Source organism: Anguilla rostrata, chromosome 4 (assembly GCF_018555375.3).
Source record: "Anguilla rostrata isolate EN2019 chromosome 4, ASM1855537v3, whole genome shotgun sequence".
NCBI lineage: Eukaryota > Metazoa > Chordata > Actinopteri > Anguilliformes > Anguillidae > Anguilla > Anguilla rostrata.
Genome location: NC_057936.1, coordinates 4636478 through 4708566, shown reverse-complemented (window position 1 = coordinate 4708566; position 72089 = coordinate 4636478). Strand labels below are relative to the sequence as shown.

The 72089-nt window shown below is 44.3% G+C and overlaps 2 protein-coding genes and 2 long non-coding RNA genes across 22 annotated transcripts in view; 1 reads left to right on the top strand and 3 right to left on the bottom strand.

The window, feature by feature from the left end:
* Nucleotides 1-10108, bottom strand: part of dlg1a (discs large MAGUK scaffold protein 1a) — a 176171-nt gene extending 166063 nt beyond the window's left edge. For 6 of the 16 annotated variants that reach the window (XM_064330159.1, XM_064330161.1, XM_064330162.1 and 3 more), the window contains exons 1-2: nt 9294-10106; nt 8726-8857 (exon numbers count right to left, since the gene is read on the bottom strand). In XM_064330159.1, the coding sequence (XP_064186229.1) occupies nt 8726-8857; nt 9294-9312 (151 nt within the window). In that variant the 5' untranslated portion in view covers nt 9313-10106. Of the gene's footprint in view, nt 1-8725; nt 8858-8974; nt 9132-9293 lie in introns of those variants that run through there. The other 10 variants (XM_064330156.1, XM_064330187.1, XM_064330160.1 and 7 more) reach the window with 4 other exon arrangements.
* A 20267-nt stretch (nt 10109-30375) lies between these two features.
* On the bottom strand, nt 30376-54451 carry LOC135252272 (uncharacterized). The gene is made up of 6 exons (XR_010329383.1): nt 54341-54451; nt 53113-53405; nt 52083-52235; nt 40888-41006; nt 32010-32112; nt 30376-31316 (listed from the first exon to the last, which is right to left on the bottom strand). It is a non-coding gene; the product is annotated as an uncharacterized LOC135252272 (long non-coding RNA).
* A 1228-nt stretch (nt 54452-55679) lies between these two features.
* Nucleotides 55680-67410, top strand: LOC135252271 (uncharacterized). 4 transcript variants are annotated; one of them, XR_010329382.1, is made up of 5 exons: nt 55680-55909; nt 55996-56421; nt 60890-60972; nt 64466-64579; nt 64799-67410. It is a non-coding gene; the product is annotated as an uncharacterized LOC135252271 (long non-coding RNA). The 4 variants fall into 4 exon arrangements; XR_010329381.1 differs by having other exon boundaries at nt 55984-56278; XR_010329379.1 differs by having other exon boundaries at nt 55984-56421.
* Nucleotides 67098-71665, bottom strand: ptmaa (prothymosin alpha a). The gene is made up of 5 exons (XM_064330153.1): nt 71506-71665; nt 68649-68717; nt 68126-68219; nt 67918-67997; nt 67098-67777 (listed from the first exon to the last, which is right to left on the bottom strand). The coding sequence occupies exons 1-5, from the start codon at nt 71548-71550 to the stop codon at nt 67739-67741; spliced, it is 327 nt and encodes a 108-aa protein (XP_064186223.1). The 5' UTR covers nt 71551-71665; the 3' UTR covers nt 67098-67738.
* Between the last annotated feature and the right edge of the window lie 424 nt (nt 71666-72089).

Below are 72089 nucleotides of genomic sequence, written 5' to 3'. Positions count from 1 at the left end.
ACAAACAGGAACACGGCAGCCCGATGTTTGACTACATCAATACGTTACCGCCCGAACACACACCACGCGCTTCTCCAGAGTTTGCACTCCGGCCGATTCCTGCCGTATCGATCCATACCTTCACTGACCCAGACAGGATGTCCGCCTCGCGGACAGGTAAAGAACACTTGCAGAACACGCAATACGACAAACGGACAAACACATACATTACATTACAGGCATTTAGCAGACGCTCTTATCCAGAGCGACTTATATTGTGTCCAATTATACAGCTGGATATATACTGGAGCAATGCAGGTTAAGTACAGTGCTCAAGGGTCGAACGGTGGTGTCCTACCAGGGAATCGAACCTGCAACCTTCAGGTTACAGGACCAGCTCCTTAGCCATTACACTGCACTGCCTACCATACATACATACATGAGATTAAAAATGAGAAGCTCTTTTACAATCATGACACAATCCTCCATTCCTACCATAAAACGAAGTAAAAATTGCATATGGGCATTTTCTGAACTGCACAGGTGTTATACTCAACGTTGGCCACATCTGACCCAAAATTCCCAATGGTTAAGTCTTTTAGTCCCACAAATAGTAAGCAACATCTGTGTTGGGGCTTTAAGCTCCAAGCAAGGAATTAAATTATCCAACAACAACACCAGCACACAGGGCTTACATCTTATTTCCCCTGCTTAGAGGCATTTTTAAAGGCCATTTCATCCCATAAAAACACTACTCTAGCAAGGTTCAGTGATTACATTTTAAATTTCATGCATATAGAGCAGAAACCATTATAAAAATCACTTACAAAAAGTGCATTTAACATGGTAAGCAAACACCATTGCAGCTAGCGATATACAATCAACCAAGTGTTGCTGTCAAGTTGATTGCCCTCAAGTCCTGTAAAATAAATGGAAAAAGTGGCTCTCTTGTTTTTGTTTTTTCTTTTTCCTTAAATAGCAGCATCAAGAAATCGCCTGAACAGGTGGGTTTGGGTCACTTACAAGATGTAGACTCACCTCTGGCTCTGCCCATTAATTCTGTAAGTCCTTTCAGTCAGACCCAAGCAAGGGGAATTACCTGGGTCAGTATTATTCTATACTTCTTATTATATTATGAATTATAAAAGCAGGTGGTGGGAAAAATGAAGGATGAGTGTGAATGAACTGATGAAAAGGAGGAAGGAGAAACCTCCGTAATGCAACGGAGCTCAGCTATCGAACGGAGACTCGGGTTATACCTGCAATCAGGGGCACACAAAGCATTTCAACCACACCCTTCAAACGCAACCGAACACACCTGACCACAGCTACAAGGTCAAATCACTATTTTCTCCGTTTGCTTGAAAAATGAAATTCTTATATTAGAGATTTCCCCTCCATCCTTTCATTTATTTATTTATTTAGTGCTACTGTACCAAGCCAACCAGCACAACCTCTACATCCCAAGGGCATTAGCTGAGAGAATACAAACAACCGTTATTGCTCACCATCTAATTACAGCCTAATGAGTTTGCTTAGGAGGGACTGTAAAATATTATGGGCTCTCAAATGGAATTGGTTTCGTCAAATGTATTTCGTCAGATGCACAAACACACCAACAGAATGCTAGGTGATGACAGACGGTCGTCAGATTACTCCCGTTTTTCTGTGTTTTCGTAGCTCAACATCTCTGTTAAACAGAAGACCTGGAACTGCACCAAAACCTTTGACACAGCCACTAACTGCATTTCTGGTTCTGTAAGCAGGGGTTTTACATTTCACAGGGCAAAGGAACACTAATAAAAACAAGATAAACCTCAGCTAAAATGCTTCCCCGCCTTGAGTAACGAGTGTCTGGTGACAGAATCCCACGCATTTCATTAAGTATTCTAGCAGTCTTCCATGTGGTGGGCAGTGGTCTTACAGTATGTAGAACTCTCTATTGAGTTAAGTGTTTGGTTTCAGCAGCACAGCAGACAACCCGTGATGAAGAAACAACCACAGAATTTTTAACAGGACCTGGAGGGCGTTCACGCACCACAGGGGCCCTCCTGCTCGGATGTGGAATGTCTTTAACAGGCGAGGCCTGTTTTAGACCCTACAGGCAGGGGTACCAGGGGCATACGTGGGGAATGCCCTTCTCTCAATACCTCCACTGTACAGCTAAAAAAAAAAACATGGAAATCTTATAACACAGAACTTAACGGCTTTCTCTAAAATTAGGATTTCTATACACACAAGCACATTAGTCATTCAGGAAAGACTTTCAGGACTGGAGAGTTGATAATTGTTTTCAGTGGAATTAATTTGCTTCTCCACACCCGGTGCACACAAAACACAAAAAAAACAAGCTAGCCAAATTTTTAGCCATAAGTCATATTTTCCTTTAAATAAAGCATAGACTCTGCAAGGTTTGCAGCTGGACAGATTTTGGAGAATAATCAAGTACAAAGTGATTTCAGAGTAGGATCAGTACAGTCACAGATGGAAGCTGCTCGTACACTGACGAACTCTCGACATGCAACGCAACAATCGGAAAACTTGAAACCTGTCTTCCGAGCGATCGCTCGACATTGTGCGCAAAGCCTCCAAACAAGGGCCAGGGCGACAGAGGAATGACATCACTCTGTTTACAGACAACGGTCCGAGTTTATGACCACACCTAAGGGACAAATGCTGGGTCACAGTCGAATCCAACTTCAGCAAGCATAGCAGAAAATTAATTTTAGTGGTGGGGGGGGGAAAAGGTACACTGTGAATGTCAAGGACAGTATTTAAATTAGCAGGGCTGCAAGTCTGAACTGGGACATCCACTCCTTCAGGAGAATTCACACCCGCCATTCAACGATACAAATAGTAGCGACTGTATGCCACTCATCTTCATCAGTCTGAAACACAGCGGGAGGTCTGACAGAGACAAAGCGGAGGGGAGCTCTGGACGGCGCAACTGGATCCGAGCTGGGATCTACGACCCCGGCCAATGGTAGAGCAGGGGGCGGGGTTTCTCACTTCTCTGGCCAATGGAAGAGCAGAGGCGGGGTTCCTCTCCCAGAGGTGAAGACACGAGGCCGCACTACACCTCAATGCTCCTCAGCAACCACACCACCCCCACAACCCCGCTGTGGAGGAGGAAAAGCACCAAATCAGCAGAGAGGATTATGGGAGGGTAATCATGTCAGCAGATGGATTATTTTCTTCTTCTTTTTTGTCTCTGACCTTACACATCTTTGGGAGACTGAAATTGGAAACTGACAAGCAAATCCTTTTCTTTTCCATTAGCAACATATAAACAGGGGAGAGGGTGTACTGTGTGGGGGTGTGTGCGCGTTTGTGTGCAGTGCACACGTGTTTTTTCCACATATACATGAACCAACATCACAGGCTAAATAACAAGCCTGTTTCTGGATGTCAGCAAGGTCACAGCCTGATTCCAAGGAAAGAGAAGAACAAAAAAAACCATCACCAGACACCAAACTAGCCCTGGAAAAGTGAACCCCATATTGGGAGGACCCATAAACTGCTGTCAATCAAACTTGCTTGTCCCAATCAAAAGGTTTCACTCCCAACAGCGAGACAGTGATTGGCTGAAACACAGATTGGCAGAGTCACAAAGTACCACCGCCCCAATTCTGCTTTCAAATAACCTCACTCTCGCATCACTAATATTATCATAGCACATAATAACGACATGGAAGGGGGGCAGAGTTTCTACTAATCTGACAGAACGAGGGCTCAGTTTGACGGTCATGTGCTAGGTCGGTGTGGTTAATCTTCATGGGAAGGACCGTGTGTGACATGCTTCCACGGCCTTCAAAGCACCGCGTGACTAAAGACAGAGAGAGACACACATTCCATTCGTATTTTTCCAATACATGGTAACTGGCCTCAGGAATCTTCCGAGCACGCTCAAGATAGATTTAAAACAAAAAAACACACAATTTGCTTCTATATCTTTAAGGTCGCAAACCTAAACACACCCACATTTCTCAAACGCATGTTCACAGAAAGCAGAGAAGAACTGGTGCCCGAACAGTGGAGTGGGGGTAACATTGGAAAGGACCGTTCCCACATGAAGAGAATGTGGACTACTCCACTTTCAGCAGTCAGCTCCAACCCACCAGCTCTAAACCCCTTTAAGGTGTGAGGTCACAAGTGTGTGATCAGAATGTCATTAGCAGACCATTCTAATGCTGATGTCACAGTCACCGCTTGGTAACTGAAGCAACGGAGTTCTAGAACACCAGAGTTTAGAATTTTGAGAAGACGCATACGAAAAATATTTTCCATTTTGTCAAGCTACTCGTAATGCTGATCCATTCACAAAAGACCCAGTAAAACCAGCTTCTCAGCTCACTATTCTGAACCTACTGAAAAATGTTTTTTTCTCCCCAAATTTCTGAACTGTTTTTAGACCCTTGCTGAAGCTAGTTCACAAAATAGAGGCCAGGCAGCCAAGTAAGCAGTACAGCGGCATTGCAATGATGGAGTTATAATTTTATCAGTCCAGTCTGCAGCACCACTTGAGTTCAATTTATGTCTGTCCATATCGTAAACTGAAGCACTTTATTCATTTATTCAACTGAGGGTCAAAGCAGTTGATTGGCTACAGTCAATATCATTTGCTAACACAAAACTCAGCGTTTATTACAATGCAGCCTAGTGCTATCATATCAAAACAACTTTAAGTACACTTATAATGCAGTGCATATCACAAGTGCATTATCACCAGAAAACAAGTTTTATGTTTTATTATTTTTTACATGTTTATCTCAAGGCCCGTGTCAATCCCTCCTACAATCCACAACAGTATAGGAAACAATGCTCTTGGACAAATTCTAACTGTCAGACGACAAGTTTATGGAAATCATTCAAAGCACGCTCGTAAAACAACCAAATATACTTCGGTCGGCGAGCGATGAACGGGCGCCCTCCTCGCTCGACATAAACAAAAGGCCGAACGGGAAAACCGTTGGTTAAACGAGCCAATCAACACGCGGCGAAACAGCCTGGCTTCCTGTTCGCGGTTTTCACTCGCGACCGCTGGAAAAGCAACAATTAAATCCCGCCAGAAATGAAGGATTCCGCGTGCGGAATAAACTGTGCGATGCACAGTGCGTATCGGAGCAGGAGAGGGCAACGAGGACCGTGTCCGTTTCCGGTTTTTAAATGCCAGCTTCTGGCCCTGATTGCTCAACCAGCCCGAACGTTTACGCCACGTTACGCAAACAACGTCTCTTGATAAGCGCGTGAGCGACTGCTCTCGTGTCCCTGTACGAAGCATTTCACTGTGCTCTAATCTGCAAGCGGACCAGGGTTGCAGGCAGCGTAGAGCCCGTAAGCTCATTTGGGCCTGGGTAATTGGCGGGGACACAAACCTGCAAACACACCGGCCCGCCAGGACCAGAACTGACCACCGCTACGCTAGAGACTGGTACAAAATGAGTCATGACGATGACGAGGTTTTCTTTTCAAACTGTACAAAAGGAAAATTCACGAAGCTGAAAAAACGAAGTTGCTATGTCATTACAGACTGGCCCTGCAAGGTTTCACCTCCAAATTTTAGTCTGGTGCAACCGTTTGAAAGTCTGCAGTTCAAGGAACACATTCACAAAGTGACTAAAGACGAGCCGAAAATTAGCCTATACTAACTGCCTTTAGTATAGTCAGGCATGAACAAACTTCAGACTGGTGACAGTGGAACAAGCCTGGAGTGTAGTCCATACCAATTCCTGTTTGGGGGAGAAAAAAAAAACAAAAACACTATCTAGCCATTTTCAAAGCACATTGCTCCCACTTATCTTAAAATGGCTCCTGTTGGTCAATAGATTAACTGTACTATTCGAAGTCAGATTGACAGGACAGGCATGTTTTTCATCTCAATGCCAACATATCATGTTCCACTGTGGGAAAAGCGCAGCAAGGACTTTGCACAGTCGACAAACAAACGCTGAACTCAGAACTAAATTTCAGGTCCCCGGTCGCTATCTTCTAAGTCTGCTATGGTGCCTGTAACATTTCACACGGAAAAGTTAAACACTTCAGCTCATTACCAAAAAAATTTAAAACAATCAATTCAACTCACAACAGCAACACACAACAGCCCAGTGCCCAATGAAAGGTTACAAGAGAAGCTACAATAATCTCCATGTTTCTAGCAGACTGTGTTTGTGGTCTTTTCCACAAGGCAAATCATACAGCCTACCCAAGCAACCATAACAGGGGAGAAGAGATAAGACCGGTGACACCGTTTACACACGGTTTACTAGTAACATTTATTTAAGATGAAATTCTAAGTAAAGCCTAGACCTAACCCACCTTTATGTTAAACTTAGTTTTAACCGTCTTATGCACCATGTTATTTAACCATTCCACAAGCCCTTCCCAAGCAAAAAGTGTTTGACGCTTAACAGAAGAACATCTGTTCAGGTGTGGTCTGACACTGCTCGCTATGTTATGAGAACATGCATAAGCGTTTCGAACGTACGTATTTTTGGTTTTTGGTTAAAGTACATATTTTTGGTTTTGAATGTTTCTTGAAGGTTTTTAAAAATTTTTCTCCTCCTGTATACGGACAGCTATCCTGTCGGCCTCACAGGAAGGTTTCAGGAAGGTCACAGTGACCGGGGCATGGCCAGAGTATTTCCATTTACAAATTAAAATAAAACAGAAGAGATTAAACTCCAAACTGCGCTGTTCGGGCAAAACCGATATATCATCTCAAAACCAAGAATGTCTCTGCAGATATCAGGCCCACACATGCAGCCTGGCTCCCTCACGATTCCCCCTATGTACTGAATTCAGGACTTCATATCTTAAGAGGAAAAAAAAAAAGCTGTTTGTCGTTGTTTTATCTCAAATTTCAGTCGAGTTACTTACAAGCCACCTTATGCGCTGAAAACACACTCAGCACACATTCACCACGCCCGCGATTACAAAACAGCTTCCTAAAGGAGCAATGAAGTAGAAAAACACATTCAAATGTAAATGCAAAGTAGTGTCAAAAAAAAAAAAAAAAAGCACCATAAGAAAAAAACAGGTATCTAAAAAATTGCGTGTTTTCATGGGAGTCTAAAAGCACATGTCTTCGATCCGAGAGCAACTGGCCCTTCGAGCTACACTCTGACCCCCTGCCGCTCTGTGATAGGACAATGGGGGAGGAGGCGGTAACAGGCAAAGTCATCTGTTCCCGCTCAAAACACAGATCTAACTCGGTACAGCAGCTCGAAGACATCTGACAATCAATCATCCGTTAAAATTTTTTTTTTTCTTTGTGAATTACTCCTTCTTTGGGAGTAATTCACAAAGAAACACTAAGCTTTTCCAGTGAGACTTTAGAGCAGGTTGCAGTTGTCTATGACCATGAAATGCACTTTTTGTACGTCGCTTTGGATAAAAGCGTCTGCCAAATAAATGTAATGTAATGTTACGAAATGAGTGTCATCACGACGTCTCTCCTGGCAAATTCCCAAATTTATTGGAGGCGCGGTCATGCTCTCCAGAGAGGAGACCCAAAGCCGGGGAATGGGGGGGGAGGGGGTTAAATCACACACGGGCGTCTGGGGATTTTAAAACCTCGCAGCCCTGTGTGGTCGCCTGAAGTCTTTATTTGGCACGGTTTGAAATGCCAGGTTCCTGTCAAAGACCCCACAATAGACTCAAATAGACCACCGGTGCCAGACGCGCTCCAGACCGGACCATTATAGAGAGGGACAAAATGGTGCTCGACACAATCACACCAGGATAATCATACAGGAATGCAACCTTTACATGAGAAACATTTAAAAATTAAAAATAAAAAAAACAGAAAGGAGGTCTAATCCAAGGAAAGAATGGGGCCAGATTACACACAAACTTTATAAACTCTATCCCAGTTCACAGCCCATTCAATGAACAGGCCAAGGCTCACATTTCCACATCCATAGTGTGCGCAGGAGTTGCACAAGTTAGTTGTGAACAAGGACTGCCATTCATGTGTCCACTCCCTCAACGGTCCAGTCAGCATTCGGGGAGGCAAACCAAGTAACCGCCATACGATATACTGTACAATTGCCCAATCATTAACAAGAGCTTAATGCTGAAGAAAAGAAAAAAAACAGAGTCGGAGCCATGTTATCGACTGGTACGGGATCATCCCGTGCAGGCCCGCTATTGTATAGGCTTATAGGAGTCATTTTTATGTACAAGTCTCGGGCCAGGTTTCCAGCTACCTGCAGAGAGGTCTCCTTACACAAACGAAAGTGGTTTCAGATGCACGGTCACGAGCTCAAAATTATAGTGCAAATTGGCGGAGCAAACACGAAAGGGCTTTTTAAAAGCAGAAGAGCGGGTTTTTCGACACACAAAATTATGTTATCCAAACGGCGACTGTAAACGTTTCTGTTTCATAACACGTAAGGCGATCCAAAAGTTTCTCCCAATAACTACATTTCCAAACCGTCATCTGTACCTCCTAGCTCAGCTCAGGCAGTTTATGATATATGAAAGATTCAGACAAATTCTTTGCAAACGGGTCCTATTCAATTAAAAAGCCTATTCAGTACGGGGCAAATACACATACACGATAAACATATCGCCTGCAAATATATTCAAAGAGCGACAGTTTGCCCAAGCATCCGCTTGACATTTTGAAACGGTTTCACGTGATAATGCAATCACACTGGAATTTTTTGAAAACACGTCAATTAGCCTGCACATTTACAGTAATAAGAGGAAGAGGAGGGTGAAGACAACAATAAATGGCAGATACCTAGAAGAGCCTGAAACAGGCTGCTCTGAAAAATGTTGATGACCCTCTCAATCGAGTGTCTCAGCTGTCGGTCCTCGGTTTGACTGAGTTTAGTCCGATACTCTTCCAGCAGTCGCAGTGCACGTTGCGCATCTAGGGAAGAACAATCAAAATTAGTTACAGAACTAGTAAACAAAGTTCATTAAGTCATTTCCCACCTAAAATAATCACAAAGGTAACTCGATTTACTAGCCCAAAAGATGCACTGACCCATTGCGACACGCACGTCCACTCTTTTGTGGCACGTCTAAACGCAACATTCTCTACAAACTGGATACAACGGTAGTGGTGCCTTCAAGTGTTGTAACAGTTGCATTAGTTGGCTAATATGTTTCCGTATGTCTTGCGCTCGCTGTCTGTTCTCCCACTAGCCGGCTGATTAATCATTCGCTTCATGTTCGTGCTAATGTACACAGCCGCTAGCTTGCTCTAGCCCACTGATCTATCATAACACAAACATAACTAAACCATGTCAGTTGATCATCTATACAAAAAAAAACGTACGCAAGTGTCGCAAAGATAGACTCACCTTTTTTTCTTACTGGCATTGTCAGAATCCAGGTGTAAAGAACAAGTAAATCAATAAAATAAAAACGTCAACTAGCCGCAGTGTTTAAACCACGTTACGCACACCCTTTAATTTCAAACGTCCTTAGCGCGGCAGTACCAGTGGGAGAGTTTGTTCCGTTTCGCATGAAACCTAATAATTCTCCCCCGTTCGCCAAAGCCCTATGCACCTATCTACTGTAGTATTTTTCCAGTGTCAGCTAGCAAGCTAGCCGCACTACAGGTTACTTTGCTACCAAACGAACACAGAAGTCGATCTGTGCATTTGTATCCAAATCTCCACCGGTTCACCAGCAAGCAAGCTAGCTGGCAAGCAAGAGCAAGCCAGCCAGACACACTTCATAAACCTGACAGTGGCGAACAGGATTCAGCAGACGCCGCCAGACACGCACTGGTCGTCTGCGCTCTTTGGTCGCTCCGGGAGTTTGATAAACTTTGACAGAAAATTGAGGCGAACCGGTCGTCAACCAACCAGGAGGAGGGTCGCGCGGTGCATAATTATGTCAGCGCAACAATCCACTAAAACTGCCGCGAGACTGCTACAAGTCCAAGAAACAATCTGAAATAACAAATCCACTTTCAGTTTGACGTATGTGAAGTTCAATCCGTGCATTCGCGACGTGCCCTTCCCTCATAGGGGATGTTTTTATTTAAAAATTCCCTTTCTCTTGTGCTTTCTTATTTTCCCTGAAGTCAAACTTCTCTTTCTCTCCCCTCCTGTTTTTTTCTCCTTCCTATATATCCGAAATTCCAAACTTTCCTCCAAAATGGCGTCCTGTACCGAGAAACAATGTCACGTGATCGCGCTCCCTACTCTTGGCTGCCCAATCGCTCGTGGAGTCGGCCCTGAGATACCTTCAAGCAAGGGAGGGGAAAGGTGAGACTTCGGAGTTCCTTAAAGCACAAAAATATTAAATCACAGTGTAATCAATCTTCATCTGCGCGCAGTCTTCCAGATCCTGAATAAAATGCACTTATTATATCTGTAGTATGCCCTGTGTTAAGTCATATTTGAATTAAACACAATTGCAGCACGGAATAATCAAAGATACAGTATAAGTACAGTAAATTTAAAACAGTAAAAAATGAGCTTTACAGAGGTACAAGCAGTAAAGCACATGAAAGGTCTGTCTTCTTTAGAAAAAAAATCACTAAATGCGATTAAGGAGGACATGAGAGGTTTATGTCACGGAAATCTTCTCGTTTCACAATGTGGAAATAAATTGGCAGACATGAAATGTGGCAGACGTAGGTATGTCTCATAGTACCTTTCGACTACTTTGAAAATAAAAATAAAGTCTGTGAATCGACAAACATGTGACCAGAGTTTGACGCGTGGCCACTGTGCAGACGTTCAGACAGACACAATTGTGTTAAATTATTACGCCGATTATTTTTGGCAACCGTTGCCCTGGTGGCTTGTCCCTTTAGCGGCAGCCTTGTAATACATCATGTGACGAAGGAAGGTTTTTGCAAGGAGGAGACGCCGAGGTGCTTTCGCACAGCACTCAGGAAAACGCACCAAAAAAAAAAAATCACAGCTGAAGGAAATTCTCGTGTACATCGGCGGATACTAAACCGAGGTCAGGGTTCAGCAGGAGTGTGTCAAATTTCTACCAGCATCTAAAGACAGAGCATTTCAAATGCCTATTTAACCCAGGTCTGGTGTACAGGTCATGTGATTCAGTGTTTCCCCAGCAAAGGTTACTGAGAGATGGAATAATTATAAATTGCATCTATTTCATAATCAGTTATTAGGATTGTTACTTTTTTCATGTTGAGGTGTTCTTTCTTCTAACCCAACAAGCTTTGACAATACAATTGTACAATTTTGTCATACCAGTAAATCATCTTGAATTGAATTGAACTGAATTGAAAAATTACATTCAAGTGAAGAGGTCACTGTAAAAGCAAGGTCCATTTTTGGAACACGTGTACATACGAGATGCCAGTATTTAAAGGCATTCAGACAAGTTCCCATAACCTTGGCATCCATAACTTTCAACAGAATAGTTCAGTTATAATTTATTAAGGGTGCTACCTTATTCATCATAAAACCCATGTGAGGTACACACACCACTCCTCAATCCCCCATCGAAGAGAAAATCCTCCAATGAGAGAAACAGTTTCACAAGTCATGCATGCACTGTATGCATTCAGAATGAACAATTTCAAAATATAGAAACTGCATCAATACCATTTATTAACACTGTTGCATGCTAAATAATTTGTCGGCCATTAATTGAGCATGAAGCTGAAAAGCGTAGTTGCACGTATGCACCACATTGCCAAACACACATCATTACGCTGACCAGATGTCCTCTTTTTCCAAGAAAATTTTTTTTTTTTTTTTTGGGACCAACAATATCTGTCCAGGTGGGATTTCTAAATTCACAAAAAAAAAATGTCTGGTAAGATTTTATCTTTTTTTTTTTTTTTTGAAATGCAAATACATGGTCACCCAAAAAAAATGTCATTGTCAGCACGGTGATACCAAAATCAGATGAGTAACGCTTTCTTAAACGGGGGAGGTGGCGTGATCTTTTAGTCCCCGTAAGTCCCAGGGGAGGCATCCCAGGTAGGGTGGAGAGTGGAGAGAGAGCCCTTTGTGGCGCTGCATGAAGCAGCGCATGTTTTGGGGGGTGACATAGCTCAGGAGGTAAGACCGATTGTCTGGCAGTCGGAGGGTTGCCGGTTCAAACCCCGCCCTGGGCGTGTCGAAGTGTCCTTGAGCAAGACACCTAACCTAAATGCTTGGCAATGAGAGCATCAAATTTAAGCGCTTGGATAAAGCGCTAATAATGCGTCCATTTACATTACCATGCTTTACAGACAGCGGAAAACGCAGCGGTTCGGCACCGGCCGTGTTCGCTGCGGCGCAGGAGTTACATCCATGACAACTAGGCATTTAGCAGAGTCTTATCCAGAGCGTCCCACCCAATTCTACATAGCGTTTACCTTGTACCATTTATACAGCTGGATATAGATCTGAGCAATGCAGGTTAAGTGCCTTGCTCAAGGGTACAACCTGCAGTGTCCTTCCAGATCAAACTGTGACATTCGGTTACAGACTGTCCTACCATATAACGACCCCGCCCCGTGACGAGGTGCAGCATTGCCCAGCTGCCCAAAGACGCCGGCGGCTCCATCTAGACCAACCTCGCAGTTCTCAGCGCGCCGTTACCAGATGAGGGACATGCAGCCGTTGGACTGTGACCCCTTTTCATGGCATCAAGCACAAACAGACGACCTAATGCTGCGGATTGTACACATTTGGTTTTAAAATCTAGATTTACCCTTAATTTCTTAATTAATGAGTGAATGAATGAATGAATGAATTAATTAATTAATTAATCAATCACCCTTATACCCCTTAAGGTAGTTTCCTGATCCGTTATGTGTTGCACAATGGCATGCTTATTTAGATAATGCTATAAGCCTTACCCCAAAAATGTTTTTTTATTTTTTTTTTATTTTACACAAAGCACCCTCAGAGTGTACCATGGGATCAGCTTTCCCCTGGAGGAAGAGTTTATGTTGGCAACCGGTACAGGGCAAGTAGGTGCCTGCTTTGCAGAGGAACAAGAGGGTCAGGTTAAAATGAAGTAGAAGTGCTTCAAGGAAATACTTCTTTCAGAAATCAATTACGGGATTCTCTTCTCTCAGGGGGTGTTTTTTTTATATTCTCCAAATGGGAGGCTCTCTGACACTCCTAGGGAAGAAGAAGAAGAAAAAAGATTTATGGAATTAATTTAATGGTTTTTTTGTGCTCTTTAGCACAGTGCTGTACTTTATAGGAGCGTCTCTGCAAAGCCTTCTCTGTATTCTGGGTGGGTTTATTACTGATATTACAGAGTCTCCTTTGAAAAGGCAACATTCTAGGTCAGTGTTCTAGAACTCCACGACTTTCAATTACTTGTAGTGATTGTTACATCAGCATTAGAATGTTCCGTTCTGAACGTTTCATCCGGGGCAGCAGTGTGTAGAATAATGTGTAGAATAATGGGTAAGGAGTTGGTCTTGTAACCTGTAGGTCACAAGTTTGATTTCTCTGGTAGGACGCTGCCCTTGTACCCGTGTGCAAGGTACTTAACCTGCATTGCTTCAGTATATATCCAGCTGTATACATGGATGAAATGTAAATGCTATGTAGGATGTTGTGTAAGTCGCTCTGGATAAGAGCGTCTGCTAAATGGCTGTAATGTAATGCAGTTAAAAACATTTGAATCACATATTTGTGGTCTTACAGCTTAAAGGGTTAAAATAAACGTATCTATTCACACCACAGGTCTAAAATTATTTATACCTCCCTTCAGCTGTATTGTCATTGCATGCACTTGTCTCCCCGGAGATAGTTCCTCCCTTTATTAGCGTCCTTGGGTAAAGACCGATCCTGTTCGAGAAAACAATAGTTATCTGCACCATTCCCGAACCGGCGCGGACGTAGGTCCTGTCGGCTCTCGAGACATAAATAACCGCTCTGTTCCAGCGCCGCTATAAAGTTCGCGGGCGCGCAGAACTGACGCTGTGGCCCAGATTAGAAAGCGGCTCTGCTGAAAGAGGATGTTATTTTAGGATCGTCATGTTTTATGAATGCCGTCTTGCTCCGTGAATGGCTGTGTGTTTTCGCCTCAGCGCAAAGGGAGAAAGCGTAAACTAGCTCTCTGCGTCACCCAACTAACGTGCCGATACACTGACCACTTTTTACATAGGCTAAGGAATCAGTCAAGGAGAAAGTTCCAGTGTGCGAGTGTAAGTCAGGAAAATGGTGAGCATTGTTGGGCTGAATGGCCTGCTCCTGTCATTATGTTACGTTATGTCTCGCTCTCTCTGCATAAAACAAACTGGTTCACACTACACAACTATTGATTCCTTTATTTTTCATTTATTTATTTATTTATTGCTTTGTTTTTTAGAGTAAACGAAGCTGTTTAAACATAAATACCCGTTAATAAGATTGTTTTTAATCCCCGGCTTTAGCATACCTATACGATCCTGAATAAACATTTCGCCTTGTTTAGTGTGACTTCTGTTTAGTTTTGAGGAGGTAACGGAATAAAACTCACAGAGTTTATCCAAGAGCCTGTTTCCAATGTGCAGTGGTTTCCACCATATGCTGGTGAGAAACATTATTGTCATCATGACTAGACAATATAATATTTTTAGTGGCGTCCATGTTTTTGGCCCAGAAATGAATAAACGGGCTGTTGTACAGCAGGTTCCGCGACGTGAACAGCAGGCTAATGGCCACGGTGAAGGAAGCCAGGTGCTTTTCCCGCGTTATCGCTTTCTTTCTCGTGGCTGCAGGGAATGCCACCAGTCCGGTTCAGCTTGTACCTGCTGTGCACCAGGGGGTTTCTTTAAAAATAAAACCCTGAATCGTTGCATAAATCTGCAGGTTACTCAATAAAAAAAAACAATGTTGAGGTAGTCGCTCTTTACTTTTTTTTTTTTTTTGAAAGGGTTTGTTTTTTAGGGGATGTTGATGATGTGTCTGTCATTTTGCATACCACTGGGAGAGCGGCTGTGAATGAATAAGACTGTGACTGACTATGACTGCTATGGACCTGCTGTCAGTCATTTCTTAATTCTGTATCTGCATTACAGTGATGTGTGCATGTATGCCAATATCCATCCATCCATCCATTATACATACCTACGTATTCCTGGTCACAGTTGCGCGGCGGGGGGGGGGGGGTGCTGGAGCCTATCCCAGCATGCATTGGGCGAGAGGCAGGAATACACCCTGGATAGGCTGCCAATATATCGCAGGGCACACACGCCATTCACTCACCACTCACTCACACACTGCCAACAGATTATTGTTATTATTATTATTATTATCATTATTATTATTATTTCTGTATTGTTCCAAGCTGTAGTCCACTGGCAGCTTAAGATAGGGTCCATGCTCTTGTCTACAGTCATAAAGATTTCCTTGTAATCAAGTCAAGCCCATCACAGCTGATGAAACCTCAGAACAGAATGGGGCTTACGCTATTGTGAATAGACAGATGGGCTCTGCCAAATCCCGCCTTACATCATTTAATAAGTATATCAATGCAATCCCACCCCCCCCCCCCCACCCCCCAACCCCCTTACCCCCCAGGAGAATTAATACATAAGCAGGCGAACACGCCATTCTCTTCTTGTTAAGTGGGGAAGGAGATCTTGGCCCAAGCTTGCGCTCCTGTTCTGACACGATCGCACTCAACGAGCGTGTACTACCTGGATGCCCACCCATAATTCCATGCTGAGAACGTACCCCTCCTCCCCCATCCCCCCCGCTCCAGTTCAGAGGTTGCACGCTCAGGCGGAGGGAAGATTTTCTATTGAAGTATTAATGCGATCTACGCACCTGGGCTTTTGATCTGGACCTGAGAGCAACCGCCGATATGAAGAAGAAGGAAAAAAAAAAAGAGCGATACAGAATATCAAGGAGTAATACAGAACAGAGAAATATTAAGTGCAATGCAATCATTATTCCTTCTACGCTTGTACACAGTTTCAGATCAAATCTCAGGGGCGCAGGTTGCTTTTTGTGTGTGAGGTACTTATGCCGTGTGCACGGGTCAGCACTGGGTGACCGGAGGAAAACCTCGCCTCCATTTGTGCATTTCATACAAATATATCAGCAGTGCAGCATAATGGGTGGGGAACTGGGCTCGGAAAACCCTGAGGTTGTAGATTTGACTGTCAGCAATTCCCCTGTCGTCGTGCCCTTAACCCTTTGAAGAGTAGTTTTTCTGGAAACGGGAGCTAAGAAACAGGATATGTGTTTTACAGTTCACGGAGCGGAGGAGGTCTTCATTCATTACCCATAGGTAGGTTTTTTCAGAATGTTTTTTTTCTTTCAAAATTCTAAAAGTCAGTGTTCTAGAACTCCGCTGTTTTCATCTACCAACAGCGACTGTTAGCATTAGAATGTTCAGTTAAGAACATTCTAATCACACACACATTTGCTATCTCACACCTTGAAGGGTTAAGTCAGATACTTAACCTTGGATTGCTTCGGTAAATGCCCAGTTGTATAAATGGCTTGTACATAAAAGATAGTCAGCTGACCATGTCACTCAAGAAAGAGTGTCCGCTAGACGCTTAAAATAGAAAACCATCACTGCGTCATGCCTATTCAAATGAAAACCACAAAGCCAAACCTTATCTAATGTAATAATGAAACAGTTTCTCTAATTTCCTAAAAATTTTGGAAATAAAATGGGGATTTTTGTTTCATGCCAAACAAAATGCCACGTTTTTAACGGATACAAGCTGCCACACTACTGAATGCGATCAACGTTGTCAGGAGCAGCTGGTTTCTTGTGGGTTTGCGCAAATACATTAACCAGTCGTTACAAAGATCTCCTTCAAACATTAATCATCTCTGACCAGGCACTTATTTTCCTTCTTCCACAGTGTCACCATGAGTCTTGGCCTGACATCAGAGGTGGGCCGCAAAAAAAAAAAAAGAAAAAGAAAAAAAATGCGTGGTGGTGGTGACTCAGGGTGGCCGTTGCCTGGCGATTCGTCGGTCGCCCCGATTGTTGTCCCCCCCTTCAGAATGGGGTGCTTTGTCTTGCGAGAAGAACGACGCCAGTCACTGGATATTACCGCCGTGCGTTGCTGCTGCGCTCCGGACGGGGGCTGTGCTCGCGTCCTGCCACCGAGGAACAACAGCGTAGCCTTTCACGAAATCAAACCCCGACGCAACAATGCGGGGGATTCACGGAGGGAATCGGGAGGCAATCGGGACAATGTCACAGTTTAATGCTGCGGCGAATATGAGCCATAATATAGCCTACCACAGCCGCCGCGCGCGGGTGAAGACAAAAAGCATCGCTATATTAGGAGGAAACGCGATGCTAGAATGCCGCGTTATTCGCCGTAATTTATTAAGTGTTTCGCAACGGTAAAAAAAAAAAAAATTTTAATGCATGCCTGTTACCGTAATGCATATCACCCGTTGCCAGTCCCGTTAAGTGGCCGAGCGAGTTCGACGGCAAAGTTTTGCGGAAACTCCCCCAAAAACTCGCCGTAAGCTGTAGCGAGTCTGGTCTGGCCCGGGGGTTAGGGTTGCAGTTTCAGCTTCCATTTTTCAACCTGGAGCACAGCTGTCATTTACACCGACGCCGAAGCACCATAGAAACTTTATTTACACCAGTTACTCTTCCTCACCAATACACTGAGACACCACAGGTACTCTTCACACTAGATAGGCCGTACCTGTGTTCTTTTGGTCCCCCCGATTCTTAACTACAGGAGGTTCCGTGTTACTAACGGGAGTTTCCAGTGCTATATTACAACACATGACATCCATCGCCACAATATTCACCTTGGTTATGCTTCTTAATTCATTTTTCAGATGCACAAATTGGAATATTTTGGGTTGGAGAGGCAGTGAAATGGAACATGGAACAAGATGGAGAACACACAGAAATGAGTATCCGGTTAGTTCGTGGACTCTGTGGTACTTCCCAGACCAGTCAAAACTGGACTACTGGCTTCCCTGTTCCTCGTGACTTATGAGTTCCTCGTGAAGTAACTCATGAGAATATGAGTATATATGCAGGCCTGCATATGTGTCATCGGCATGAGGAAGGCCTGTGGCATGCACTCTCAGCAGCAACTTAACCCTTTAAGGTTGTGAGGTCACAAACATGTGATTGGAATGTTCTTAACTGAGCATTCTAATGCTGATGATGTAACAATCACTACTGGTAACTGAAAGCAATGGAGTTCTAGAACACTGGCTTAGAATGTTCTTAACTGAGCATTCTAATGCTGATGTCACAATCATTACCGGCAACTGAGCATTCTAATGCTGACGTAACCATCACTCCTGGTAACTGAAAGCAATGGAGTTCTAGAACACTGGCTTAGGATGCTAAAGAAAAAAAAACATTCTCAAAAAAACCTACTCTTAAAAATGGTTAATAAATGCAGTCCTCCTTCACTCTGTGAACTGTAAAGCACATATCCCGTTTCTTTTTTTAATTTTTTAAAACTGAAAGCTTTTTGCCTGCGTTGCTGATTGGGAACCGGATTTATAGCGACCGATGACACACTTAATCATGGAGCTGTCAAACGCCCCATTACCGCGAACATGGGGAGGTGCGCGTCCATTGTGTGAGTCGGGATTTATCCTGTGCTTTGATGTGGCTCTCCAGGGAGAGACAGAGAAGCTGAAGTGGACTCTTTTATTGGCCCTTCATGAAGAACAACAACAACAACAAAAAAAGATTTAGAGGGATCAGGGCATCGGAAAGGTCTCAGGACAATTAGAAAACACGGATGCCCGTGTGCACTCTGGGGGTTTTAGCGTTTGTCACGCGGCCCGTTTCATTTCATTTCGTTATAAATAAACACATCGTTGCTCTGATCAGCCTCGGGCTACAAGGTCTGTGAAAATGAACAAGAGTAAAGAGATATGTTGGCCGGGGGAGTTTTATGCTTTATGGCTTATAATAATAATACGAGATTATATCTTCACTATAAAAATGTTTTCGGTGAACCCATCTAATGAGCCTATATTTTCAGTTTCGTATCATATCACAGATTTGATGTGTGGATGTAAATAATGGACAGATTTTATCACCTTTGGGTCACCTTTGATCTGTTTGGCCTGATTTTTGGATTTTATCGGAAAGAAACAGACGGTCTCTCTCCCAACTTGTTGAAGAACACTTCATGTGACTGACCAGCCCATTGCAGTCTGCTGCATATTTTATGCTTATGTAATTGACCTCAACACCACAAACAGCAGCTCACTTCAAAGCTGTAGTAAAAGCCTTCCATAATTATGAAACTTCTTCCAGCAAGCTTTTTTCTTTCTTTTTTTGTTTGTTTGTTTTGATGTATACTATGTGCATCGATTAGCTCTTACCTTAAATTACAGCGCAAAATTTCAAATGTCAGGCCACATAAATGACATGCCATTCCATAAACACTTGTTTACGCTATCATACCATGACATCATCGAGGGAAACTAGGCCTAGTTCACGAATGCATGTGAGAACAAAGTACAGCACACACACGCACACACACACACTCCCAGGCTATAAAAAGTAGAGTTATCCGCATGTCTTTGTGACAGTACACGCTTGCCGCCTCCCTTGTCGGCAGATTAAGTAAATCCAATCTAGGACGTCTGAAAGCCCCCCTGCAAACTCTGTCTGCTACAAGCCGTACTGTGGAGCACACAAAGCTTTCCTCTTTATTAAAACGCACTTTCACATGCAAGCGTTGTTTGAGCGTTCTCGCTCACCGAACGGATTACGAATGAGGTCAAACAGATATCTTTCATGTTGTCCTTCACCACCCCTCGCATGGCTTAATCAAACAGTGAGATTAAGAACCAGTTTAAAAATATATTTTTAAAAGCGCAGTTACTCCATTTGATGCTTTTGAAGTGAACGTCATCAGTAAATTTATGCAGCCATGAAGTCATCACAGCCATATAAAACTCTCACACCGCACGAGATTTCCCTTGTTAATTCAACTTCTTTACGTCGGAAACTGTGACACACACCTAGATTTATACTCATGACTGCACATTAAAAAACGTTGGTGAAATTCATGGAAGCTAAACGTTTTTTGAAAGGTTTGAAAATGTAAGCAACTGAAATGTAAACAGTTGTATTATTTATGGTGAAACACCATAATACATTTAACGTTTGTTATTTATACAGCCTGCTACCGCCTTGTTATCATTATTTATACGGTAAAGTTCTGGCTGTCCAGTTGCCAGTAATTTACCATAAAATTTACAATTTTATTTTTACAGTGAAGCCTCTCTGTATCTCCATTCCATGTGACATTTGTTGTTCCAATGACCTCGACATGCACTTTTGTACATCGCTTTGGATAAAAGTGTCTGCTAAATAAATTAAATGTAATGTAATGACTCAATGTTTCGGTGTAGATAAAATAAATGTACTTCAGGAAATCCACAATACCAAGGCATATTAGTGACAATTTAACATCTATCAAATATAGTAATATAAGTATTAGTAATTCAGTTATTTATCATGGCACTACGTGGAGGTATATGTAGCATATATATATATGACATGTAGCCTGTACTGTTTACATTGAGAATCACGCGCTGTAGGAAATGCTGCTTCCAGCCGAGCGATTTTGCAGTCCTCATCATCAGCTCTGGTTGCGTGTCCTGGCATCACCCTTCTGGCAGCGCACGCAGCTCCCGCTCGGCCCGAGCAGCTGAGTGTGACAGGGCGCTGAAGAGCAAGGGGGGCGTGGCCCAGGGAGACAGAACTGGGGGGGGGTATGAGGGAGGAGGCAGTGCAACTCCTCACCTGAGATCGGGTGTCTGCAAAATGAAAGGTCTGGGTTCTTCGCCGCATTCTAGAACACCGGTAAGGTAGCAAGATTGTTTTCTTCGCTCCATTCTAGAACACCAGAAAGGTAAAAAGATAGTGCTCTTTGCTGCATTCTAGAGCACTGGAAAAGTGAAAAAAATGTATTCATTCTAGAACACGAGTCCGGAACAAAAGCAGTTAAAGATCTTGTCAGTTGTGCCAGGACAAAAGACCTGAGGACTATGAAAGACCAAGTTCATGATAGCATTCCAGAACACAAGACAGATTTAAAAAAACATTCCATTCATCATGGTGTTCTGGAACATAAGACTGTAAAAAAAGGCTGTATTGTTCTGAAGACTAAGCTGGGTTGGGGGGGGGGGCATTGGTACATCCCCATTCTACCCAGTGACCCCCATCACCCTATTGCCCCCTGGTCTCTAGGGAATTAACAAGGTCTACAGAAGGTGAGAACAGCTTGGCTGCTGCCACAAGGGTCACTCTCTGCTCTTAAAACGCTCCTGTTCAGCTGCTTAGAGGATAACCAGGACCTGAAGGCTTCCCCTCTCTCTCTCTCTCTCTCTCTCAAGGTCAGGCTAAAGCCAGGGGTCGCTGCACATCCTGTGCGCTTCCAGGATCGCCTGTGATTGGCTTAGCAGCTTCCAGGGTGGACAGTGATGAGCAGCCTCTGCTCTGAAGTCCGGCCCACCGAGCGCCCTGACCAGAAAGAAACCTGGTCCACTACCTGTTTATGTCGCCTCCATCCATCGTACGCCAGGTGCAGCTGATGACCCTAAAGATAGCACTTGTCTTGATATTAGCTGGTATAAATGGACTGCATTTCTATAGCGCTTTTATCCAAAGCGCTTTACAATTGATGCCTCTCATTTACCAGAGCAGTTAGAGGTTAGGTGTCTTGCTCAGGGACACTTCAACACGCCCAGGGTGGGGATCGAACCTGCAACCCTCTGACTGCCAGACAACCGCTCTTACCTCCTGAGCTATGTGGCCCCCATGAGCTGGTATATGTTCTTGGGTATGGTAAATGCCTTTTTTTTCATTTGGTATCTCCAATCCCACCCAAATTAAGAATGTCCAAGTCACAAAAACTATGTGCAAGCGTGTTCATATACGTCCCCTGGTACTGGTGTAGGGCAGTGAAGCCAACTTGCGGTTCTCCTCTGAACTACGCAGTGCGTGCCAGATGCTTCTTTTCACACCACACCCACAAGCCACACGTGTGTAGAGTAGGGGTGGAGGAGACCCAATCATACGTGTGTGTCACTGCTAACGCCGCTGACCGAATATATCCCCTGGGAGACATGCAGCCAAACATGTGCTGCCCCTGCTGGCCACAGTTGGCACTGGCACAGGCTGGATTCAATCAGAGACCACAGTGCTCACTAATGCCCCCACAAGCAGCGCTTTTCCCAAGCTACCATGCAGGCTGTATTTTATGTTTACAGCAGTGTGCTGCGTACGTTAGCAAGTGCACGCTAACAGGAAGCACTGTGAAAGAGTAAAAACAGACGCAACTACTCCCTGACTAATTATTTATATTGAGAATTACATTACAGGCATGTAGCGGAAGCTACTTACATTGTATCCAATTATACAGCTGGATATATACTGGAGCAATGCCGGTTAAGTACCTTGCTCAAGGGTACAACGGCAGTGTCCTACCGGGGAATCGAACCTGCGACCTTTAGGTTACAAGATCAACTCCTTAGCCATTATACTACACTGCCGCCATATACAAGAATAATACAATGACCACCACCTGAACTCGGTATGAATGCATCATAGTGATGTCATGTAGCCTTTGACTCCCAACAGTGTGATATATTTATTGTACCTTCTCCCAGAACTGGGGTTCAACGTCCACGGAAGAAAACAACTTTTATAAAAACATTTTTTTTAAAAAGGTAACAAATTTAGCCTGTGACTCCCTTGGCTTTGAAACAGTTCACTGGACTGAAAAGATGTGTTTCAGACAACCAGGTCTTAACGGATCCATTTATCACTGTGGTGTAAACGTGCTCGCTCTCTTGAGTCCAAGGGCCCCCTTCTTGAAAGGGGCAGTTGACCGTGTTCAGTATCCAGGGGAGTGCTTTTCACAGTCAGCCACCGACCTGATTTGAATTCAAGGCACTTGGGCTGGATGCAAGTATGTTACTACAAATCAGTGGCCGTGAAAGCCGAACCCCTACAGACAAACGAACAATAAACACTGCGTTCATAATACATGTGTAGCACAGTGGGTAAGGAACTGGGCTTGTAACCGAAAGGTCGCAGGTTCGATTCCCGGGTAAGGACACTGCTGTTGTACCCTTGAGCAAGGTACTTAACCTGCATTGCTTCAGTATATAGCCAGCTGTATAAAGAGAACAATGTAAAAATGCTATGTAGTGTGTAAGTCGCTTTCTGATAAGAAGCGTACGCAAATGCTGTAATCATGTGTCTTGGATGACATAAACATGTTGCAGTGAAAATATTTTAATTAAAAAAATTTAAAAAATCTATTTATATTTATGTCCCATGCAGTGAAGGTTTCAGCACAGAATAATACTTAATGGTTTTTGACATTTTGACTTGAGACACACATTCCCTACAGGGAATAAACATGAATTGCTGGGTATCAGAAGAATATGCAACAAAGATGCTGAACGCTTTTCCAGCCCTATAACCATCTGTATCTGCCAAATTCATCGCAGGCTAAAGTCTGCCACAGAGTTGTGCCTCTCTACAGACAGAGTTCCACAGATGTTGAACAAATACGGCTTTTCTGCACTTTTCTCGACCTGGATTGGCATGGTTTAGACCGCTGTAATCTTAATGGACGTATCCAATTCAGGTACGGCCAGTCAGATGAATATTCAGCTAACGAGCAGCTAATTCAGCTAGGCTACCCAGCTAGCTTGCTTATCTAGATAGTTAGCTGAACTGGCTATCTAGCTAGTTGGCTAGCTAGTTCGCTGACTGGGCCCCTACGTGAACATAACTTTGCTCAAAGGGATCAAGTTACAAAATATTTGTTTGAGTTTCCTTTTGCTGGTATGCAATATTCATAAAATTCAGTCAATTTAAGTCATTCAATAAATGTGTTGAATGACTTAGACTTTGACAGATAAATGGAAACTTTTCTTCTCAAAATCTGCTTGGCAAATCAGTTCGAGCATTGACCTCAGCACACAAACTGTCTGTGAAGAAAAATGAATACAACTCTTGTTGCACTTAGTCAAATTAGTGAAATACACCCACACACACACACACACACACACACACACACACACACACACAGAAATGATTTGTAATATATATTTTTTTAAAAGTGTATTTCAGTTATTCTTTCCCCAACGGCAGTTGGCGAGGAGCCATTTTCCTCAAAGCTGGTCTGACGTTACCAAAACACGCGCGCGGGGCACCGAGGGACTATGGGTAAATTTTCTTGGCGCCGCCCGAGAGAACCCCCCCCTCATCCTGAGCCGTGTTGACATTCAGACCCGGGTGAATAAAGCGCATTGGCGATCTTATATACCTACAATTGATGTCTATGAGAGCATTAGTAGGGCTTGTAAGGACACTTCGAGGGGCGTTTTAACCAGCCAGACCCACCTCCTACCCCCTATCCTTTATGCTTTACGTAGTGAGAAAGCTTTCAGCCTCCCTGCCAGAATGTCCCATGCGAAGATTTCGGACATAATTTGCCATTGTGAGCGTAAACTGCCCCCCCCCCCCCCCTCCGTTATTATAGAGACAGCTTTTGTTTATCTGATTGCGCCGCGGATTTAAATTAATCCCACGCAAGCCCGCTGCCAAAGCTCTGATAATCTAACATAATAAATTCAATTAGCCACGAACGGCACCGAGGGATCCGCTTTTGTCACGATCATTAAAACGATTCAAACGTGTGAAACGGGGAAGATTAGCTTTAATGTCAATAACTGACCAGAAAGATCGCACCTCTGCCCCGCCCCTGCCAATACTGGAGTAATTCGTTTTAAGAATGTAATTTTCAAGTTCAAAATGGCAGAGGTCTTACTAAGGTCTTCAGTAATCTCCAGCAAATTACTGAACAATCCGGAGTACCATTATATTCAGTTAAAGTTCAATACACAGCACAGTGTGTGTCTTATCTGGCAACCAGACTACTAAATTACGGGGAGGTTGATGAAAGCTGGAATCAAACAGGAGAATGTGAAATTAGGTGGCGTACACAAATTAATTTCCAGAATTACCATCGCTGACCTGTCATCAAAGCAAAAACAGAAAGGGGGATGGGCAGAGAGAAAGAGAGAGAGAGTGAGAGCAAATGAGAGAGTATGAAGAGAGAAAGAGAGAGAGTATGAGGAGAGAGAGAGCGAGAGAGAGAGAGTATGAAGAGAGGGAGAGAGAGAGAGAGTATGAGGAGAGGGAGAGAGAGTACATGAGGAGAGAGAGAGAGAGAGAGTGTGTGTATGAGGAGAGGGAGAGAGAGAGTACATGAGGAGAGGGAGAGAGAGAGAGAGAGAGAGTGTGTGTATGAGGAGAGGTGTTTATGCCAGTATACTGGTCAGCATTATCCACACACTGCCAGATGGGCAGCCTATCGGAGCCATTCATGGCCAGCATTATAAATGAGGCATTTAAGAGCTCATTTGTCAGAGGCATCAACATTGAAAAAACTTGAATTATTTGCTGATTGTCACCCGGTCCTCCCCCTCCTCCCCCCCCAGCCGTGTGCCCGTGCTGCCACGACAACCCAACCCAACCCAACCCCCGACCCCCCCAACCACCCGCCCCTCCTGCCACGCTCTCTAATCTCATCATTCAGCCTCATGAAATTGCACATGTGGACTATTCTGGTAAATCTGTGAAAGAACAAGGGATTCTGGGAGGGGGGCATTGAGCTACAGACCACACACTGGTAGGGGGTGGGAGGGGGGGAGGCGGGGGTGGATTGAACTGACAGTCCTAAAAGGAAATAGCAAGGCCTAATGCACACTGCAGTTTCTAATGTGTAGGAATGCGCACATCGTTCCAACAATGACCGCCTATTTACCATCTGGGGTCGGCATGGAGACACACCCCCCCCCAACCCCCACCATACAGAAACGGAGAGAAGGCTTGTGTAGGGATCCCCAAAGACTGTGTGCATGTGTGTGTGTGTGTGCGTGAGCGTGTGTGTGTGTGAAGTGCTTCTATGTGCGGCCCGTTCCTTGGCACAATGGGGGGGGGGGGGGGTGAGTGGCGTTCCTCCACCCGGGCACAGCGGACGTGCTGGCATCTGCTGGGAGCTGGGGTGCGCGATTGAGGGGGCAGGGGAGCAGGCACCACGCCCGCAGGCTGGCATCGGAGCATCTGCTTGGCATTCAGGCAGGGTGGCACACAATCAATCAGCACCAACGCACTCGGCTTCACCCTGCACTGGCACAGGGGACGCGGGCATTCAGAGCCAGATTCAACTGCCACACTCCGCTGAGTGACAGCTTATTATACCACACACACACACACACACACATGCATGCACACACACACACACCACACACATACACAAAGACTGCACGCACACACACAGGTGCACACACACCAAACATACGCAAAGACCACACACACACACACACACACACACACGTATACATACACACACACGCACACACACACACACACACACACACACACACTGTCTCACACACACCACACATACACAAAGACTGCACACACACACACAAGCACACACAAGTACACCCACACGCACACACACGCACTCACATGCACACACACCACACATAAGCAAAGACCGCACACACACACACAACATAAACACAACCATGCAAACACTCACACACACCCCAATAAAAACATGTCTCCTCTATCTACGGACTTCTCAAACCAGTGGAAATTGATTTAAATATTCCCCTTAGTTGTGAGGAGGGCCTATAAAAGACACCGGATGTGTGTGTGAGTGTGTGTGTGTGTGTGTGTGTGTGTCCCTTTCCCCACGATATCTGCCATTAAAGAGCCACACCGTACCCACCAGACTCACTCTGGACTTATGGGTAATCTCCGAGGCCAGATGTTGAAAATTTGCAGCAGAGAGAACCACAAAGTCGCATTTGCTAATGCTAATTCAGCGGTACATTGCCTTAATGACGCTCGAGGCAGATTGTATAATTAGATCCTGAATGGGCTTCCCTTGACTTTCGGTCTCCAAATACGTGCAGCACCTGCCGTGGTGATAAGGGTGTCCTCGGACGGGACAGAGAAGAAAAAACTGCCTTTTTTCAGCAAGGAAACTCATACCCATTTATCGGCTGAACGAGATTTGCACAAGTTGACTTATCCCTTTGAAGAGCAGGTTTTTGGAATGTTTACTATAACTCAATTGCTTTCAATTATCAGCGGTGATTGTTAAATCAGCACTAGAATGTTCAGTTAAGAACATTCCAATCACATAATTTCCATCTCCCACTTCAAAGGGTCAAGCCTTTTTTTTTTTGATAGATGTTTCAACCTTTCCAGCCACACTTGCGAAAATGTCTTGACTCAATTGCAAGGACCGTACCGGGGGGGGGGAGATTTTCGAAAAAAGGACAGAGGGTTTCTGCCGTCCTGAATTTTCGTGTCAGAAATAAATCACCCCCACAGAACTCTGTTTGGCAGCCTGGAACGGGGGCGTGTCTAGTGCCACTGCATGTGGTGTGCATCTGGGGGGCCCAAACACTCACCTCATCTTCATTTGAAAGATTTGGCCACAAAATTAAAGAGAAACTTACTGCTCCCAATTTCATTAAAGAGATGGTGCTTGTGAAAACAGGGCCTTCAAATTGCAAGAACGTCTCGTGAAAATGTGATTTTAAAAATTTTTTATTTGGTGCACAGACTTAGCCAGTCATAGCACAGGGCCATTATAAACTGTTGCAGGCAAGAATAATAATGAAGGACAGATGAATGAGTGCTCACGTCGGTGCTAGATTGGACGTAAACTGACCGTGAAAAGCAAATATTTACCGCTTAGTTAGATGTGGGCACCAAAGCGTGGAAGCATCTTTGCTGTGTTATACTATCTCTGATTACAGGCAATATGGGGGAGGTATTCAAAGCAGACCTGTATCACACACATATCTTATAGATGACAATTAATTTCAAATTCCGTTTTTTCAAGTTTTTTGAGAATTTTTAAGGGAACATATTACTTACTAACCAAAACATGGTAAGCAACTTATTTCTCATATTGGAAGAAATAAGAAGTTTGTCCAGCATATTTGCATTACATTACAGGCATTTAGAAGACGCTCTTATCCAGAGCGACCTACACAACTTTTTGTTTTTTTTACATTGTATCAAATTATACAGCTGGATATATACTGAAGCAATTCAGGTTAAGCACCCTTGCTCAAGGGTACAACAGCAGCATCCTACCCAGGAATTGAACCTGTGACCTTTAGGTTACAAGACCAACTCCTTACCCATTATTCTTCTGGTTCCTAAACTCACGTTTTCCCCTTTCCTCATTCTCAGGTTGTCTGAGTTGGGCCGCAGACTACATTTGCTCTTTTAAACATCAGTTTTTATTCCTGTGAAATAACAAAATCAAAAAATCAAAATCAATTTACACTGGCGTCTAAAGGGTTAAAATGTTTCCAGCAGACCTGGGTCAAATACGTATTTGTTTTGGATTCAAATACGTTTCTACGTTTTACTGATCTTGTCTGGTGTACTGGAACCAATGAAATACTCTCAAAAAGCGCTAACCCCGCCTCCTGGTCATATTGGCAGGCTCAATTACACCAGGCAAGATCAATGGAGCACAGAAAAGTACTCTTGCCTCTCTCGGCTCAGGTCCCCTGTTCACTTAGAGAAGAGCTGATTATGGGGATTGCACTGATCCGACAGCAAAGCCCAGATCAGCAGCAAAGATAAGCCACCGCTAATGAGACGACCGACACATCCCTTCACCTGACTGGCCTCTGGCCAGAGAGGGCAGAGGGGAGAGGCTAACTCCACTCCACATTATGTATCCATGGTTACCAACTGTCACAGCGACACGGGCCCGGTTCTAGGAATTTCTGCTCTCTGCTTTTCTTTGAATTGCAGGAGCCCGCAAAAAATAGTTGTTTTATTGTATTTTTTAAATGTAATTTTGTTTAAATAGATACTGAACTATACTTAACGGTGGGGTGTCTCGTGGTGCAGCCTGTAGAGCACTGTCCACATGCTCGTTACCAGCCGCGATATCGGCGGTTCGAGTCCGACCGCGCGTCCCTTTGTCGCACGTCTCTCCCTCTCTCTTCCCCTGTTCTTCCTGTCTCTCTACACTGTTCTGTCCAATAAAGCTGAAAAGCCCCCCAAAAAATGTAACTATACTTAACCGTTAACAAAATGAACTGCTCTACTGCTCTTACTCAGAAAATAATTTAGCCCATTTTCACATCCAGTTTTTCAGAGCGCATGAGTGGATTTTTTTCCCCCTCGTCATCGCTAATTTGGTCTCCCGTTGTAAAAATTCTGCTGAACCTGAAGTGCGTTTGTGTAATGTGTTTTCACACAACCATCAATTCCGCTTCGTGCAGCGTGTCACGTAATGATGGAATTCATCACTAGTGATGTCATCACACTCGTCCTTCACGTATGCGGGCACCGCCTTACTTCCTGGAATGGAAGCCAATCGGTGCAAAATGCTTTTCTCACCAGCTGCGACCCGGAGCTCAGTTCATCTGCAAAACCACCTTTTACAAACAAACTCCACTTTTCAGTGACCTCTCGGGACAACCTATCAAGTAACCGTCATTGTTGATGTCACAGCCAAAAAGGGTAGAAAAATCACTGACCTGTTTCAATGCCCTTGTGAATGCGTGCCCGTTTACCTCTAACTGAAGCACCAAACATCTAATAAGAATTCAAATAAGAATAAGAGTTAAGGTGCAATATCACAACTACGTGATAAGAACGTTCTGCTGAACTGAACATTCTAATGTCGGCGTAGCAACCGCTACTGGTAATTGAATGCGACGGAGTTCTAGAACACAAACTTAGAATTTTGAATAAACATTCCAAAAAAATAAAAAAAAACCCTACTCTTGAAAAGGTTAAAGGAAGACCTGGCACTGACCCCAGGGCTACGAATCCTGATGATGTAACTACTCTACCACCGGCTTACAGCCGGTACCAACATGGCCTGTCAGCGTCACTCAAACAGACAGACAGCGAGAGAGAGGCAAAAAAAAAAAGATAAGAGGTCACGTTCTATTTACGGCGCAATTGTCTAGAGCCTGTCTAACTCGCAGGAATCTGTTGCAGTTCACTAAAGCAAGCTGACACACCGCACTCAGCGACTGTTTCTCACGGCGCACACACACACACACGCGCGCACGCACACGCACACGCACACGCACACGCACACGCACACGCACACGCACACACACACACACAGCAGCCTCTGTTAATCGATTTCAACACTGATTTTATGGGGGGACCAGCGGGAAACACACACTGGCCACAATGGACCCTCCCCACAAGTCACATGGTGTAAAGTACACAGTCCCCAGTAACAGACAGGCGCGACAGCGGTGTTCACAAACAGGCAAACGCAATGGGGCAGCAGCGCTGTATAACGAGCAGGGATGTGGGCTCAGAGAGGTTGCAGGTTCCATTCGCAAGCGTGGCACTGCCGTAGTACTTACCCAGGATTGCTTCAGTACACATCCAGCTGTATAACTGGATGATGATTAAAAATTTATGTTGCTTAAGTCACTCTGGTAAGGTAAGACCACCTGCTTAGTACATAAACAAACAAAAAAAATCGAACTAGAGGTTGTCATTCTGAAGCATTCATTACAATTTGGTGGATCACGGATGAGCATGTTCTCTCCTCAGAAGCATATGATGGCGCTTCTTATCACACTTCAGGTCACAAGTCGAGCTCACACAGACGAGAGTCGCAGGAAGACACTTCATGTGTGATTCAAGAGACAAAATTACAGGTAACCGATCGACCGAACGGGATTGCCGGTGTACAATGATATGTTGTGACTGAAACCCTCCTATCCTGGGACGATGCTTGCCAGCCGCAGTCGACGCCGGTACCGTCCAGATTCAATACCAGGCCATGGTACCAGACCCGTCCTCACACTAGAACAGTGCCTTAACAGGATGAGCCACCCAGCAGCCCGACTCAGCGATCTTTCTAAAACTTCACAGTCACTCGTACAGCAGAAAAAAATCCAGATATGCACAGATCCGGTCCACCATAATGAAGATAAGGCAATGGCAGGATGAACATTTTCCGAACAGCATCACACATACGGTACTCGCTCCGCATCTGTTAATACTGCTGCAGGAGAGCACCATCATTATAGCAAACAGTATCGTGCCACACACCATTTCAACCCTCGCCCACCCCCCACCCCAAAATATCCATTATTTATGGTCACATCCTGTGTTTTCATAATCAAAGAGTGCAGTGTACAGTGTCTACATCACATGTCGCTATGGTCATTCATCACCAGGGGCTCCTCTGACCAATATTTTTCATAAAAGCACTTTCGTCGATATCTGGCCCGCGTCCCGGTTTCGGATATTTCTTCAACGTTTAAGAGCTGCAGACGCTTTTTGTCACTCTGACTTTTTTCGGATAATCTGAGAGATTATAAACGGGCGCACCCAGGACCCCAGCACTCACTGTCACACCCCTACAGAAAGATTTACAGCACTTTGACTGGCACACATCACAAACACCACAAGGTGCATTAAAATCTTTATTTCTCTACTATATTAAATGCTGTAATGACACAGGTCACTGTGAGCCAAACATGCTGAGCTGACCACACTTCCTCTTAGAACAAATGACTGGTCTTCTTTTTAACTGCCAACATAGCTATTGGCATTCTGGTCTGTCCTTAAGCTTTGTGAAATATATCTACAGACATAACAACAACAACAACAATAAATATTATTATTATGAAAACAGTATAGAATACTACGCTATTATTATTATGAAAACAGTATGGAATATATGTAATAAATGCTTTAATCTCACAATGCAACTGAAGTTTATTAACAATGCCAATAAGACAATAATAATGCTGATAACAGTTATGCCAAATTAAGGTTAAACGTGAAGACACAATTAAAGTAATGTGCAACGCAGGTGGCTGAGGTGACATCCCCCATCAATGTGAAGCACTTTTAGACCATTTGATGAAAGACGCTGCCTAAATTCAGTTCATTACTCCTGTTAATCTGGACAGCTGGGAAGTGGGGGGGGGGATGCACACTTGAAATCTGGAACAAAAAATGCTGATCTTGCATCGCTGAGCCGCACAGGCCCCGAATGAGGCTGGAACGTTTAAGGTACAAAGCGCTTTTTAGCGACCTGACGTTACCTCGGCAGCCAGGTGCAGTCGCCACCTCGTCCCTGGCCGCGGTTTTTGCGGTCACGCTCGTCCTGACTCACCCCTTACCTCCTCGCGCACACGAAGCTCCAACCTGAGTCAAAGAACAACATCACTGCAGGTAAGGTGTTTTATTTCGGGGCCTTGTACTTTTACACACTTGCCCACGCTAATAACGTAGCAGCTGAATTGTTCACCTTCTTTTCGCACTCACGCTGACGTATTGAACAGCCCACGACGACCCACCGATATACAAACAAACAAAGGACACGACCGATGGATGGGTAAGCACTGAACAATTTAGGTTCAGTCCTTTGGCAATCGCTATTATGAAGAATAACTTACCCCTAAATGCAGGTAAGCTATAACAACAGTAGTATTAAAATATAAAGTTACACCGTCAATTTTAGTGGCTGACACTCGTAAAGATGAATTAATAACTATGAAATGTTCACCTTGAGATGACCATTTAATGTACATTTTTAACATGAACTGGAAGTGTTCAGTAGTTGTCAGTAAATACTTACGAGCCTGTGGAAAATATTAGTCGTCTGTGCGGACCACTGTACGCATTCCTAAACTATCCCCACAGATTCGTTGCGGAACAACAGCTCTGAAACTGGCCTTCAGTTATGCACGTGCGTGCGCACTGCGCAGTGGATGTTGTCGAAGTTATGCGTAATTTGTGAGCGCTTGACTGTAAGACACTGACACCTGGTGGTAAGGTAGACGCATTGCACAGCACAGCCAAAAGAAAACGGCGCTTGCGGTTAAAATACTTCCCCTTCCCATTTCAGAATTGAAAACTACCGATGAAAAGGGTAAACTGTCAAGCGCTGATAGTTTTTAGTTTTCAGTTCATAAATGGGAAGAGGAAGTATTTTAACCGCAAATTGCTATTGTGAAAGAGCCCTTCTCTACAGAGACCTGTGGTAACTACTGGGCAGGCAAGAGCAGAGGTAGCAAAGCAACAGGTACTATCCACTCATCAGACGTTCAGCTTCCTCTGACCCCTCTGCCTCTAAACCACAGGAGATTCTGGTGTGTAGTCGGGAGTTTCCAGTGTTAGATTACACTACAAGTCATTGTCAATCAGGATCTGTAGGACCTATTTTCAAATTTGACCCCTATCTAAAGAGTTTCACGATTTCAAATAAATATTTTAAACCCCAGCTCTGCATCTGGGTTTTATATATAAAGCAGACAGTCGTTACCAAGGACCAGGTAGGTATTCTGGCACGTAGAAGCATTTCCTTTAACGCCACAATGCAAGTGCGCCCTCTTCTGGCGTCAGGAGGTCAATGCTCTGAACTGCCATTGAGAGCAACAGTGTATAATAGAGAAATGAAAGGCTGGAGGAATGAAAGTGGAAAGTGAGTTAACTGCTTGGCAAAGTGGGTCAGTCTGCTGCGTGTCTGTGGCAGGCTACCAAACAAACGCCGCGGCTGCACCACAGGCCGCGTGCATAAATTACTAATTCAGGCCAGACCATCAGCACTGTCCTAAATTATCCATTATACATCAGCGCAGTAATACTGAGAGCGTCACACCCACCAAAAAAAAAACAAAAAAACAAGGCCAGTATTCATAAAGCATTGCCTCGCTTACATTTTATTCATAAAGCATTACAGAGCAGAAGTGCTGATCTGGGACCCGTCTTGCATTTTAGCTTACAATGGATAAGGTCAGGATCTGGAGAGGAGGAAAGCAGGTCCAAGATCAACACTCTTATTCTGAGATGCTTTATGAACACAGGCTCAGATCTTAATTCCTACCGACGGCTCAATTTGTTTTTCCTTCCCAGATATTCTGCCAGAATTTTACCACTGAAATCATTTTCCATCGAGACCTGGCTGCTTTCCCTGTTCTAGCAAACTGATGCCTCTCTTTTCCCAGTTCCCTAAATGCAACAGGAAGCTTCTGTGGTAAAGTAGCTTTGCCACATTTTCTATCCCCCTGAAGTCTTTTTTAGGGCATGAAATGTCAGTGAATTTCCCCATGGAGCTGACATCACTGACCCTGACATGCAGACGGAGGGGCTGTACGTCCTGCTGTAAAGCTGTAGAGCCAATATGTAGAGCTGTAGAGCTTGCTCTACATGAACACCCTGCTCCTCAAGCCGCTCCAGACACACAGACGGAGAGAGAGAGGGAAAGGGTCAAGGAGAGAGAGGGAGAGAGAGAGGACTGAGAGGGAAAGGGTCAAGGAGTGAGAGGGAGAGAGAGAGGACTGAGAGGGAAAGGGTCAAGGAGAGAGAGGGAGAGAGAGAGGACTGAGAGAGGGAAGGGGTGAAGGAGAGAGAGGGAGAGAGAGAGGACGAGAGAGGGAGAGAAAGAGGACAGAGAGGGAAAGGGTCAAGGAGAGAGAGGGAAAGGGAGACAGAGAAGGGGGAAGAGAGAGAGGGAAAGGGTGAAGGAGAGAGAGGGAAAGGGAGAGAGAGGACTGTGAAAGGGAAAGGGTGAAGGAGAGGGAAAGGGAGACAGAGAGGGGAAGGAGAGGAAAGGTGAGGATGGAGGGAAAGGAGAGAAGGGGGGAAAGAGAGAGAGCAAGGTGAGGAGAGAGAGGGAAAGGAGAAGAGACTGAGAGAGGAAAGGTGAAGGAGAGAGAGGGAAGGTGAGAGAGGACTGAAGGAAAGGGTGAAGGAGAGGGAAAGGGAGACAGAGAGGGGGAAAGAGAGAGAGAAAGGGTGAAGGAGAGGGAAAGGGAGACAGAGAGGGGGGAAAGAGAGAGAGGGAAAGGGTGAGGGAGAGAGAGAGATCACGATTTGATAGCGCACCACAGGGCGCATCACTGCACTCAAAACCAGTGCTTTTTTAATTATTATTTTTTTTAACAGGACAGCTTTACAAAAGTGCCCATTCTGATCGCTGCTCTGCGACGTGACATAAAGCGCAGTCTAGATCGCTTGTCGATTTGGAAACGCAGAGTCACCGCTCCACACTGAAAACCCTCTCATTCGAAACTGGAGCAATCTCCACACCCGCGGTTAAAAGCTGGTCATGTACCCGCAACCCCCAGCCCCCCCTAGCGAAGGGGGCCAGATTAATCTGCCAGGCAACTTTTCGAGCACGGCGCGTTCTATCTTGGCCAAACTTATGCCCGGTGCAGCAGTGTGCCAACAGCTGCCGTGGTTTTAATGTTCATCGGTACCTAAAATAAAAGAACCAACCATTTCTACAGGCCCCTTTCAGTTGTGTGCCGGTTTACCAGGCTGACTCAGTTACAAAAATACCCGCCTGTCCACACAGTTTATACTCAAGGCTGTGTTTTCAGGTACAAATAGCCTGTGATGTGCTACTCTGGACTTCCAGGGCAGGGACATTTAATGTCCACTAAATATAGGAAATGTAGGAAAGCCTGTGCGAATGGAAAATACACATAACTCACTTTTCTTGTCAACCACTTAACAAGGAGTATATTAAAAACTGAACATGAAATATTCTATCCTCCGAGCAGGGCCATATTTTTCAAGATGGCTCGTCCATAACTTACTTTTTCAAAAAATTTTATTTTATTAAGAAATTGAAGTCACACTCAAGTTCCTCCTTGCTGTATTTCATGCTTCAGGGCCAAAGGCATCTTTTTCTGCAATGTTGGTATAACAAGCTTGATACTTTGATCTAATTTTACACGCACTAGTCGCTTCTCTCAGGGTGTGCGCCATTTTGTGTACATAAAATTTTATCTAACCAACTGAGCACTCAGTTCCCCTTTGCAGCGATGACACGGGGAATCAAACTGGGCGGGGAACGCGGGAGCCTGTACAGCCAATCAGAGGAAGGGGATGATTAGTTGGAATTGTGGGAAATTGCCTCCAGCTGTAGTGCCATCAATGCCTTCAATGACAACAGTGAGTCAGGACTTCAGTTTAATGTCTCATCCGAAGGATGGAACCTCCTAGATCACAGAGTCCCCATCACTGTGCTGGGGGCATTGGGATTCTGGTCCTGAGGGACCCCCCCACCCTGGCCTCCCTTCTCCCCCCCCACCGGCCCACCAACATCCCTTCCAGCTGTTATTAAATTTTCCGAGGAGGTTTCCTGTCCAAAATCTAACCAAGCCCATCCCTGCTTGAGCTTCAGCAGTTCCACATGAGACGGGTAGAGGAAGCTGCGGCTGACCTACATAACTGTCGTTATTACACTCAGGGTCATAAAATCAGAAATTTTCTCGAAGTCCTGCGGCGACAGAGTTTATGGTCGGCCTCAGTAATCACCGTCCCTGCCCCCACGAGAAGCTTTATCACTGAACATACGAAGCACACTTATTTTTTAGGAAAAACAATCCCCATATTTCAAACAACATCCAGCTTAGATTCTGCAGCACTGCTGGTGTAATTTATTGAGTGTGTGTATGAAATCTCAGAGCACACAGTCTTTCAGCAAGCATTACATTACATTACAGGCATTTAGCAGACACTCTTATCCAGAGCGACTTACACAACATTTTACATAGCATTTTACATTGTATCCATTTATACAGCTGGATATATACTGAAGCAATGAAGGTTAAGTACCTTGCTCAAGGGTACAACGGCAGGGTCCTTACCCGGGAATCGAACCTGCGACCTTTCGGTTACAAGCCCAGTTCCTTACCCACTGTGCTACACTCCTCCCTACACTGTACTGTATACCAGAGGAAAAGACAAACAGCATTGGAACACTAAGTCTTTAGATCCTGGTTAAAAAAAAATAGGTCCCTGAGAATATTCAGTGTCAGTTTTCACTTTACTAACTGAAATGTGTCATCACCTAAAGGAAGCGATTTCTTCATTGCATAATATTGGTGAAAATTAGGCATTTCTTTTTAAATAGTCAGTAACATGCAGGTCTTTAAAGTGGTTGAAGAATTTCAAATAAAATATTTGGGATCTGGTAAGTTATTCCCTCAACTGTTATGAAACAATGAAACAATCCATTTTATTCAATAATAATAATAATAATAATAATAATAGTTCCATCTACCATTGTTCAAAGCTGTACAATAACAAGCGTACTTTATCCATTACATTACAGGCATTTAGCGGACTCTCTTATCCAGAGCGACTTACACAACTATTACACAGCATTTACACTGCATCCATTTATACAGCTGGATATATACTGAAGCAATGCAGGGTAAGTACCTTGCTCAAGGGCACAACGGCAGTGTCCATCCTGGGAATTGAACCTACGACCTTTAAGGTTACGTGACCGACTTCTATACCACTATACTATACTGCCGCCCCTATCCCCAGTGCTATGTCCATCTGAGCACAGACAACACAAGAGTAGCTGGGTGGACGGTCCCCCTGGCACCCATCAAACACAAGCCGGGGTCAAGGGTCAGCCACCAGTCTGTGCCCCTGACAGTCTGGCCGTGGAAAAAAGCCGTCTTCTGCGCAGAGCTGTGATTGGAGGTCTTCCATCATCCTGACACCAATGGGATTTCTCCAAACTGAGCCACTCCGACACCATGGAAACGCACCAGGAGAGCAGTTCTGAGGAGCCTATCACAGCTGGGGCCAATGAGCGTGCAGCCTCCTCATGTTTCCGCGGTTACGGATCGCACGTTATTCGCTTTGATTGCTGTGACATAATGACAATTATAATGAGTCTAATGCGCTTCCTCTTGAGATGCCAGTGGAAAGAATACAACACAGTGGGTGGCTGGCAGCCATTTTGGTTCTTTTGCTTCATTGCTGGTGTGTCTGCCATCAATGAAGCAAAAGAACCCAAAATGGCTTAGTCTTAAGATACCAATGCAGAGAATACAACATAGTGGACAGCTAGCCACCATTTTGGTCCTTTTGTATCTGGTATGTGGGAGATGTTCTTCAGTGCGCTGAACCCCATAAAAAAATACTCCAAATTACTGACCCCTGCAGAAAACAAACAGGAGACGAACACGTCTCCCACGGTGATGGATTTACATCCGCTCTCTGTATTTTTCAATTCACAAAGTGGATTCTTCTTTGTGTAGGCCAATCTGATTAAGGGCCACTTGCCCTGAGTTCTGAACGTACAGTAGGTAGATGGAGGGTTTTTAAGGGGCTTGGGATTAAGATAACAGGCAGCAGATGGCCTGTCAGTTTTCATGAAGCCACTGCTCATTATTTCTTATTGCTTAATCCTTTGAAGGGTAGGTTTTTTAGAATGTTTTTTTTTCTCTCTAAAATTCCAAGTCAGTGTTCTAGAACTCCACTGCTGTCAGTCACCAGTAGTGATTGTTACATCAGCGTTAGAATGTTAAGTTGAGAACATTCTAATTACACAAGTATGATCTCACACCTTAAAGGCAGTTCTCGAGAGCAGCAGGCATCCAAACTCAGAACACTCTCTGTCAACACTCAGTTTTCTTCTTATCCATATCCTAACATTGTCCATTATGAGGTAAAAAAAAAAAAAGCAAAAATCATTCCAGATCATGGCATGTATTCATAAAGCATCTGGGAGTAGTGGCACTGATTGAGACAGGAAACCTGAACCCAGATAACCAGTTCTGCGTTTGAGATGATTTATGAATATGAATCCGTTCTAACTTTTTAGAGTGTGATGGAAGATTAGGATATAGCTCGGGGAAGGAAAAGGAGAATTATGAATATGGACACAGCTTTATGAATACAGGAGACATATGCCTTAGATGAAGTGAATATGATGTACTTACTTCTTACAAACTGAGAAGCAGTTAATTAAGAGTGAGGAAACCCTGCCCCAAAAACACACAAAAATATATTAACCAGGAGATCAAGTGCGATATTTTTAACACATGTGCCTTGTAGAACATTCTGTGTTCATTTAATGCCAGGAGTAAGAAGAACCAAATGTTCAAGTTCAAGATCTTCTTCTTCTCTATCAACACTGAACTTTTTACCACTTTCTACAGCTCCACGCGGGTGCACCCCAGTAGGTGACATAATGTAATAAACTTATAAAAATAATAAATACAAAAATAAAGACGCTTAAATCAGAAAACATCTGCTCAGCATATCACACTTCCATTTTCAGCATCCAGAACCTGCTCTGGCTCCAGGATGTGTGGAAATCATAATATATTTTCTGCAGTGATAATTAGGTGTCAGGTTGAAAATAGCAGATGCACACCTCATTCTCCAGCAAATTCCCATTTATTTTCGAGGCTGAGGTTCCTCTCCAAATGAACTTTGGGATGCTGATCTACAACCTCCCTGGATCAGAGGTCATCCTTATTCCGCCATGCCCAGCCGTGGCAGCTAGCGCCTTCAATACCCGTCAACGCCCCTCACGGCACCAGTCCAGGCACAGCAGCCTACGCCTGTCGGATGAAGGGTTAAACCGAGGTGCTGACTCACTCTGGTCATTAAAGAGCCCACTCACACACACACTCACACACACACACACACACACACACGCACGCACGCACACACACGCACACACTCACACACACACACGCACGCATCACGCACACACACACACACACAAACCCATGCACACACACACACACACACACACACACAAACACGCACGCACTACACACAAACCCATGCACACATAATCGTACCAAAACACTAATGCGCACACCACATACTGTACACAGTAATCCGCCCACATACACACACACAAATCACAAACACCAGCACACAAAACATACATGCTGTATGCTCTCAAAACACAATGCACACGCACACAATGCACAAAATAACCGCCCACAACACACACACACACACACACACACACTGAGGTGCAGTTTAAAAGAGTGTAACACTCCATTCACCCACACATTTATGACCTTCCCTCGCCAATCAAACTTTATTGTCCAATCAATAACGGCGACAGCCCTGCACCTTCAGCGATGACAGCAATAACCCTGCTAGTTCAGCGGTGACGGGGAGGCGGAGCATGAAGGTGACATCACCAAAGGACCTTTAAAACCCGCTGTTCCTCAGAAAAACTGCAAGAACAAGAAAATGTCAGCATGACATTTTTTTAACGAACAACAGTGGTTTTACTCAAACTGTTCATACACTGAATACATTTCCAGAACACATTTCCCCAAAGAAAAACTAATGAAATTAAAAAGAAAAACACATCAGATCTATGTCACTCTCATACTCAAACGCACTTCAATGAAAAATCTCCGAATAATGCATTTTCTGAGAACCAACTACAACCTTTTCCAGTACTAACACAAAAACAGGCACTGTGGACACAATTATCGGAATTTACAAAGCATACGCATCAAAACCACGAGTGCATTTAAGTTGCTTTTACAAAAAACTGCATTACCAAGTTACCCTTTTTTGGCGAAACACTAAATGCCCACTTAATGTCCTTATTAATCGACCACATTTTTCCAGAAGCTGGACAGTTCTGTTGCAGGTGGATAGCAAAGAACCAGAGGCTTGTAGAGGAAAGACAATAATAACCCAGTCAGCCAACATTGCTGAATTCCTGTGTATCAGGATAAGACATTGTTCTTTCTCAGTGTGTGTAGAGGACCTCACAAGTGGGTGATGGGACCTAGATATCGATCCTTATTTAGGATGTTCAACATGAGTAAAAGGGGTATTGCTTGGAAGTTTTAAGAAAACAATCTAGGTAGAGATATAGACCTAGTCAAAGCCAAAATTAGGATTTGAATAGAAGCATTCTGGTTTCCTGTTAGTAACCAAGCGGGGACAAGAGTACATCTGTGTTGAACTACATCCCCCCCCCCCCAGCAGTTGAATACCCCTGTATGAGGTTTGGGGGGGGGGTGTGTAAAGAAAAGGAGGGAAAATGTAGCATATCATCAGGTTGCTGGGAGACAAGACGGGAGGCGTGACTGCCAAGCGTCCGCTATGGCGAATCCTTTGTTGTAACCCCCCCTCCCAACCCCCGCCCCCCGCCTCCGGGCCCGCTAATAATTTTACCTGTCATTCCGAGGAACCGGTTGGTTAAATTGCTGCGGCAGCGAGGCGCGGGGCGATGGAGATGAGGTGTCACACACGCGCTGTCTCGAGGCATCGCGACTAAACGCATTCCTCGTGCGCTGTTAGGTGGTCTGGAGCAACAACAAAAAAAAGAAATCAAATTCAATATTTCATTTCCAATTATTACTAATCCTGTCAGGAATTAGATTTAGGGCAGCTTACATAACCTAATAAAAAAGCAACAATGACATATGCGGTCATGAAGATCAGAGTGATATTAAAACACAAACGGGCAACCAAACAAGAGCATTTAAAACCATACGTACAGATCATACAAAAAGAAAATGGTCTAAACAATAGAAAATTATTTTTAAAGCCCATGAGGTAATGAAGGACTGAACTACCTACAGCAGGCAAATGCTTAAGGATGAAGGGAAAAAACACAGGTAAGGTTCCTGACCTGGGCTTACTGTGGAGGAACTGGTCACTGTGTCACATTTAAAAAAAAAAACCCTTTTTGCACCATGGAAACAGGCACATCTTGAAAGATAATTTATGTTCATAGTGGGTGGGGAAAGTTCTAGAACAGGGGTGACCAATCTTATCCAAAAAGGGCCGGTGTGGGTGCAGGTTTTTGTTTTGGCCCCAGCACTATGACACCTGATTCAACTAATTAACCAATCACGGTCTTCAATCAAGACCTTGATGTGTACACACACACACGTGTCTAAGTGCTGGCCTAGAACAAAAAAACATGCACCCCCACTGGCTCTTTTGGGGATAACTTTGGACACCCCTCTTCTAGAATATTCCGGCATTCTCTTGCAGGAGCTCGTAGCTGCTTGTCACAGGCCCACATGAGGGGTAAGATTTTTTTTAAAAACCAGACTGGCTGGGAGCAGCTTGGCTATGCCTGCAACCCCCCTGCAGAGAAGCAAATAGCTCACTGATGACCAGAGGCCCCCGATGTTCCCCGTCGCTGCTCGTAAACGGGACACCAGGCCGGTTTTACTTTCGCTTGCAGACACGGAGTCATGTGCCAGCTCGGAAAGGCACCGCCTGACTTGCCGTTTAAAATCTTTACGCACGGCAGGCTGTCGAACCTGCTGGGGCAGGAGGTGACCTGTAAATTGTGCGGGGGGGGCGTTTCTGACATCTTTTGAAACCATCCTCTGCTGCAGCTGATTAAGCTCCAATTTAGGCAGTCTGCATGGAGAACGTGGAGGGCTGAGTCATAGTCTCTGGATGGCTTTATTTAACGGAGACAAACAGACTCAAAGGATCACATCGGTGAAAGAGCCACGTGTTGCATGTGTGCGCGTGTGTATGTGTATGTGTCAGTGTGTGAGAGGCTGTGTGTGTGTGTGTGTGTGTGTGTGAGACAGCGTGTATGTTTCAGTGTGTGAGGGGCTGTGTGTGTGTGTGTGAGAGAGAGCGTGTATTTGTCCGAGTGTGAGAGACTGTGTGTGTGAGTGTGTGTGTGTGTGTTAGTGTCAGTAAAGAAATTATTTCAAAACACCAAGAATATGAAGTGTTATTCTTGTCTAGCTGCACTGTTCAACATTACAATGCACAAATCCAATTATATGGACGGATCTTGGGGCTGTATAACGATAGAATTCTTTTTTGGGCCGCACATGCCAATAAAAGTGTTACAAGTTCTCAAACCGCGGTGGTCCGCATGTCGATATTAGCAAACGTGTGACAACTCTGCCCCCGTGTGGTCACAAACACAAACTGCACAATATAAGATTGAATTTTCTCTGATGGGCAAGTGTTTCCTTTCCATCAGTCTCTTTCATAATCACTGCTACTTAGCCTGTCGTTACACCACATGGCCTTGCAAGCCATACTTATGTCTGACTGGCATGTTTTAATGTGTTATGAGTTCTCCATCCATCCATCCATTATCCATACCCACTTATCCAGGGCAGAGTCGCGGGGGATGCTGGAGTCTATCCCAGCGTGCATTGGGCGAGAGGCAGTAATACACCCTAGACAGGCCGCCAATCTATCGCAGGGCACACACACCATTCCCTCACTCACTCATACCTATGGGCAATTTAGAGTCTCCAATTAGCCTACCTGCATGTCTTTGGACTGTGGAGGAAACGCACCCGGACATGGGGAGAACATGCAAACTCCACACAGAAAGGCCCCAAGAAAGGCTGAAATTCGAACCCGTTACCTTTTTGCTGTGAGGCGACTGCTACCCACTGCACCACCATGCCGCCCCTGTTCTGAATTATGTTCCCCCGAATATGGCTTTGGTGCCCCGTGTGACGCAAGTAAACTATGTAAACTGAGTGGGCATCAGTGACTCCACCCTGGAAAACTCTCTCTCTCACAAAAACCAGAGTAAGGAATCAGATGCAACATGTACAGTACAGGAGATGTAGCCAGTCTACCATCAGACTGCCCTTGTTCATCAAGCCAATTTTTATGATCTATACTATATAATATCATAATATATATATATATATATATATAGAGAGAGATCATGATGTCTCACCAAACTTTCATACCCCATAGAGTTGCAGAACATGTTTTTTCCCCCTTGGATCTGTATTAGATGTACATTTTAAGCATTTATCAGATGCTCTAATCTACCGGAGATTCACATAGCTTACATTCGACATATCATGCTCCATTTATACAGATATTTACTGAAGCAGTACAGGGTAAGTACTTTGCATAAGGGCACAATGGCAGTGCCTCACCTGAGAATCAAACCGGCAACCTCTGAGATACAAGTCTAATTCGCTAAACACTGTACTATACCAATGCTGTTCCAATTGTGTCATTACTAATAGGTTTCAGAGGGAATTGCCTAAATTTACAGTATTTGGCCAAGGACTTGGACACTGATATCCAAACAGCAGCAAAGGACCCTGGGATAGGATCCATAACTTTACCTCCGGAAACAGTCATAATTTCATTAATGGATTAAATGCGAATATCATTTAGGATATAACACGTCATTGTTAGTTAAATCACGCACACACACAATCATGTGCACACAACACACACACACACACAACCATGAGCACACAACACACACTTATACAACCATGAGGGTGTGTGCGCGCGCGCACACACATGAAAAGTTCTGCGTTAAAATACCAAGCACTGCACCCAGTTGTCCATGAGAGTCTTGTAGTTGTTTATTCCACTAACCAAAATAAGACTTTGAACGTGCGGCAAACCTTTGAAACAGTTTCTGTTTGACAGGAAAAACTGCCCAGGCAGGGGAGAGAGTCACGCACCCAAGGGGACACGCGTCAGGCGCACAATTAGAACTTCTGGCTCGAAATGAGCGGGCTGTTTCCTTATTGGTCCAGGGGAGTCTTGCTCTGGGGGAAAAAATGTTATTTAAAAAAACAATTAAAAATCCTCTGCCAAACACTGACTGCTGCTCCCCATCCCCATTTTCGTGGTACACTGTGCAATGACAATAAAGGAATCTGTCTATCTATCCACGATGGAGCATTACTTTACAGGTATTGAGCAGACGCTCTTATCCAGAGTGACTTATACAACTTCATACCATTTTTTTTTTCATAGTGTCCATTTATACAGCTGGATATATTCTGTTTCCTAACCATTACAGTAAACTGCTACCACAGCTAAAGTCTGGAGTATATGGAAAAGGTAGTCCCAGTTATTCAGATTGGTTTCCTGCAATCTGATTGGTTGTTGCTAGTTTTACCCAGGAATATATCACAGTCCAATGGTTGAGCTGACCTGAACTGCCACTCGTTTATGATTGACAGTTTTATTGGCATTTCGGTATTAAACAACATTATACAGTCATACCAGCCCCTCCCTTGTACTCCCTCAACCCCCCAAACCACCAAGGAGAGAAACTAAATAAACAATCAAGTATGAAATGCCACTTTTAATTGGAGTTGATCGGTCATGAGATAATTGGTCATGAATGGTCAGCAGAAACAGCTAAAACACACCCTCAGGAGCTGGCCAGACTCAGCCCATATAGGGTGTCAGTCCATCCAGGTTCTTCCTGCCGTACTGTACGAGTCTGATAGTGAGGTACATGTTCTTTTCAGCTTTTTATAACTATAGTAAACAACAAACAACAGCTACACCCAATCAGAATCAGTTCTTGGCAACGTGGTTCTGTGGAACAATCTAATAATCAGAAAAAGGTAATGGAAGATATAGAATGTAACTACAGTGTTGAATCTTCAAATGAATCAATGATCCATTGAAGCACTTACCCATATTGGCCACACGGGGGCGACAAATCTAAGGTCAGAAGGTAGTGACGAGCCAGGCCAAGTGAATCTATGCACCACACTCAAATGATGACAAGGTGGGACAGCCTTGGGACCGGGTCAGCTGTCATCATTGAATAGTTGGAAAAACAGGTTTAAGGCCCTGGGGGCCATTTCTACAAGTACAATCCTGAAATGATTGTATGAGAATATATAAAGCTCAGAGCTAGTTTATTGTAATCATAGTCAGATAGAATCACAAATTTATACTTTGTATGTTATTTTAAATTGAAAGGATAACCATAAAGTGGAACATAACATTGTAAAACTCAATCCCATTTCAGTGATAATGTGATTTTTCTTCAGCAGATTGTGTGAGTGGATAGATGTTTACCCTGAAAAATTGTTCATAATGTAGTTTTATGTTTAAGGAACTGTGCTTGTAGCTTGGCTGTTCTGGGAAAGATTCCAAAAAGCATTGAACTGCTTCAGTTAAGATCCGGTTCTAACAAATGAATCGTTAGTAAAACAGTGAGTTTGGATTTGAGTGTCGGCTAAAGACTTGAATTTAAATGCACTGGTCTTTGGGTTATTAAGCTATTTGTGTTGTAACTCAGCACAGTGGCTGTCCACAGATTGGGCCGCAGTGCTTCACTGATTTACATGCTCACTTGCCATAGTTATTTGCATAGACTCCTGGCTGTCCGTACTGCCAGCTCGTCCTATACACAAGATACGCACCCTCCACGCCCCCCCCCCCCACCCCAATCCCATAATTACAGTCAGGATCTCACAATCAAAATCTCAACATCACAATCTCAACATCACAATCACAATCTCAACACCACAATCACAATCTCACAATCACAGTCTCACAGTCACAGTCTCACAGTCACAGTCACAGTCTCACAATCACAGTCATAGTTGTTGTTGTTACTCAGCTCTTAATTGATCAGTTAAAGCAGGAATAAAGATCACTGCTCCACGCAGTTCCCTTTGGGGAGAGCGGCTCTTGTTCTCCTGATGCTGGTTTAACACGGGGACACAAATTCTTTCACTGGTGAAGAAACCAGGATGTTCCGACGGCTCGTGGTTGATATCTCCTCAGAGCACCTCCTGAGCCTCGTGGAAGAGATTACACTCGGCGTTTACGACGGTGCGAACAAGCACCTGTAGATAATGGGGGGGGTTATCACAATGACAGTAGCTCTTCCTGAGGGACGGCACAGTCATTAACTGACGTTACGATATGCGTGTCCGTGATCACCGTAGGTGTTGAAGTCCACACAATGAGCGCGTTGTCGTCGCAGGGGTGTCAGATGTCAGTAAAACGTAGTTTCTTTTGTTCAAACTCCGCTGCTGTCACAGTCAACACAAAGATGAGGACCAGAGAGGGGATATTTCACAAATGGCTTTGTAATCTAATCCTACCCTGTAGTCCTGTTCAGAGCCGTAGTAGCTACTACTGCAAATTAAAGTTCTTTTCTTTTAGCAGAACTAAGCCAAAAGCATTTTCATACCAGACACTGACATCTGTGCTCAAAACTGTGAAAATCTGTAATCTGTAAGTTTAACTTTTATTACCATCCTAATGCAATATTACATGACAAATTAAATCCAATTAATGAGTATTTTCAAGGATCTCACTATGTTTGTGATGTTCAAGGATGATATTTAAGCCTTTATTTTCAATTATTATTGATAATAAATGTATCAATAATAAAGTAATTATTATTAATATCAATTTAAACTTTTGATATTTCGCAACTTTTAAATGTTTTTTTTTTTGAATAATCATGGACAGAAAAGTTGTTTTTGCATATTCTGCATAGATTTTTGCATATTCTGGCAATGTACCTTTTTAAAAAAAAAAAAAAAAGGTCTGTCAGTTAATAGCCATTTCTCAGTCTCGCCCAGAGGCTTAAGCTATAAGAGGCTGAATGGCAGCTTCTTAGGGTCTACGCAATTACACAACAAAGTGTGTAACCACAGAGGACAAAACGGCATCAGGTACCAGGGCTACAAGTCTGAAGTTAGGTCTCCGCTTTTCGATGTAGCGACTTTTCCCTCCTCTAGCTTAACGACGAGTGACGTCATAAAGGGAGACATCCCACAATGCACCGCTCTCCTCCGGCGATGGCCTTAAATCACTCTCTCCCATACCCCTTTTTTTCGTGTTTACGCTGAGTGTTCGGGGTCCCGTGTTGGGACCACAGGAGACACGCAACCAACTGACGCAGGCCCGACGAGCACATGCCACACGCACACAGTACACGCGTGTGGTCCCCGTGTACTTTTTAAGGGTACTATTCAAACCCCATTATTGTGGGTTTTTTTCTTCCCCCAAAGCACACAGTAACTCTCCAGTTATACCACCTCTAATATATACAGACCAGGTCTCACATAATAGAGCAGGCAGGCTCTTTAATACATAACCACTGAGGTTTTCCCATTTTCTGTTATGGCAACCGGCTCTGTGTATCTCCGTTATGCAAAGCTGGTGAAGTACGTTGTGTTCACGGCTCAATACCGTTCCATTAAAAACAAAATGTTTTTCATTTTCTCCCCCAATATTAACGGTCAGTCCCGGTTAGGACCACTCCCCTTTGTGGGCCCGTCCCACACGCACCTGCTATGTCCTCTGTTGGATTTCTGGCAAACACGCAAGCACATCTGCCCTGTGAAACTCTTTATTTCACTCCGCAGTGTAAAAAAAAAAGAAAAAAAGACTTTTAATGATAACCGACCAGGTTTTGTTTTGTTTGAAAATTACAAACAAGGAGGAATGGATTAACTGTCAGAGCGGTTAGAAGATGGATCAGGCTCAAACTGCCACATGCCCTCTCACTCATATTAATTTCTCCTCTCCCACAAGGAATGTGACAATCCTCTCAGAACCAATGCAGGCTGGACATTACACTACGTTCCAGGCATTTAGCAGACGCTCTTATCCAGAGCGACTTACACAACTCTTACATAGTTCTTACATCCCGTCAGCAATGCAAACTCCGACAAACTCGGACACCGGTTACTGTGTGGACAGTTATACAACACATAGCATTGGCTATTACATTTTGTTAAGGGTGTATATATATATATATATATATATATACACATACATACATATATATATGCCATACAAAAATATAATCTGAAAGCACAAACTGAGCATATTCTAGAAGTGCAACACACACTTGCAAGAAAGTGGATGCTGAGTTTACTCCCATGCATAGAAGCTAGCTAATTCTAGAAAATTCTACAGCTATTTGTAAAACAGCTATACTGTATGTCCATTGTTACGGACTAGCAAACAGGCTATCAAACGGAGGCACAGACACTCACTCATCCATTGGTCGTATTTTCCAGGCAAATGACACAGCCGACGCTCACCAATCAGGCGTTTGCATATTGACACCATTTTCCCGAGAGGGTTTAACGCCATCTCTCACAAGAACCACGGTGTGCAGAATCCGACTGACGCAGAGCGCTACGGATAATTATTTAAAAGGGCAAGCGAAAAGGGCAAGTTGTCCGAGACCGAGAGAGGTCATTTCAAGGTCATGTGTCACACCTGTAGGCAGAAAGTATGTAGAGCTTCCCGTCTACCTTGGGAAAAGACTCAATGGGTCCTGTTCTCCTCATTATGCATTATGTTCTTATGTTCCAGATGGGCGTTATTGCCATGTTCTCCTGCATTGGATGTATTCATTTCACTTTGTGTTCCAGATGGGCTGATTGGCCTGTTCTCCTCATTATGCATCATGTTCTTGTGTTCCAGATGGGCTGATTGGCCTGTTCTCCTCATTATGCATCATGTTCTTGTGTTCCAGATGGGCTGATTGGCCTGTTCTCCTCATTATGCATCATGTTCTTGTGTTCCAGATGGGCTGATTGGCCTGTTCTCCTGCCGTTAATGCATTGGGATGCCCCTTATCTTGTTCTCAGATGGGCTGATGGCCAGTTCCCACTAGTCTTATATATGCCCGTCATAATCATGTTCTTGTGTTCCAACCGATGGCTGCGAAGCTGTGCCTCTATTGGCTGAATGACTGTGTTCTTGCATGGCTTTCCTATCCATGTGCTTTTTCACAGAGTTTCCTGTCCCCCCAAACTGTAATCTGTTTCTAGGTGAAAGGGCTGCGCTTTCTTCTTCTGCCCTCGAATATCTGCCCGATACTCACACAGGATTACCATCTATTTTCTTTGCAAAAGCGCTACCAGTAGAACCTCCTTGGGGCACCAAAGGTGAAACAGGTACACGGCAGGAATTAGACAGCGATATTCTGCATCAGCCAACGTAGCTTGTGAAAAATGATTGGTTTTGTGTTTCTGAGATTCGGTAGAGATTGACAGACATTTCCAGCAAAGCAATCTAGAACAATTACAGCACAGGTTACATAAAGAGGAGATCTGTGCTTTTCTTTTTTTGTTTCAACAAATTAAAACGTATGCTTAATGTATTCTTTCCATCAATGCTATGTGGAGCATTCCAAGCAAAAATACCACCAGGGTGGATATAAGTTTTATGCCTGACTGTGTTGTCTTCAGTCATTTTCAATACATGAAGAGAGTCTAGAAAATATCTAGAGTGGCTGTTTTTAAATGATCAAATAAAGTAAACAAGCAATCGAGTGGATACTGGCCACACACTTAAATCAAATGCCATCCAGCCATCCAGTATTTGTAATTACATACATTATTCCAATATTAGTTATAGCTAAGTGAAAGGCATTCCCCAATACGTATTATAATAGCAATTTGCATGCAAGGTTTCCAACACTGGGGGAGGAGCTAATGATATTTGATAGAATGACAGTCATGATGGTTGTCGGGGGAAACCAACCACAGTATTGAACTGACAACTATTGTTTTAGTCTATAGCCATTATGATTTTTCCAGGGAGTTCTGTAAGCTGAAAATCTTATTAAAACATTACAGGCATTTAGCAGACGCTCTTATCCAAAGAGACTTACACAACTTCATTTTTACAGCATTTTACATTGTATCCAGTTAAACAGCTGGATATATATACTGAAGCTAAGTACCTTGCTCAAGGGTTCAACGGCAGTGTCCCACCGGGGAATCAAACCTGTGACCTTAAGGTTGCAAGACCAACTCCGCACCCATTATACTACACCGCCACCCTATCAGTCAGAGATTGAGAACACCACAGATAATAGAGAAAGCTGTCATACGCTCCTCTACCAAACAGCGTCAGATAAACTGTTTAAGTAAACAACCCTCACATTATAGACTGACAGGGAAAACCATACAACATTGTCCATCCACGCGAAACCTATAGAGAACACAGAATGTGTGTTTGCGAGTGTGTGCATGTGTGTGTGTGTGAGTGTGGAAGTGTGTGTGTGTGTGTGAGAGAGAGAGAGAGAGAGAGAGAGAGAGAGATGGAGAGAGAGGGGGAGAGGGAGAGAGTAAGAGAGAGAGTTAGTTGCTGGGGCAGGCTGACATTGTGCTTAACCTGTAATGGCTTTATGATTGCATCATCTTGTCACTGGCGGTTATCAAAGCAACAAAAACATACTGGTCTGGACCGCAGCTTCACGTAGAGTCCCCACGTTGTTTATTTTAAATTTAAAATGGTTTCCGGGACAACATCAGGCCTAGATATGCTCTGTCACCCATTTAATTTGTTTATTTAATAGCGGACGCATTTTTCAGTGTAGATGCTGTGCGTACGCCTCCAGATTAGGCTGAAAAATTAGAAAAAATATTAAAGACCATTCCTTCCCCTCCTAAATTAATTGCAACCGATGTTCTCAATGCAATTAAATATTAGGCTTTGGAAACGAACATGAAAAAAATATACCAAGGACATTATCTCAGTGTCCTCAATGGTAGATACAGCCCTGGTAGTGTATGGTGGTTAGGGCACCCACTAGGGCCTCAAACAGGGACCCTCAAATCTGGCCCTTGAGGCCCATTGTGATGCTGGTTTTCAGATTCCCCTCTAATTGATTTGATTTGCTGCAAATGACACGCCATGGCATGGATCTCTCAAAATGTGCATTTAGAACGTTTGCTATAACTACGGGGCGTAGTTTGCGCAGAAGTGATTTGGGGGGAAAAAATGACACCTCTAATCAGGACCCGATTTAAACCTTTAAATATCTAGGATAATTTGTGAATCGTGATAATTTTGCGTTCAAGCCTTGATGCTGTCATCTAACCAATTCCACAGTGCAGCCACGACAAGGACGACATCTTCTGTACCTCAAAACAGGAGACTTGGCACCTGTGCAATCCCAGCATCCATTGCACAAGAGAGAGCAATCAGGAAGTGACGCGATCGGCCTCTCATCTCTCCCCATTGAAAATAGCGGCGTCCCATGGTTTGTTTATATACGGTCGACGGACAGTACATAGAGTTGGTGGAGGAGTACATTTGGGGGGGAAAAAATCCCATTCTTCCATGGAGAGCGATGCACCAGGCCCGCAAAATCATCTTCAACCGCTCCTCAACTCTCCCCGCCACAAAGCATTCTGGGTCAGCTGTGGTGTGTGTATATATTAGTCCTTTATGGCGAATCTGCTGAACATTTCCACATATGCCGGGGATATGGTGGGGAGGGGGAGGGGAGAGGGAGGGTTAGGAAGGTTTAGAGGGGGGGGGAGGTGGCTCAGTGCAGGCAGAGGGCCACGGAATTTGTAATAAAACCGCAGCGGATCACCACAAAACGCAGTCTGTGAGGCGTGTTCTCTCATTGGGCTCTGGTCTGTTTTTTATTTTGTTTTTTTTTTATTTTAAAAGCATCACCGTGGAGACCGAAGCCCGATTATGTAATGTCTGAGAAGGACGGGTCAGACTGAGTGCCATAACTATCAAAGGAAGTACAAGTTAAAATGGGAGTGGGCCCTCCCCCCTCCCCCCCTCCTCTAATAATCACACCGTGTACTTAGTAATCTACACAGTGAAGAAAGCACATGCCCATGGTATAATACCTCTGGCCCATAACAGAACAGCTTTGATTATTTGGGGTAAGTGTCCTGTGTCCGCGCTGTTGGTATAGGCGCACGGTAGATTTGTTCCCCTCTGTGCTGTATCCATTGTAAATCATGCGTCTGCAACACCCGGCAGGTCACTGGAGCTGTAGTCTTTGGAGAAGATCCAATATAAACGCAGTGACACATGCGCGTTTGCACGCACGCACACACATACACAAACACACACACACACACACACACACACGTGCACAGAAACAGACAGAAGCAAATACACACATGCAAATGACACACACAGGACACATGCAAATACACATACAGATATGCACTCATGCACAGATTCATACACACACACACACACACACACAAAGGCACAGAAGTGCGTACGCTCACACAAATATGCACTCATGCACAGATTCATACACACACACCAGGTATAAAACTGTGCTCCTGTTCCAGAGCATACAGTGCAGCTCTGATGCAGGCTCATGTGAATCCATCACAAAAAAAATCAATTATTAATTTGTCATAACTTACATTCGTGTACATATCACGTACATTATGCATGCAGGCATGTAGCCCGGTTAAAATTTGATGAGAAGGTGCTCACTTACACAATAAATACATTTTTTATGAGCATCTGCCTGTTGAAATGAACCTAACGACAAGCCTATGGAGCGTGGACAATGTTGGGCTTTCAAACTTCCATCATGCAATTAAGTAAAGAAACACACAAACGCCTTCAAAAAAAAAAAGAAAAAAATGATTTCATCACCATATCATACATAATGACCTGTGTTAATATCCCTGAGTCCCTGCTGTCATACAAGGGACATTAAACTCCCAGTGAAATTGACATGGCTTACTGAATATACAAAAAGAAAACTCTTGTTTGTTTTTGATTTGTTTAGGGGTTTTTTTGGTAACAAAGACTGCTGTTTGTTGAGACAGCAATGGGATAATCACCCAGATCATGTGTGAACAAAGGCACAACGTGAACAAGGCACAGTGTACCTGCGGTTCTCCTCACCTGTGTGCGTTGCTAGGTGAGGCGGCCACCATTAGGGAAGGCGTTCACGGTCTCCTGGGTTGCCAGGGTGGAAACCAGCCAGAGCTTGTCTAGACCGCAACGCGGGCTCATCTACGCCTTCAGATAACCTCGGTGAACTCCCAATTCCCCGCCAACCGCCTCCGCGCGAGGAGCGGTCTCAGTACGCCCGCTTTCAAAAAGCCAGTTTGCCACCTGCGCGCGGATACGGTTTCGGGAATGGCGCTCCAGGGCCTCCGTGCACAAAAGACATTGTCTCAAAGTCAAAGACGTGTCTGGAAATACGGGTAGAGGGGAAACGGTTATGAAATAAGAGAGTACAGCGCAAAAACTAACGAACCCCACGACCGAGACAACTAGGAATCCCTCCACCCCGAATCCCTAAGACACGCATGTGGAATGAGAAGCTTCGCCGTAATATCGGATATGACCCTACACCACCAAACGCGCAACCTCACGAGAAAGAGCAGACGACGAGGCTGGCAGCCTTCCGTCAACCTTCCAACAGCTGAGCTAGGCTTCTCTCTGAATGACAGAGGCATTAAAAGTTTCCCTTCCTCTCGCCAAAGCTACGATTACCAGCTCCCCTTCGCTAGCAATCTCCTGTATGCGAATACATAACTACATTTCACCGTTTCATCTCTCAGCGAAGTCCTAAAAAGTGGGTAGAAGATGGACACACGTGCCGTTACCGTCGTCATACCATCATGTGGAAGTTCATCTCATGTCATTATCAGCAAATTCAAATTGCTGTCGTGTAGACAGAACGCGTATGGCATTTGCTTTCATGCAAAGCTACGCAAAAGTATGCATATCTGCTCAGTTAGCCAAGGACACTTGCAAAACGCAGATCTGGCAGCCAATGGGTCGCGTCGGTATTTCTCCCGAAAATTCTGTGGAAGTTGACGCCTCAAGTATCCGGCAGAGGGGTTCAGTCTTACCGAAAAGGGCCGGGGTAGGCGCAGGTTTTTGTTCTGGCTCAACATTAAGACACGTGATTCTTATCAAGGTCGTGACTGAAGAGCACGACTAGTTCATTATTTGATTCAGATGTCATAGTGCTCGGCTAAAACAAAATCCTGCACCCACATCAGCCCATTGCAGATAAGATTGGGAAACCCTGGTCCTGGGTGTCTAAAAGTTTGAGGTTAGTGTCTAGATAGCTGCTTTTTCTGCTATTAAATGTACAAGTCGGCTATTTGGCAGTTACCTTTAGCCCAGTGGTAACCAACCATGTTCCTGGAGATCTACCATCCTGTGGGGTTTTTATTCCAAACCCAAACAAAACACACCTCGTTCAACAGCGAGAGATCTCGTTGCGATGCTAATTAGTAGAATCAGGTGCGCCAAACTCGGGGTTGAAATGAAAACCTACGGGATGGTAGATCTGCAGGAACTGGATTGGTTACCACTGCTTTAGTCCAAGTGTCTCACAAAAGCGCATGTCATGAAGGAAACAAACTCCACTTGTGTAGAAAAAGGCGAAGTCACAATCCAGTAAGAGCCACCATCGAGGGGCATGCCTCACTACCTCTGAAATATAGTTTTTTTTTTTTTAATATAGAAATATTGAGGTGTCGTCTGAGAAAGTGGAGTTTTAGATATTTGTGGAAAAGAGACAGTGAAGATCTGGGGCATAAGGATTGATTTTTTGGGTTCTGAGAGTAAGGGGGCAACCAGCTGGAGGAAGGATGCTGAGAATTTCATATGAAAAATGTTACAAATCATAATGCATTGCCAGATTATAGAAAATGTTTTGTTCTGAATATCCTTGACAGAAAAAAAAGTTTAAGTATTAAATTTTTGTGCCATAAAAGTGTCTTGGATGAGAAAAACATTGAGTAGCAGTGAAATATTCTCAAAAATATTGTTTCTTTTATTTTTATTGAATGTCTCTTGACATCAGACATTACTGGTCTTTAGAGATTACGATAAAGATTTTTGTTTTTAAATGATCAGTAATCTACAGAAATTGTACTTGCTATGCCTAAAGGGTTTTTTCTGTATTTGGCCCAGTTGTATGCCAACAGAGGGAAAGTACTTTACTTTAGTACATCAGAAAACCACTGCTAGGGTGTATTCAGAATCCAAATCCTGAGCCACATTATTGAGCCATATTGCAAAACCAGACCTGTGACTCGTGTGATGATTCAATAAACCTTGTATTTCCTGATTTATTGCTTTTTAAATAAACTCGTGGCTGCCACTCCCTGGACTGCGTCTTAAGCAAACGTTCCGTAACTGACCCAGTTCTTCTTTCGCGATGGCGCGAAAGCACTAACGGTATGACTCCTAAACCTATAAATAGCGCCGGGACCATACTAATCTAAAACGATTCTATTGCGCCAGATGTTACGTAAATCCTTCTGTTTGGGATTACATGCGAAAATGTTCTCATGCTCGCCCTTTGGAAAAAAAGTGAAGCATTTCCGAATACGACGCGGAAAATGGCATATCCCACGTACTGCCACTAGGTGGGAGTAGAGGTTCAGGGGAAAAAATTGTCGTACGCATTGTTATTCTCTTCCTCCAGTAAGAGGGAGGTCTGTTGCATCTGGCAGGAAAGTACAGCCCAGTCTCAAACTGAGCAATTCCACATTCTGCTGCACTGCTCACACACAGAGAAGTGCCCGCAACTGCAGTGTGTGTGTGTGTGTGTGCGTGTGTGTGTGTGGGCGCATGTGTGTGTGAAAGAGAGGGAATCTCTAAATCACTGGACTACTGAATTCTACACTGAAAACCTCCTGACGCACTGCTGTGTCTAGTTATGGCAAGTGAGGTAAGATTCAAAGTGAGATTTATAATTCCCCCCCCCCCCCCCTTTTTTTTTTAAGCTGAATTATTTTATTTCAGTTTTCATTCAAGGGGCATCCAGAGTTAGACGATCCCAGACGGATTTATGCATGGATGCTGTTGGTCAGTTTTTATGAACTAAGCAAAGAAATTCGAGCAGTCACCCCTGCCCCCCCTCCCACCATGGATACAGACTCGGACCATGGACTCATTTGATGATGCATTCAACCAAGACAAGAAAACCTGGGGCAGTGGTGGGGAAAAAAGGAAAAATCGTCACACAAGAAAAAAGAAGAGGGATTTGACTCGGTGTGAGTGTGCAGTCGCAGGACTGAAGTGCGAACGCTGACGCGAGGTAAAAGAAGGATGGCACAGTTTTTTTAAGCTCCAACACTACCCGCAATTTTTCTGCGACCAGCTTGGCTCTTTTTAGTTTGGAAACTTGTTGATCACGGTACCAGAGAAAGAGAAAAAATGCAACAAATCATGCTGAGAAAGGTGTGTGTGTGTGTGTGTATGGGGGGGGGGGGGATAGCAGTAAGAGCAGTTGTGAAATGATACATGCTGAGCACATGGGGCTTTTTGTTTTACAGTCTCCTTCCTGAGTGATGTGTGATTCAGTGTGTATGAGGTAAAAGTTACACTGCGTCATTCTGCGTAAGTGTAGGTTATAGTGTGGGTGTTGATCAATCTGTGTGCTCGTAAGAATAGATGATAGTGTGTTATTCTGTGTAAGTGTAGGTTATAATGTGTGCGAAGGGGTGTAATTCTGTGTGCTTGTGAGTATAGGCCATAGTGTGGCATTCTGTGTAAGTGCAGGTTATAGTATGTGTGTTGGTCATTCTGTATGCTTGTGAGAATAGGTCATAGTGTGTCATTCTGTGTAAGTGTTGGTTATAGTGTGTGTGTTGGTCATTCTGTGCACTTGTCAGAATAGATCATAGTGTGGCATTCTTTGTAATTCGTTGTAGTGTGTGTTGGTCATCTGTCACTTGTCAAATAGGTCATAGAGTGTCTCTCTGTGTAAGTGTAGGTTATAGTGTGTGTGTTGGTCATTCTGTGCACTTGTCAGAATAGATCATAGTGTGGCATTCTTTGTAAGTGTTCGTTGTAGTGTGTGTTGGTCATTCTGTGCACTTGTCAGAATAGATCATAGTGTGGCATTCTTTGTAAGTGTTCGTTGTAGTGTGTGTTGGTCATTCTGTGCACTTGTCAGAATAGGTCATAGAGTGTCTCTCTGTGTAAGTGTAGGTTATAGTGTGTGTGCTTGTGAGTATAGGCCATAGTGTGGCATTCTGTGTAAGTGCAGGTTATAGTATGTGTGTTGGTCATTCTGTATGCTTGTGAGAATAGGCCATAGTGCGTCATTCTGTGCAAGCGTAGGTTATAGTGTGTGTGTTGGTCATTCTGTGCACTTGTGAGAATAGGTCATCGTATAGCATTATGAGTAAGCATAGTGTAGGATTTAGTCATTCAGTGTAAATGTAATTCATACCGTCATATTTGTGTTAGTGTAGGTCGTACTCTGAGCTGGCCCAAAGGGTGTTGGTGGACCTGAACAAGAAACCCGGTAGTGGTCCCAGTGTAGTAGGGCTACAGTGTAGTATAATGGGCAAAGAACCGGTCTTGTAACCTAAGGTTCGATTCCCGGGTAGGACACTGCCGTTGTACCGCTCAGCAAGGTGCTTAACCTGCATTGTTTCGGTATATATCCAGCTGTATAAACGGATGCAGTGTAAATGCTGTGTAAACTGGTGTGAGAGTCGGTCTGGATAAGAGCGTCTGCCAAATGCCTGTAATGTAATGCAATGTCCCAAAGTGCTCCAACATAAATCACACCCACAACTTGACCCGGGGATGGTTGTGGCCCTGAACAACCACATAGAGTGCTCTGGTTGTACTGTATAATTCTGCACAAGTGTAGGTCACAATTCCGAAAGTGAAGGTGATATTATGAGATCTTGTTTGAGTGCTGCTCATTACTCTTTACATATCCTACCGACATCAGAATATTAGACTTTCAAAGAGTGCGTGTGTGTGTGTGTGTGTGTGAGTGTGTGTGGCGGAGAGAGGGAGAGAGCGAGAAAGTGAGAGCAAGAGAGAGATTGAGAAAGGGAGAGGGAGAGAGAGACAGAGAAATTAAATGAGAGTGAGATGTAACACATAGCAGAAGATGAGGTGTAAGAACTTAAATTGATGAAGTGTGCTAAGATTAAATATGCATAGCAGGACTGTTTGGAGCAAAATAACAACCCAAAAAAAACAAAAGCAAAATGGAGGTGTTTGGGGCATTCCTAAAACCCAGTATTTCCACAAAGAGAGTTATCACTGTAAGCCATGGAAGACGCAGCCCAAAATACAGCGGCTCAGCGTGTCCTCATATATAATTGGCTGGTCTAAGGCCTGAGGTATTAGTGAGGATGATGTCATGATGACATCACTCAGTGAGTGAGTGCTGTTTTCCCACCTCCTTCCCAGACAGTCTGAAGGTTCCTGGGATGTGATTTTTCCTGATTAATCAGTAAATACTGATGTTCAGACCCTCACAGTCTCAACCTGTCAGAGTACAACACAAAGATGTACATAAAGAGACAGACAGGCAGACAGGCAGGCAGACAGGCAGATGGGCAGACAGACAGACACAGACAGGCAGGTAGGCAGGCAGACAGGCAGTGCAGGCAGACAGACAGACAGACAGGCAGGCAGGCAGGCAGGCAGGCAGGCAGACAGACAGTCAGACAGGCAGGCAGGCAGGCAGGCAGGCAGACAGACAGACCGACAGGCAGGCAGGCAGACAGGCAGGCAGGCAGGCAGACCGACAGGCAGGCAGGCAGGCAGTCAGACATCATTTAAACAAGGAAAAACTAGATTCAGGTGGCCAAATACCATTAGCTTCAGTCTGAACATCAGAATTTCCTGATCGATCAGAAAAAAAAAACATCACCAGTCCTGGTAAATCCAAGAATCCTGGTAACCTGCTTCTGGAGTGGTCTTTCAGTGAGAGGCTTACAGGGAGCAGCACAATGCGCATGTTGACACTATCCTGTAAGCCTGCAAACATGTGAACTGCTTTGGGGTGAATCTGACCCTACAGGCGTGGTGCATAGCTCCCATTCAGACAGGCATGTTGAAATCCATCGCTAAGCTGATTTATGACAAGCCGGGACCTCGTTGACCTTCATAGGGTGACCACACTAACCCCCTCCCCCCTCCCCCCTCCCCCCTCCCCCCTCCCCCCTCCCGCCTCGCAAGTTACTGCCATTCAGAAAACAGGGCCTCTAGTGGCGCGGTCCGTAGAGCGCTATCCACATGCTCAACGCGAGCCGCGATGTCGGCGGTTCGAATCCGACCGCCGACCTTTGTCGCACGTCCCTCCCTCCCTCCCTCTCTCTCTCTCCTCCTAGTACTTCCTGTCTCTCTACACTGTTCTATCCAAATTAAGCTGAAAAAGCCCAAAAAAATATATCGGGGAAAAAAAAAAAGAAAACGATCCCCAACCTCTATGACCGCATCGGTTAAAAAACCAGGGCTCCCCTGGGGGGGGGTGGCGGGGTTGTGCGTGCGTGTACTAACTTGCACCAGACACCAGAGAAGCCTAACGTAGGTGCTCGGGCCTGCAGGCGCGGACGTGCCCCCCCTTCCCTTTCCGTCGTCCCAGAACGAAATTGCCCGCTGTCGGATCTTTCTTTTTTCTTCCCCGCGCTGCTGTGCGGAATTCTGTCAGCAGCCGGCAGGAGAAGCACCGGGGACTTCTGGAGGTGAGAAGAAGAAGCGGGGGGAGGTGGGTGCCGGGGGGAGGAGGTGGGGGGCTGGGGGGCGGGGGAAATATGTGACAAAAAGTTGGCTTTATAACAGGATCACAGACAATCCCTCGGGGGAAACTTCCGATGTTAAGTCGGATTTAAGGCTTTTCAGACAAGACACAGATTCTAATTCTTAAAGCGACGGCGCAGGTATTCTGCCTGCTGCTGAAGGACAGAAACTGAAGTTAACTCAAGCCTGGCTGAAGGGCTTATAATACATGGAATTTTAGATCATTTCATAAGATCTGCAAAAGAGTGACCTCTCAGAAATGTATTATTTCTTTCTTTTTTTTTTTTTTTTAAAGAAATCGAATGTTTCACTGTTAGGCTCCCTATAGACAGGATGTCGGCCTTCCTGGATTCCACAGCAGTTTATTTCGCCGGTCATTGATTGTGAAAATGAACCATCTCCGCAGGCGCTGCTATCGCACTCCTTTCATCAATCCATAATATCACCCCTGGCCAAGTACTGTGGTCTAACGCATACTGCAGGGGTCGCGTGCGTCTTGCACAACGAGAATGGCCTACTTTACTCCGCTAATCTCCGCCATATTGATTTCTAAACGCCGCGCGCGGCGGCTGCGATTTTACAACTCCGCGTGAAAAAAAAAAAAGAATCGATGGCTGCTCATAGAGCGGCGGAAGTGTGAGAACGATAATGCGCTCGAATCGGTCCGGTGATTATTAAGAAACGGCCGCGATATTTAACGTTTCCGCACTTTTCCCGCTGCGAGGAGTCGAGCGGTATGATAAGCACGAGACAACACTTGTCAGTCTTGGCTCATCACATTATTTAAAAAAAAAAAAAAAAAAACTTCACCATTATCAGCACACTGACCTCCTGACAGCGATCAGTAATGTCAACACTCATCTGAGGTCAAGGGAGGGCACGGTCACTTCGAGCGTTCTGATTGGACAGTTCAAGCACCCTCCGGCCAATCGCCGAAAAGCCGTTGAGGGAGCAGCGACCGTGATTTGAGGTTCAGTTCTGATCACAGGTTTACTGATCACAGCTTTTACAGTGTCACTAAACAAACACACCCCCCCCCCCCCCCCCCCCCCATCCCCTTCGCTGTCAGCACAGTCCAACCATAGCCTCTTACTATGAAGAACCCGAATCTCGTTACCTCTAATGCAAATCCTGTTTCTCCCATACGTTTCAGCGCAAAAACCGCCTCAAACCTGATTAGGTCGCCGTGGAGATACTGCTGCTGGTGCTGCTGCCAATCACGGGACTGTGTCAGAGGTGAGAGCGTTCTCTGACACTGAAACACACAGGTTGTCGACGAACGGCAAACTCTGGGGAATGAGAACTCCACCATCTGCACTGTTATACACGGGCTGGATTTGGGGAGGGGAGGGGAGGGGACGGGAGAGGAGAAGGGGAGGGGGGGCAGGCGAGGGGGACTCACCATCTGTGCCTCTGACCAAGCTGGTGGAGAGGAGGAGGAGAAAAAAGAGGACTGTTTGGGCTCCCCTCATTGTAATCTGTAGAGCCCTGGAGGCACCAAGTCAGCGCAGTCTTCCAGAAAAAAAGCCTTTCTGCTCCAGACCTGCGCTCCCGGGAAAAAAAGGGCTCGAGTTTCTAGCAAAATAGCAATCTGTTTTGGTGCCAAATCTGCCCCCACCCATAAAAGATTCTAAGAAGAACCATCAGTACAAATTTCTATGCACTACGCTCAAGGTTCTAAACGGTTCTATGTGTGATATCTCACAATGGGTTCTCCGTGGAACCATTAATAGTGAGATCTGCCCTTTCTATTGGCCAAGAGTTCCTCAGGTAGACAAGGCTCAACATGGAACCGTCATCCATGCCAAAGAACCATTTCGGATCCTTTTCGATGAGCGCGGAACTGCATTAGCTCTTTAAAACGGCAGTGAGGTGTGAAAATCCTACTGCAGATCCCTGTGAATTTCATTGCTATCCAAAAAAAAACAAACAAACAAAAAAAAAAACTCACCATCATATTGCGCAAAAAAGCATTTTCTATCTGAATAATGGATATCAGCGAAAAACAGATGCTTCTTTTAAAATGGACCAGTAATCTCATGGAATTTATAACTGTGTCTTAAAAGATTAAAGCATTTCAAATGAAATATTCCAGTCAAGGCTGTCGTGCTCAACCTACTCCTCCCCCCTGCCCCTCTCACCCCCCTACTTTCTCCCCAACCTACCCCTGCATGCTGGTTTGTATTTACCCCTCACTGGCTACAATTTGACCGTGACCGTCTCTGATGTCATCGAGCCCGCTAGAAGCCCCACCCCCCTGTCATGCCTGAGAAAGTGACAGCTTTCAAAAGCATCAAAAGACCAATTCCGGTTGTAATTCTGCACGCCATCCCGAAAATAGCACACATGCTCAGTGGAGATATTGAGTTGGGGGGGGGAGGGAGGGGGGGGTACATCAACCAGGAAAAGAAGAAAGCCGCCCCCATCCCCCATCCCCCATCACCACTCGCTCTCTCTTCACCAGCACGCTTCCAAAGGACGCTGGGAAGGAGCGAGCCAGCGAGCGGGAATGTGGCAGGATGGGCAGGGGAATTCTGGGATTCCGGGATCCCGGAGGCCCAACGATGGACGGGAACGTGGGGGGGGGAACGCGCACCCTTTTTCCCAGACCTGGATGATCTCGGAGTTTCGGACGGCGGGAAAAGCTGTGAGATTCGGAACGGGTCTCAGCCTTGAGGAACAGCCGTTTTTTTTTCTTTTCTTTTTTCATCTCAGCGAGCAGCTTCTCACGAGCGGTATCTCCTCTCCAGACCTGGATGTCACGTCATTATCTGAAATGCCTTGGCTTGAACCTCTTTAAAAAATGCTTGCAGATCACTGAAATTTTAACATCCATTTTCAATCTATTTTCATAAATATTCAGAACAGAAACACCTTATGACTGTACCTTTCTTTTTTTTTTTGTTTGGCTCATGACATGAAAATTCTCAGGGAAACTGCCAGACTGTTCATTCACTGCTGGTATGACTGTTCAAATCATACCAGCATCTACAGTGTTAAAGGCATTTCAAATACATACTCCATCCACACTCTGTTACTCCCTTGCTGTCCAGTTAAGTAAAACCATGCTTTGACTCTCAGTCAAAGGTTACAGGTGATGGGGTCAAAAATGTATAATATTGTCTTAAATGGCCACCAACAAACCTGAGACCATGCTGATTGTCTACCCAGGGGTACCACAATTGATTTTGGGCCCCATGAAAAGATCTCGTCCAGCCACCCCATCCCGACACAATTACTGCACCCATCCCGTCCAGAACCTCAACTCATTCAACACTGCAAATATCTCTGCTTTTGCAGCTCTCTTGTAGAGAAAAGTTATTCATTCCATGTTTCCAGTGCTCTGATATTTTTTTTATGACCCCTATCAGTCTTTGCATCTTTCTAACTTCCAAATTTCCCCCCATATGGCACCACTCTGTCTACCACAAAGCTTGCAGATTCCCTCAAAACCATGAGCACTTTTATCTTCCCAGTTTTTATAATTTTTTTTACTGGCCGATCCTTTCCTTCAGCACACACTGCTGCCACCCCCCCCCCCCCCCCCCCCCCGCCCCCCCCACCGCCGATTTTGGGAGAGCGGGAGCAAACGTGTGACTCTGCCGTGAACTGGACTGTGTTCTTGGGGCTATGAACAACTGTACGAAATAAGTACTGTACCTTATCGAAACCTGCCTTTTGTAGTTGTACCAGTGACCTTGATATGCACCTTCTTTTTTTTTACGTCGCTTTGGGATAAATGTGATGGTCCCGAATTCGGGCACCAGTTTCCGGATTGGGAGCCCGTCCACCAGGGGCCCAGGGGAGATTTTTGAAGTGGGGGGGGGCGGGGTCCAAACTGTGAGCAAAAGAAAGGTCTCAACTTTTAAGTTTATACAACTACCCCCGATCCGGGGTAGGGATGGATAGGGGTCCCTATGAAACTGGGGGAGGGGGGGACGTATCCCCCCCATCGCCATCTGTGCCCCCGCCGTCCGCGCAGGAGAACGGAACAGAGCCGTTACCAGGACGAGGCGACTTGACGGGCCCCTGACGCCTACGTGCATTGTGTCTACCGTCGCTTCCTTCCTCAGCCCACCGCAGGGCCCGGCTGCGGCTCTTCCTCCCACTGTTCCTCTCGGTGTTTCGGAGCGAGAACGAGACGGGACGCGAGAGTCCTGCATACGAGCGTGCAGCACACGAGGTTTCGGTCTGCTCAAAACCAGCACACTCTCCCTGCACACAAGGCTTCTGATCTATTTAAGAGTTCTCACCTATAGTTCCATACCAAGCCACAGACATCAGCCCCCGACAGCTCCTCCTTGCACTCGCTTGCATAGAACACACTGAAAACTCTGCTAGAGGCAACGGCAAGGAGGAAAGCCAGTGTAACTGTGTACAGTGCTGAGTATAAATAAATGGCAGATTATATTACACACTACACTGCTATATACTGTGTTTATTATTTGTTAACAGTCAGTAAGAAGACATTTTTTTTAACCGACACAGGGTTCTGCACTAACATTTTTTCCAAGAATGCTACCTAGCTGAAAAATTAAGGAGCACCCTAATGCACCAATAACTCGATGTGCTCCTAAATTATTTTTCCAGCTGGCACACGTCAATTGTCAGGAGCAAATGCTCCTAAAATGGGAGCCCTATTGAACCCTGCTACATTTCATGATAAACATATTTTCATGCGCATGTAATGATAAAGTACTAGAATCATTTTTGTGCACTTTTTTTGTAGGGCAACTGTTCAAAAGCAGCTTCAAACTTACCGGACATGTAGAGATTATAGTGGGGCACGATTTCTTTTGCCAGCCTCAGGCAAAACAACTTACAACATCCTGGATCCATTAAGGTAAATCTAACCAGACAGATAAGAAAATATCTATAAATAAAGTTCTGTTTAATGCTCTGGGTCAAATCATTTAGTCCAGGCCCGTTCAGCTCTGGTACCCATGGAAACTGTGTGTGTGTGTGTGTGTCTGTGTGAGTTTGGTGGTGGTTTAATTGGTACTCGGCTAACTTGCTCTATTAAACTCATTTTAAAAACTCATTATTTCCTTGTCTTTAACAGGAAGTTTCCATGGGGGACATGTGTGGAAAAAAGAGGCTGCGTTTTAAACTCTCAGTTCTTCCTCAAGAGTCAAAGCAGCTAGAGAGAAAATACTGGAGCAAGGTGGGGTAGGGATTGGGAGTGAGGGGGCGTAGCGAGGGCTTGAGCGGCATCAACCGTTCCTTTATGCTGTGAGTTCTGAAAAGCCACCGGAAAACCACACAGCCGCGAGCCAGGTTACCTTTTCAGCTGCTCCCGGGTCTCCGCGGTGACAGCAGGAAGGCGTTGGCGTTTGTTTGGAAGTCCAGTTTAAACACATATCGCAGAGTGCCCCCAAAACACACGGCACGGAGAAGGAACGCGACTGGAGTTCGGCATCTGGAACGCAGAAGAATGTGTAGCCGGCGCGGGAGATCGCGGGAGAGCAAATCGGGCGCGGCCGAACAATGACGTCGCACAAGCGGGCACCCGGCGACAAACAAATGCAATAACTGAAGTAAACCACCAGCTGAACGTTCTGGAAACCCTGGCATGATTTGGATATCGGCGGCTGTGCACCACTATGCAAAATCAACGGCGCTCACTTTCCAAACTTATTCTCACGGAGGTTCATAAACAGTGCCTACTCCTATAGGCACGCGCATCTGTAGCCAAAGTATGCACATCTGTCCCAGATGGTTTAAAGACATACACTATGGCGTACTTCCACAAAAAATTGCAATTATAATCCTTAGAGGTTTTTTTTATGTGAAAGTGCTACCGTGGAGCTCATTTAAAGCCATAATCAAATCGGTGGCATCTCATAACCAGCCCGGCTAACACCAAATGTTACCGGAATGTTTTGTCAATGTTATAACGTTGTCATTGCACGGCAGCAACATTGTGAGAATGCTTTGTGTTAGTGTCTTCTCCTCCATCCCCTTCAGATCCATGTTTGAAGAAACCTGAGCACCGATGCGATGGGACCGCTTAAATGCACCAGCACAGACTGTACAATACTGACAAATGATGACTGCAAAAAGCCAGTGTTTGCGGGCGGAAGTCACACAACGCGCAGGTTATGCAACAGCTCTTCGGAGAGACATGGCAGCTCTGCCAAACACTACAAAGAAATCAGCCTGCTGATAACAGGGCATTCAAGTACCAGGAAGTAGTTGTCATTCATACTGAAGACTGAAAGGACTCTAATCGGCACTGTCTCCAAAACAATATCGGCGTTCGGCACAGGTGCGCGCACGCGCAGAAACAATATATCACAGAGGATAATGGGAATCCTGAGCCGGGACAGAAGTCGCTACATATGTTTTTCTAGTTATGTAAATAAAAATAAAAACATTTGGAAGCTGTGGCTCACTTGTGTGTTATATAAGTACTGCAAATATTCAGTGTATTCAAGCTTTTTTAAAACGTGTATATAGCTATGTTGTATGTAAGAAAAGTTTGATTAATTTGACACTCTAGCCCTTGGCCCCCATCCAACAGTTTATTATTTTCTTATATTTGAATTGCTGTGTTTTACATACGAACAGCGCAACAATTCTGTAAGAAAATACCACATTCCCATCAGTGCTGTGTGTCGACGCATTATTGCCTCAGGGTAATTTTGTCATGGACATTTTTTTTCAGCTGGAAACACTTACTGTCGAACAGAATGCTAATAATTACAAAATGTAGCTTTCGATTTCATATCGACCCAAGGCAGAAATGCTGTGTGGTTCTCCGGAATGGATTTTTTTTTTTCGTTCGTTTTATTGGAGCAAGGGGGTTAACGACACTTGTAGACTATTTTCCCTAACATTGACCGTATCAACACATACATGTAGTGTGAGCTACATAACGGTCTCGACAGAGTCGCTGCGGTACAATGTTCCCTTAATTATTCCCGCGTATTCACTCACCAGTGGACCGTTCTAGGCAGGCGGTGTCCCAACGACCAGAGCACGCGCTTCGGTGTTATCAAATATATATGTATATCTCTTTTACCCAGAGGAATGTGTTGCCCTGACAGGGAATGACCACGTGCACTTGTTATACTATCCATGGAGGAAAAACAGAGCTGCGCATTAAAAGGAAAGAACGCACCCAAAGTAAATTTGTTAAATGCAATATAATTTACCAGGTTTTGAAATCTTAAGGCATGAATAATTTACATTGATGTACATTTCTAACAGGCCAATAAAATACATTAACAGCATGTCTGAAAAGGATACTTTCCATAGATTATAGAGCCTAGTTGCATGATTTTAATGGACGAGATTGCTTAAACATTTAAAATTCTATCTATGACATGTCAAAAGGATACAATGAAGGAGGAAAAAAATTTAAGAACTCACAAAATAAAATTCCGGTTTATTGTCGTACAACAAACTTCACACATACATCAAACAGGCCACAATAAACAGCAATTTCATGGACAAAAAAAAAAAGAAAAAAAAGAAAAAAAAATCCTTTTCTTTGGCCTTGTCATCTCATACAAACCAACTACTTATGGTACAACTAAAGTACATACACAAAGTTACTGGAATGCTCTGAATGTAATTGGCTTTGAGTTTTTTTTTTTTTTTTTCGTAATTTTTACAAGATTTCTGTTGAGATAACATGACATGGTCAAACCACAAGTAAAGTCTATTTTATAGAGAAGCATCAACTTCAAAGCACCGTTTGGTCACCAGAGATCACGGTCAAAAATGGCTGACCTCCTAACAATATGTACAAAAATATAAAATGTAAATAAAAATACAAACAAATTATCCTTTTTTTAAAGTATTTCATTAAGAAGGTAGAGCCTTGAAGTCTGGGTTGATTCTAAAAAATTTGCAGTTGGGTGTGTGTGTGTGCGCACTGATGCTAGGACTCTACTTGATGATGACCACATTTTTTTCTTGACTCCGCCCCCAACACCCCAACAGACAGGTGTGGGAATGGAGGGTTTAGAAAAAGACTCAGCTGGGAGATAAACTTCTAATCATCAGTTTTCTGCTTCTTTGTTCCAACATCATCCTAAAAATAAGAGCATGGTTATAAAACTTGCCATTTTTACCACCAGTTTTACAGAAAACTAAAAAGTAAAATGTGTTAACATCCCCCGCCCCCAACCGCCACACCCCACACAATTGAAACTCAAACCAGGAAATCCATACCTCATCCTCATCATCGTCATCCTCAGCTGCCCTCTTCCCAGCGCCTCCTTCAACTTCATCATCATCGTCGTCATCATCCCCTAGAGACAAGCACGGCCCAATGGGATTTCAGTCTTCCGCCATTCAGCACAAAGTAAGTTCACTTATCCGGTCACGTGTTGGTTACGCGTGGGGGGGTCAGTGTGAACAACACGCTTAGGCGATTTACCTTCCCCATCGTCTTCCTCATCGTCCTCCTCACCGACATCGTCATCATCTTCGTCATCTACTTCATTCTCTGGCTCTCCGTTTTCCTCGTTCTCCTGTGAGTGTAAGGTGTTAAAATTAGGGGTTCGGGCAGCAAGCAGGTGATGTACACAATGAGCCCCCCCCCCCAAAAAAAGACGGTCTTGCCCCCCAAGCAAGACCGTCTGTGTACTGAACATTCCAAGTTTCCAACCAGTGAACTGGAGGCGAAATCGACAGGATGTCGGTGTTTTAATGGAATTTTGATGTGTTGCTTTTATTGCACATTGTTGTTGAGTGTTTTATATTGTAGCGCTAATTGCCTGTTGTACTGTTTTGCTTTATTTGCAACATGTTTGTGCTGCTGCCCGTCTTGACCAGGGCACCCTTGAAAGAGATTTTTAATCTCAATGGGACCTTCCCTGGTTAAATACAGGTTCAAAAAAAAAAAAAAAAAAAAAACTTTTTAAGTGTTCAACTGCAGGAGTTCTGGCACAGAAACTTACCGTATTTCCGTTAGCAGCTGCATCCTTCCCATTTTCTGTCTCCTCCACCAGTTTCTTTTCTTTAAGATCCTAAAGACAAAAACAGAACATTTATTTTTTTGTGCAATTTACTTAAGGGGCACCAAATGGCATTCAAAGACTTTGGGGAAGCAATTATGCTTTTTTAATTTTTCATTTATGTATTTATTTTTACAATTACGAAATTAGGAGCTATCCTTGGGGGGTGGGGGAGGTGAGTGATCAAAAATCCTAAATTTGAATATGGAGCTTTGGGGGAAAATAAACTGTAGGCCTTTGTTCAGATTTTGAGAATTGCCGCGTGCCACTAATTCGCATGGGATAAAAACCGAGGGAACTCATGTTTCCTTATGCCACCATGTTCACGCCCCTTCTGCTTTCGGCCCCCTTCAAAAACCCGCAAAAGCATGCTTTCATTTTACATTTGAAACGCGACACTTCCATCTTCCGCGTCCTATTGGCTGTTCCCCTTTCCTTCTTCCCGCCTACTTTAATAGCTCTAATAGAAGTGTTGTAATCTGATACGCTGAGCGCGTTGAGCTGTGTAGTTCAGCAAATATCGCTTACCATAGGGTACTAAGAAGACACGCCCGGGGAAAAGACTGCAACTCCCAGAGTGCATTGACCGATTATTTTAATACAGCAATGAGGACGTAGGAACGATGCAGACGACGAGAAAGAGGCTGGCTAATTTAGTTCGAGCGAGGAGACAATAGCGACTTGAAAGAAAGCGCGTTTCCCTCTTAATCGAAATATAAAAGCTGTTCAAGAATCGGCAGCTTAAAAGATCGGATTCGGAGATTCATTGTGATTAAGAATGTAATTGACTGTCATGCTTTAAAAAAAACAAGCCTTTTAGAGCTCCCATTAAAAATATTAAAATTTTACATTTTATAAAATATCACGGGGTTCTCAGAAAATGGTTACACTTTTCGTTTGACAGTCTCTGTAAGAGGCAAATCGCTTTTATAAATTAGTTTCAGTAATCTTTAGCCTTTAAGCCGGTTACCGGCTACATCACGCTAGCACCGCCTCCTGAAACCATTACTACTGCGTTTTCAGCACTATCTTCTATAAATAAAGCATTCGTAACGACAGCCCTACAAAAGGCAACGTGCGACGCTTCCCCTTTCAGTTCCGTTCAATATTAAAAGGCGCAAACTTAATCCCGCGAAGAACAGCCCAATAAATCGGGACATATACACCCTAAATTGAACGGTTAGTTCAAAGAGCAAATCAGGTAGCTTCGGGGCGGGGGGGTAAACTGGGTTAATCGCGTCTTCAGTTAAACGGGTGGTCACGGTGCAAAGCGTGGCTCGGCAAAGGAACGTGACCGATCAAGCAGCCGTTTGCCTGCCTGCCTGCCTGCTACAGTAGCCTATTTGTGTTTTTGGTAAGCGCCAACCTCCGACGGTGAAAGTAGGTTATAGCCTACAGAGGTGCAAGGCACCGGTTGAGGGGAGGGGGTGGAGAAGATGACGTTCCGACTCTCATACGCTTAGACTTTTACAATTAAACTTTCCACTCGTGCCCTCCTATTACGATTACTACCTTTAAGCAAAACCTGCGCGTGAGGTACCCCCGCTTGCAACAACCGAGTTCAGTTCACTTTATAAATCCAACGATCGCTTTCATTGAGAATAGTCTAAACCAATACCCAAAAACTGAGCATCCATTGTGCGCCTTATTACGATTGCATTCAGAAACGTAGGCTACGGGAAAACCAAAAAGAACAATCGTAACAATTCTTTCCCGGCAGCCTACCACACAGCCGTTCGGAATCGCGCTTCTAATTATTCTGGCCAGCTACGGGGAATAGGCTGTGGAGACCGACGTCGACAATGTTCAGAAACTACAGAAGCTAGTAAATTCCGAGACGGTGTGATCAAACTATCCATCAGCTTCCATAACGGCTCACATATACGTTTCTTATAGCCTGTATGCTGAGGTTAAACAAACCTTTAAAATGAACAAAATCGCACTTTCTGGTGCCGCTCGGCTCCGTAGAAACGGGGTAGCGCGCGCCCGCAATTCATACCGTCGTCACATCGGACCAAAGCGAACGGACTAAAGCGCAGCATCCAAGTTTATTTCTAGGGTTAATTAATACATTAATGATTTCAAGCGAAGACCCGCTTTCAGACATAAGCATTTATCATCATGCTATCTAGTCTCCGCAGGCGCCCCGAAGAGAGACTTAAACTGTCAAAATATAATTTCAAAGCACGGAACATTCTGTGTGAAAACCATTTCCAGTTTCATGAAGAAAAAGTGACGAATCTTTTGAACAGTTCCAGGTAGCCTACCCAACTAACTTATGACAGAAGAAAGAAACACGGGCCAGGCAAATATCTGTAAACCGATGCGGCCGGTAAATTCCCTATGTGGAAAATACAGTGCAACTGGATAACGGGAAAAACAGGGTAGATTTATAGGCTCGACGATGTACGGATCTGTTGATTGACCCCGAAATTCATTCTCCTCTCTCCGCGGTCGGTGTTCAAAGAGGAACCAACACGCTTGTATAAACAAAGAACCCGCGCAGACTTGCACTCCGAACAATAAGGCAACGCTTGCCTTGGTTTCTGTTCGGAGACCAAGTTGAGACCGCTTGTTAAATTTTATTCACCATAGCTTCCAAGCAGTAATATAGCATACTCAAATGGAACACTTCTTCATCCTTTTCATAACCAATATAAAAAGTAGACAACTGGACTCGCTGGATCAAAATGGATATTTCTGCAAATATAATTTCCTTCAAAATCCCTTTACACATTAAATAAATATAAAGAAAAGGTATGCATATGAATATCATTTTGACATAACTTTCTCCTCTTACCTTAGTGGGGATCTCCGAACTGGTATCTACTTTTGTGTCTGCCATTTTCTGTTTGATATCTTATGTGAGACGGGAGGGAAAAAAATAATAAAAGCAATCCACTTGCAGCAACAATAATACAAAAAACGGCTATTAAGTGCCAGTGGCGAACTCACGCGGTGGTAGAGCCTTTAATATAGAGTTCTGGGCGGAGTCAGGGGGCGGTCAGTGTAATACGATTGGCCAGTGGTTCTGGCTATGCGTTTTCCGGATTCGTCAGGATGGAACAATGGATAGTATTTCTAAACCAAGAAGACACGCCCCTAAACCAGGCTCTGACTCATTCGTGTAACGAGTTCTCAGCTGCTTGCTATACTTTGACGGATTACTAAACCCTCAATCCTGAAACAAACGAAAAGCTTTTTGAAAGTAACGCAAGCCTAAACTTGTAAAATTAAAAATAATAATAATAATAATAATACTAGCAACGATAATAAAGTTTATGACATTTAGCATAATTTGATTATTCGTAAATCATAATAGTTGTGGTAGTAAACAAAATATTAAAACATAACCTTGTCTTTTTAGTGTTCGTTATTTAGTTA

What these genes read in the sequence shown, in the direction of transcription:
- ptmaa (XM_064330153.1), bottom strand. Translation starts at nt 71,550, where the DNA reads ATGGCAGACACAAAAGTAGATACCAGTTCGGAGATCCCCACTAAG. An exon ending in CAGCTGCTAACGGAAATACG is followed by an intron (nt 68,220 to 68,648) that starts GTAAGTTTCTGT and finishes TTACACTCACAG; the next exon opens with GAGAACGAGGAAAACGGAGA. An exon ending in ATGACGATGATGAGGATGAG is followed by an intron (nt 67,778 to 67,917) that starts GTATGGATTTCC and finishes TCTTATTTTTAG; the next exon opens with GATGATGTTGGAACAAAGAA.